The sequence below is a fragment of the Triturus cristatus genome, chromosome 2_1, assembly GCF_964204655.1.
Source record: "Triturus cristatus chromosome 2_1, aTriCri1.1, whole genome shotgun sequence".
Taxonomy (NCBI): Eukaryota; Metazoa; Chordata; class Amphibia; order Caudata; family Salamandridae; genus Triturus; species Triturus cristatus.
In genome coordinates this window covers 93,597,323-93,669,411 of record NC_140581.1, presented here as the reverse complement: position 1 = coordinate 93,669,411, position 72,089 = coordinate 93,597,323, and the positions used below count along the sequence as shown (strand labels likewise).

The window sequence follows — 72,089 nt, the reverse complement described above, 5'->3', positions numbered from 1 at the left end:
ACCCCAGTAGGTTCGAAACCAGATACTGACCGATAGCGCGGAGACAATGGCGATATCATTGTTCACCCTAAACGTCAGAAGTGTGAAGGATCAGGTCAGGCGGGTCGGCACGTTGCACTTCCTGGCCACCCAGAACCGAGATATCTACTTTCTGCAGGAATGCGGGATTCCGTACGCCCAGTCGTACAGCCAGCTTGAACGGCAGTGGACACACGGGCCATCTTTCTGGTCTGGAGGGAACGATTGCAAATCACCTGGAGTGGCCATTCTAATCAAGGGGAGGCAGTTTACCGTGGACAAGGTCACCGAGCAGGTCAACGGCAGAGTGCTGGTCGTGGACGGCTCGTGGGCTGGTGAGCCAGTTAGGCTCATCAATGTCTATGCCCCCCGGAGAAGAATGAGCGGCTCGAGATGTTCAGGGTGCTCAGGATGCAACTTGTGACCTCCAGAACCATTCTGATGGGTGGTGATTTCAACTGCATAGTAGAGCTGGATGGACGCAGTGGGTCTGGCTCTGCAGGGATGGACGTGACATCCAGGCTGTTGGTGGAGATGATAGGTGAGGCGTCCCTCCAAGATGCCATCGGGAGCATGGGACCGAACGCCAGGAATTTTTCCTGGAGTAGGCCGGAAGGATCCGTGCGTTCACGGGTCGACTTCCTATTCACCGCCCCAACAGTAAAGCCTGGGCGAAGCTCCATGGTCGCCGTCCACTTCTCTGACCACTGAGCAGCCAGTTTCGAGGGGGAACTTACAGGGAAGTTCCCCGCTGGACCAGGATCGTGGAAACTGAACTGCTCTTTGCTGGAAAACGAGGAGTTAGTGGCGAACCTCAGAACCGCGTACTTAGAGTGGAGGGACATGAAGGACCTCTTTCACTCCGCCAGCGAGTGGTGGGAATGGGTGAAAGACAGGTTCCGAAGCTTCTTCCAGGATGCAAGCAGAGCTGCTGCACGGGAAAAGAAGAGGACGTTCAGGAAACTGCAGAGCAAACTGCAGCAACTGTACGAACTCGAGCTCAGGGGATGGGACGTGGGTGACGACTTGGAGGAAACCCGAAAAGGGCTCACAGAGCACTTTGGGGAAGAATCCAAGAAAATCCATCTTCCGGACCAGAACCGAGAACCTAGAGAAGGACAAGAAATGCAACTTGTTCTTCTTCATGAAACTTCACTCGACCCATACACCGCTGGCTGAGCTTCGGGACTCGGAGGGCAACCTCCAAGGTGAGAAAGAGGAAGTCATGAAAGTCGTAACAGACTTTTACGGTGAACTCTACTCACCGAAGGTGTCAGAGAGAGATCAGGCGGATAGTTTCCTAAAGGGCATCTCAAAGACACTGAGTTCAGAAGAGAGAGAGGGCCTGTACGCGCCCTTCACCCTGGAAGAGCTGCACTTGGCTGCCACAACCTCCAAGAGAGGCAAGACACCCGGGAATGACGGTCTCCCAGTGGAACTTTATGTCGAACTGTGGGACCTGATCGGGCCGGACTTGCTGGACCTCTACGAGGAAGTGGTTGGCAAGGGCAGTATGCCACAATCCCTGCGTGAGGGTATGATAACAGTCTTGTACAAACAGAAGGGAGAGAGAGAAGACCTCAAGAACTGGAGGCCCATCTCTCTCCTCAATGTGGACTACAAGATTCTCGCAAAATTCATAGCCAACCGCCTAAAGAAAGTGATAGCGAAGATAGTCCACCCTGACCAGTCCTGTGGGATACCGGGACGGCAAATCGCGGACAGCCTGGCCCTGGTCCAGGACCCGATCGAGTACGTCAAGGGCCGCAAGGTCCCGACGGCCTTAGTCAGCCTAGACCAGGAAAAGGCGTTCGACCGCATTTCCCATGAGTTCATGGACCGGACACTCAGAGCTCTGGGACTGGGTGACTTCTTCTGTGACGTGGTGAAAACAATGTATAGAGACATCTCCAGCACGTCATTGGTAAATGGCTGGAGAACTGACCCGTTCCCCGTCCTGTCGGGGGTGAGGCAGAGCTGCCCGCTCTCCCCCCTTCTGTTCATCGCCGTGATCGAACTCCTCGCCGAACGCATCCGGCAGGACAGGAACATCAGAGGAGTGAAGGCACCAGGGAGCGGAGGACGAGGAGAAGTGAAGTGCTCCCTCTACATGGACGACGTCTCAGTATTCTGCGCAGACGGACCGTCTGTGAAAGAGCTGGAGAGGACTTGTATCAAGTTTGGGAAAGCGTCTGGAGCAAAGATCAACAGCGCCAAGTCAGAAACCCTGCTCTTCGGACACTGGACCGCCACCCGAGACCCACTGCCATGCCCCATCAAGCAGGACTTCCTGAAGATCCTTGGAGTCTGGTTCGGTGGAGACGGTGCAGCAGAGAAGACCTGGGAGGAAAGACTGACAAAGACAAGGCAGAAGCTGGGACTCTGGAGCCTCCGGAAGCTGACGATCGAAGGGAAGTCTTTGGTCCTGCGGAACGAGACCCTGCCAGTGCTCCAGTACGTCGCTCAAGTATGGCCAGTGCAGACCAGAACGGCCAAGGCCATCACGAGAATGATCTTCTACTTCATCTGGAGCTCGAAGATGGACAGAGTGAAGAGGGCGGTGATGTTCAAGACCCACGACAAGGGAGGCAAAGGAGTGCCAGACATCGCCACCATCCTGAGGGGGCCCTTTGTGTGCCACTGCGTGAGGAACACCCTGAGGACCAAAGATGAGAGTCACGCCGGCTTTCTGATGGCACGCTTCTTCCTGTTGTCAACGTGGAGGCGCTTCGGATGGGCAGAGTGGGTGAGCGCCGTCCCGTACAACTGGGAGACCCCGTGGTTCTACAAGGAAGTGGAGATGTTTGTGAGAGAGTATGGCTTAGTGGCAGTTCGCCCCGTCATGTGGACTCCAAAACTTCTCCAACGCCAGATACGTGCAAGAGAGATCAGTGAGCCGATCGGCGCCCTTCCCTCAGCCACAGCAGACCACGTGTGGGGAAACGTCGCATCCAAGCGCCTGATGAACCAGCACAAGGACATCGCCTGGATGGCCATCCAGAGGACTTCCCGTGAGAGCCTTCATGCATGCAAGGGGTGAGGTTCCGTGAAAACTGAACCCATGTTTCTGAACTAATGGTACCGTGACGATTCTGGTATTAGCGAATCGCAAATAGTGAGTCTTATATAAAGCGAGCGTTTTCGCAACGCTGCACTGAAGGATTCGTCATGTATTGCTGATTCTTGTGTTCGAACCTACGGGTTCCATTTCGCGCATGACGTCCATTTTGTATCCTTGCCCTCACATAGTCAGTGAATGGGCGATGTCCAAACAATGACCCTGATTAGGTAACCTCGAGGGCACGTAGTCCCTAGTGCGCGTTCTGCCAAACTCTGCATGACTTGGCGAAAGCTGACCCTGTCGCCTGAGGCGGACCCTGCCGTACTTGTTTTCTGTCCTGTCCTGCCTGAGCAAGATTACTGACCCTGACACAATAGACCACGTTTCTGTATTGGCCTACGAATATGTCTTATCTGACTCTTCTATTTTCTACATCTGTTCCTGCATTTCCCTTTAGCCTTTTATGATGAGGAGGTGACCAATTTTATTATGGGGCGGTCCGGCCTTTCAATAGGGGGATGTCAGAAACATGTGATTGAAGGCCGGACACCTGGAGATGGGAATGTGATATTGTGAGATCTTATTGTCTGGAATACAGAAACGGGAATTATTGTAAGTCTGCAGGAATGTTTGCCCGAAGCAGAATATTCAGTATTTAAAGAGCGACCTGCTTTGTACAAATCGGGCAGTCTCTTTAGAATCTATCTCGTATGATACTTCTGTGACTTCTGTTCCTGACTGCAGTCATTAAAGACGATCTTTTGACGCCAGAGGAAGAGTCCCGTGTCTCTGTTTGTTAAGTACGCCAAAACAGGTGAATCCCGAAGGCTTCGGGTGTTGTCCCCTGGCACCGCTGGGTCTTAGAAATTGCCCAGTCCTTCAGTTGGCACTCTAGCGTGGTGCGACATCGAGCGGTTCCGGTCCTAGCCTGAAGATTGTGAGGAGCTTCGTGTGAAATTTCCGAGGGAGGTGCACCCCACCTCATCGATCCATGTATGTCGCACAAGTGGTCCGAAGGTCTTTCCCCGCGAAGGTTCCCGCTTCCAGACGGCTGCAAAGGACTGGCGCCCTGACTGTTGACCTGTTTTGGAGCCTGGCGTAGTCCTTAGTACGGCGAGACGATAGACGGGTCTTCCTGGTGACGTCATTGATCTTTCAGTTAAGTATAAGTGGGTCGCTCCCAGTCCTTAGGTTTAACTCGAGTTCTTTGGTCCTTAGTTTTGGTTTGCATGGTTCCATTGCATTTGGTTTAGTTTGGTCCTTAGGATTATTTGGTAGCTGCAGTTCCCAAAAACCGAGGGTCTCGTACATTTACGAGTGTATCGGTAGAGATAGCCCCTTGAAGTTTGAAACTCGGTTAGTGAGCGAAAAATGCCTAACCGTAGTCTTGGTTTCTTGTCTTGTCTTGGATGTTGCAACAAGGATTCCCGATTGGAGGACTCTTGTCCGATACCTCCGGTTGGAACTCCGACTTATGAGCTCTATTCGAAGCATGGTGTGGGCCCTATCACGTATAACGAGGTATGGGTCCGCTATACGAGGAAAGATGGTGTTCTCAGATGGCCACTACATGGTAGTTTTGAAACTGCAATTTTGGATAATTTAGAGGCGAAGTTATTTAAGAAGAAAGCCCGGCCAGCGATGTTTGACTCCTTTCGTCTATGGCGCAAAGAAGCCAAGCAGAAAGAAATCAAACAGGCTAAAAAGAATAAACGAGACAAAGGTATCTCGATTATGCAAGCTGCTAGGCAGTTTAAGGAAGATGAAGAAGAGAAAGCGACCGAGATTTTCACTAGACAACATAGCATGGCAATTGATAAGTGCTACCCTGTTTTGCTATCATGTCCCGATAAGCCGAAAGAGGACCCTGAAAAGGATCCTCTGATGTCTTATTTATTGAAGTCGGCACCTCCTTATATACAAAGCGCTACAGCCCTTTTGGTTCCCCCTGCTGGTCAGCCCGTGGTAGTTCCTCCCCCACTACCTGTTCCTCAGCAGGGTTACGTTCCTCCGGCACCCCCTCTTCCTGGGTTGCCTTTTTCGTCTTTAACTGCTACACCTCACCATACTACGTCTGTCACTCCTGTTTCTGTTACCCCTTTTGCTCCTTTGCTTTCGCTGAATGCTGTCTCTCCTGCTCTTATGTCTACTTCACCTTCCGCTCGTCGGCGAGTAACCGACACCGTCCCTAGTTTCCTGACTCCTCTTTTTGGGTCGCTAATTGCGCCCGTCGTTTCTGATTCTATGCAGAGACGTAGCCAGCTCCCTGAGTCTGGGGAACGAGCATTATTAGATTTGATGGGTCATAGGTGGATTTTGAAACCCGATAGGTATAGTTGTAGTATAGTTTACGATACATTTTCTCAGTGGAATGAACCGACTCAGAGATATGTGTTTGAGGAGATGTGTAAGTTGTTGCGAAACGAATGGGACAACGACGAATTAGACTCAGCCCCTGCTGAAATGCTCGACCTCCAGAGTCAATTTGCGAAAGGTATGATTGTGGGCTCTGATGCTAGACACGCGTTAGAACGGCTTCTTGCCTATAGGTCTGTATTACCGTCTAGAGTTTTGTTTGCGAATGATTCCTCGGCAACGAAGACGTTAGGACAGTATCCTAAGAGAGAGGTTCCGCCAGTATGGCGTGATGCAGTACGATTCGCAGCAACGTACGCAATTTCAGCAACAAACAACGTTTCCGAAAGTACAACTGAGACCGGAGTATCTCGCTTCCAGGCCCTTGTTAGGATTGAATCAATGTGCATACTGCAAGGAAGAGGGTCATTATAAGAACGAGTGCCCTGCGTTGCGACAGCGTATGAATGGTGTGCCAGTTCAGAGACGTCGTGGTTTTCAACAAGTCTCTAGAGGTAGAGGACGTGGTATCACGTCTTCTCAGAATGAGCGTTGTCTTCCGTCACAAAGTTCTCTTAATTGTTTTGACCAATCGAAGGAGCAATCTGATAGGTCTCCGCAGTACCATGTAGATGATTACTATGTCGAGGGCGAGAGTACTGCGTATAATGATTGCTAGGATAGCCATGGACAAAGAGAGGGAGTAGTGTCAGTTCCAGTTGATCAGAGTGGGCCTTACGTTTCAGTAGCTTTATCAAGTGTGGTTGATCCTTTTCTGTTGGATACTGGTGCGGCAAAAAGTTCAATCATACATTCCAAACTCCCTGGCGCACCCTTGTCTGGCTTAACTAATGTCTCAGTAGGATTCTCTGGCGCCCCTGTTCGTAATCCAGTCTCTAGTCCTTTGTCCCTTTCAATTGGACCGTGTAAGTTAGAAGCACCGTTGATTTTGACTACTGGTTGTGGTGAGAACTTGCTGGGTTTGAACCTGTTGAAACGATTGTATGCGACATTGCATTGTTCCCCATCGGGAGTACAACTTACATTGGGCAGGAAAGTGATCTTTCCTATGTATGTGGCGACAGATAGGCTTCCACAAGAATTGCGTTCGCTCCCCGAATCTCTTTGGGCTACGGGTCCTAATGATGTGGGTCTTCTGGAAATTCCCCCATATGTTGTTCAACTTAGACCGAATGTTAGGTTACCGCGAATTCCGCAGTATCGAATTTCGAGCGATGGTGAACGAGCACTCTTAGCGATCATCCATGATTTGATCCAGAAGGGTGTGATCGAAGAAACGCGAGGTAACCTGTGTAATAGTCCTGTTTTGCCGATTTTGAAACGTACCGATTCTTCCCAACCTCCTGTGTATCGTTTCGTAATCTATCTTAGAGAAGTGAACAAGATTGTGGTTCCGCAGTTTCCTGTGGTTCCCGATATCACAGCTTTATTGACATTGATTCCTGCTTCAGCTACCTGGTTCTCGGTGATTGACTTGAAGAATGCCTTCTTTAGCATCCCGATAGCAGAAGAAAGTAGGGACATTTTTGGTTTCTCCTTGGGTGGTCGTAGCTTCAGATTCAAGCGCGCACCTCAAGGTTATTGTGAAAGTCCTTCAATATATAGTCAGGCTCTGAAAAGCCAGCTTGATACCTTTGTATTGCATGTCGGGGCTGCTTTGATCCAGTACGTAGATGAGTACGTAGATGATCTTTTAGTGAATTGCAAAGCAGCTACGATTTCTTTGCTACAGCATTTGTCCGATTTACATCACAAGGTGTCACCTTCTAAGCTGCAATATTGTTGCCTAGAGGTAACCTACTTAGGTCATCTCTTGTCAAAGGAGGGAAGAAGGTTGACCCCAGAACGAATTAGAGCAATTGCTCAAATGACTGTGCCAAACACTCAAAGAGAAGTACGTGCCTTTTTGGGTATCACATCATACTGCAGACAATGGATCCCAAATTTTTCATTGTTAGCAAAGCCTTTGTTAGCTCTCACGTGCAAAGATGTTTCGAATCCTTTGCCATGGTCTGATGACTGCCAGAAGAGTTTTTCTGAGCTACACGATGCGTTGTGTTCAGCTCCTGTGTTGGGTACCCCCGACTACAATAAACCATTTACACTATACGTTCATGAACGAGAGGGTTGCGCGTTGAGCGTGTTGACGCAACAATTTGGTGATAAACAGCGTCCGTGTGCGTATTTTTCTTCAACCTTAGATCCAGTAGCAAGAGCATTGCCGAGTTGTCTTAGAGCGACAGCGGCAGCTGCTGTGTCTATTCGACAGACTGCTGGTCTGGTCATGAATAATATGTTAGTGGTAATGGTTCCACATGCAGTAGATACTTTATTGAACAGAACGAAAACTCAACATCTCACGAGTGCTAGGTTGTCAGGCTATGAGCTGACACTCTTGGCAAGTCATATTCAGATTAAGAGATGTAGTGTGTTGAATCCAGCCACATTGTTGCCGACTACTGTAGAGTCGAGTGATTCAGAACCACATGATTGTTGTTTGCGAACTGAAGAAGAAACGAAGGGTCAGATCGATTTGAAAGATACCCCGTTGTCAGATCCGGATGGTACTTTGTATGTGGATGGTTCGTGCTTTAAGTCGTCGAATGGTGATGTGACTGCCGCATATGCTGTGACGACATTGAGTACGATTGTTGAGACTGCGAGAGTAAGTCAGAATTCTGCACAAGCTGCAGAGTTAATTGCGCTGACGAGAGCGTGTGATTTGGCCGAGGGAAAGAGAGTGAACGTGTTTACCGATAGTCAGTATACGTTTGGAGTTGCACATACTTTTGGACGATTATGGAGAGAGAGAGGATTTTTGATGTCCCACGGGACAAAAATACAGCATGGACAATTGGTGAATGAGCTTCTGGAATCACTTACTTTGCCAAAGCAAGTTGCGATTGTGAAGTGTAGTGCTCATCGGAAGGTCACGGATGATGTTGGTCGTGGTAATGCATTTGCAGATGAGATTGCGAAAAAGACGGCAAAGAACATGACGAGTCGAATGTATGTTGCAAGTTCTGCAAGATGGGTTACGGATGCTGGAATGTGTGAAGACACGATTGAGAGTGTGAAGTCAATTCAGAATGAGGCTACTGAGAATGAGAAGAATGTGTGGAAAGACAGTACGGGTAAATTGGATTTGACTTGTTGTTGGATCGATCTGTCTGAACATCAAAGATGGATGTTACCTGATGCGTATGTGCTTGTAGTAGTTACAATGGCACATGGAATGGCACACATTAGTGCGAAAGGAATTCGCAAGTTGTTGGCCCCGGTATGGAAGAATGATGGAATTTCTAAGTGTGCGGAGAGGGTGGTTAAGAATTGCATGGTGTGCCTGATGCATAATCCTGGCAAGGGAACTTCAACTCCAGCTGGTCATTTTGCTCCCCCAACTTGTCCCTTTGAGATTATCCAATTAGACTTCATTCATATGGAAAGGTGTAACAACCTTAAGTATGTCTTTGTTGTAGTTTGTGCATTTTCACGATGGATTGAAGCCTACCCCTTGAAAGATAATACAGCCCTGTCCACAGCCAAAGTCCTTCTCAAAGAGTTTTTCCCTAGGTTTGGCATGCCACGGATTGTATGGTCGGATAATGGAAGTGAGTTTGTGGGAAAGGTTATGAAGAGCGTGTGTGTGGGTTTGGGGATTAGACAGAAGTTCCATAGTGCAAATCACCCACAGTCCGCAGGTCTTGTTGAGGGTTATAACGGGATTCTGAAATTGAAGTTAGCCAAGATCCAAACGACTACTGGATTGTCATGGCCAGATGCATTGCCTTTGGCTCTTCTATCCACTATGGCGACTGTTCACTCTCGAATAGGGCTTAGTCCGTATGAAATTGTGTTTGGTCGTCCTGCGAACGTTTGGGGAGTCCCTAGACCCAAGGAATTCGCCCAGCTCGAATATCCCATGTTGATCGATTACCTTTATGACTTGACTGCTAAACTAAGTGCCATTCATCAACAGGTTTTTGAGGCTCTGCCAAAACCAACAGAAGGACCAGGACACAAGTTACAGCCTGGCGATTTCGTGGTCGTAAAGAACTTTGGGAAATCAAGAAACCTGGAGCCAAGATATATCTGACCGTTCCAGGTCCTGTTGTCAACCCGAACTGCTGTTCGATTGGCTGGAAGAAAGCATTGGGTACACGGTGCCCATACAAAACGTGTACCGCTTCCTTTACCGTATGACAAATGGATTAGACAGGGAATTGGCAATTCTGAGACAGAGTGTGTTCCTAGGCTTGTCCCGTTCAGCGATGCACAATTTAAAGGTCTTGAGTCTGCTAAACTGAAGAATACTGCTGCTTCATCTGGAACTGTGCCTTTGCCCCTGGATTCGAACATTACTCTGTTCAAACATCCACCTGAACAATTGAACACTGTTTCGCCATCTGGTCCCTTGTTCGAAGAGCAGACACAACCTGGAAGACATCGTTACTCTTTACGCTCCCATTCCAAAGACTAATAAAGTGAATACCCTTTCTTGTTTTCCTTTGCCCCCTCTGCCCTGACAACTCGTCTTTGAACAATTGTATTCTCCTCAGCCAGGAAGTTTGCTGTGTGCGTGTCTTTGAACCGGCCATCCGGGTTCGCCGTAGGGCCGTGACGTGTGCCTAGTTTTGATTTGCAGGTTACCAGACACTAGGTCGGTTCCCCCGGTTGGTCTTTGGGAACTCCCAAGGCTAACGGACGCATTTCCGAACAGGTACAAACCAACCGCCACGGACGGCTCGAGTAGAGGATGGAGCTTCCTGCGCTGCGAGGTGTTAATACTGTAATTGAGCGTAAAGTGAAATTGCATGAAATATTGCACAACAAATGTTTCCTGATCCAGTGTGCCCTAATGTTTTTGATTGTCTTGGTAACTCTGATGGGTGGAATTGTCTTTGGTGCCCAGTTAATTTTTGTACCTGCTGTGCCTACGGTGCCTCCTCACGTTTCCCTTCCTGTTACCACTGCTTCTTCACACTCTTTCCACCCTTTGCCTGAACACGAACAAGCTAGACGTTCTGAGTTCGTGAACAATTCATTTATTCAACTCTTGCACCAACACCAACTAGTGATGAATATGACTAATTGCTGGGTGTGTGGTTTGATGCCGCATACCGTCGATAAAGGCATCCCGTATCTAGTTCTGCCTTTTAGCTATAATGGGTCATCGTGGGCATTCCAGACTATGTTCCTCTTTGCGCTTGAGACCTATCCCCCGCGACCACCGCGCTCCACAAGATATAGCTCTAGCAATAAAGCCTTGGTAAGAGGAGTTGCCGATATGAGTACAGATATCGATGCATATTCATCCATTCCTAAGGATGAGTTGCGAGCTTATGTGGGTTGGAATGCGACTGGGTATAGCATTAGTCTAGGTGAGAAACAGCACAAGATCTCGTCTCCGATTTGGGTCGTACCACACTTAGGTCGTTTTTGTTTGCAAGGCAATGGTCAGAATCCGAGAGCTCAGCTAGGTAAGAGTGACTGTACTGAAACGTACGTTTTTCCATCACAGTCTTCTCCTGCGTTTTTGGCTGCCAAGGGTACATACCTTGTCTGTTATGACTGAGCATATACATGGTTGCCCCAGATTTTTCGGGAGGGTGCACCGTGGACGAGATGACATACCATCTCTTCTGGGAGTGCACGTATGCGCAGGACCTGCTGAAGGCCCTAGGCACGGAGATTAGGGCCTGAATACCTACGACCTGCATCACTGCGGACTCTGTGATGTATGGACTGTTCCCAGGGACACACGCACTAGGAGACCTTCAGGGTTGCTGGAGGCTCCTGTGCTGTTTTAAAGATGTTCTCTTGTTTTCCAGAAACCGACTGGTAGTAGGGAAAAAGGTGACATCGACCCTCGCATGCCGCAAGATGATCCACAGCCTCCTGCGAGACTACGCAGCACTGGACGGATAAGATGGAGACAGCGACAACGAAACCTGAGGACCCAAAGGGGCCCCTTTGTACCCTTACACCGGGGGGGGGGCCTGGAAGGCTCAGGCAACGACTGTGACGACAGCGGACCCAAAAGGGGTCCCCAAACCCTTAACTGGGGAGGGGGCCCTGGAGGGGCCACTAAACTGTTTCCTTTCTTTCTTCCCTTCAATCCAGGAACCAGTTTGGCGACGGGAGAGAGGAGAAGGGAGACGAAGAAAGGTAGAGTAAATGTAAAAATGTACTGTATGTATTTGACTAACGTGACCTTTTCCCTTCACAGGTTAAAGGTCAATGGGATAGCTTGCTCACTTGTTGCCAAGTTTGTTACCAACGACTGACGAATAAAAAGGGTGTTGTGGAAGGTGACGATTGATGTATCTGAACCAGAAACGACACACTGACAAGGTAAAAAAAAAAAAAAAAAATCAGTCCCAGAATGCTTGTCTCCAGTCCAGCGAAGACATGGTTTGGCAGTTCGGTCTGGACTGTTCCCATGAGGGACAGGGTCAAGACTGATTTGCATATAGCTGTGTCTGAACTGGGGTGGCGAAGTGAGCCAAAGAAAGATGATGGATTCAACCCAGATCTGTGAGTGTCTGAAAAGCTTCAGCGCTCCATCCATCATCTCCTTGTGTTTGCTTAGTGCGTACTGCAAACTTGGCAGCTACGTAAGTGCAGGTAATATTACATTTCCTTATAACCATCACTAGGCTGTAACGTGCAGGGAGCCTTCTTTTCGTCCCTCCTTATCGACTCATGATTTAACGCAGAGCCTTTGGAGATAATGCTTTTGTTCGCAGTGTGCAGGGCTGCGCTCGAGAGACATCCTCCCAAGCCCCTCGAAGCAGTCAAGCCCCTTCTGTCCCACTGTAAACCAATTAGCATGGCGTTGCTTGCTGTCAATATCCCTCTACTTGGCAGCCACGGCACTATGTGATCAACTTGGTACTTTGCAGCCCATTTCTGCTAATATCCGGTCAGGTGGCGTCGAATGAACTTCCAGAACCTTCGGCTGGGATTCCCACTGCCGAGCTCCCTTTTTCTCGCCTACACAGACTTGCCTGGCAGCCTGCCCTGCTGCCAGGCAACCATTGGACTAAAAGAACGAAAGCGCGAGACTCCAGCTGGTGGAAAGATCAAGAGAGACTGGCTGGTCGACAGCCCCGCCCACTCGGCCACCCCGAAATAACCAATCGGAAACAAGGGAAATCATCAATAGAAAAAAAGAGATTAACCAATAAGAGTTTGGGGCATGTGTCGAGCGAGTGCGGCTGAAAGAGCGGAGAGAAGAAAAGAGTCGTACAAATAGTCTTGATTCAGAACAGAAGTCACAATAGAAATATTTTACGGAAACAGAAGTCCACCTTGGGCTTTTTTGGTGATACAAAGTAAACCGTAGACAACTAAGCGTACCGCAGACATACACAAACGGGTGCAATTATATTTTTTTAACAAACTATTACGAATGTTTAGAAGGGGTACAATAACTATAACAGCATTTTAAAGCGTATTGAGTTAAAGCCGTAGCATTCTAGATTGCCTGTGCAAAAATATGTTTCTTATTCGTTTACTCCCCATGAAACACCATTCTAAAATGGCTGTCAGCGTTTCACGAGGGTGAAGGCGGGCTTGGGAGTGGGAGCTGGATCAGTCGCCCTTCTACTCTGTCTATGCCGGCACCGGCGCGCGTGTATCTCAAGGGAAGCGCCCGGCGCTTTTGAATTGAAATGCCTTTGAAGTGCATCAATGGGGAAGCACCGCCCCTCCTTTGAGATGGACGTGGAACTCACCCTATGAGACTCGTCGGAGAGGTTGCCCCGAGGGCGGAGTTGGCGTCGTGGCTGTCAGCGAGGCGGGGGCGGGTTCCCCGTGACGTCAGGGGCGCTCGAGCTGGGTTCGTTGGCTGCGAGGGTGAAGCCGGGATAGAGGAGTCAGCGAGAGGCGAGAAGAGCGGCAGCACCGGCGGCACCGCACGGTGAGCGGGGCGGGCGAGAGCAGGCGGCCGGGCGCGTGGGGAGGGAGGAGAGTGAGAGACTGGCGTGAAAGAGGGACAGTTTCTGGAACAAGGGGAGTGACAACTGTAAGTTCTGGGGCTAAGTCAGCTGAAGCTCAGAGACAGTCCCTGGGATAGAAGAGAGAGCTGTGACTACAGAGGAAGACAGACAGACTGCGGCAGAGACGGACACTGAAGACAGAGCATGACAGCTGTCCGCATTGAGGCTTGGACAGCTGAAGCATAGAGAGAGCCATTGGGATAGAAGAGAGCTGTGACTGCCCACCAAGGGAGGAAGAGAGAGTGACTGAGTGAGCTGCTGGCTGTAGACGGGGGCAGCCTCTGTGACGAGAGAGAGGATGACAGCAGCTGTCAGTCCTGGGGATAGAGCAGCTCTTCCCCAGACAGGGAGAGACAGTCCTTGAGAGAGCTGTGACTGCCTACCAAGGGAGGAAGAGACAGTCTCTGTGACGAGAGAGAGGATGACAGCAGCTGTCAGTCCTAGGGATAGAGCAGCTCGTTCCCCCAGTCAGAGGGAGAGACAGTCCTTGGGATAGCAGAGAGAGCTGTGACTGTCCATCAAGGGAGGAAGGGAGAGTGGGCTGCTGGCTAGAGGCAGAGACAGTCTCTGTGACGAGAGAGGCAGCGTGACAGCGGTCAATACTGGGGCTAAAGCAGCTCTAGCACCACACAGTCCCTGAGACAGAAAAGAGAGTTGTGACTGACTACCAGGGGTGGAAGAGAGAGTGGGCTGCTGGCTGTAGACAGAGGCAGTGTCTGAAGAGAGAGAGAAGTACTGCAGGAGAGCTGTCAGTATCAGGAACAGAATAACTGAAACCCCAAACTGCAGGGAGAGGCAGTCCCTGCGATAAAAAAAGAGAGCTGTGACTGACCACCAAGGGAGGAAGAGAGAGTGAGCTGCTGGCTATAAACCGAGGCAGTCTCTGTGACGAGAGAGAGGATGACAGCTGTCAGTACTGGGACTAGAGCAGCTCAAACCCTATACATAGGGGGAGACAGTTCCTGAGACGAAAAAGAGAGCTGTGACTGCTGATAGAGAAGAGAAGGACTGGGCTACAGAAGAGATGTTTGGAGAGAGAGGGGTGCCTGTTGAAAGCGGGTATGGCTGCTGTCACTTTACGGAAGAGAGGACCTAACCGGAGTATAAACGAATTGGTTCCATACGGAGAGAGACATGACAGCAGTAACTAAGTAGGAGAGAGTAGCTCACAGAGCGCCCCTGTGATCAGTGAGTAGTGTATTTTTGTTAATTAAGAATGTATAATGTCTGACAGGCCCAAACTTTAGGGATAGAGAGCCTCAGTGGAGGGGCTGGAGTGACAGTTGTCACTAAAGGGGATACGGCAGACCATAGGCTTTAGGGATAGACAGCTCTGTGGATAGACTGGAGTGACAGCTGTCACTAAAGAGTTATTATGATCTAACCCACCACAGGATGTTGGGGTAGCTCTGTGCAGAGACTGCTGTGTTACCTGGCAGTTAAGAGTAGGCAGAACTTGGCAAACCCTAGACTGTAGCGATACATAGTCTCTGTGGAGAGACAGGAGTATCAGCTGTCACCAAAGAGTGGCCAGGACCTGACCCCTGTCTTTAAATATAGAGGGTCTCTGTAGAGGGACACAAGTGTCAGCTGGTAACAAAGAGTAAGCAGGACCTGGCAGACACTAGGCTGGGGGGATGGACAGTGTCTGTGGAGAGACCGAATTGACGATTGTCACTGAAGAGTAACGAAGATCAGACAGACCTCCACTTTGAATAGAAAGAAGTGACAGCTGTCAGTAAAGAGTGGACCGGACCTGTCAGACCCCTGGCTGTAAGGATAAAGGTTCTCTGTAGAGGGACACGAGTGTCAGCTGGTAATAAAGAGTAGACAGAACCTGACTGCCCCTAGGCTGTAGAGACAGACATCTATGTGGAGAAGCTGGAGTGACAGCTATCACTAAAGAGTAAAGGGGGCCTGACAGACCACAGACTGTAGGGATGGCTTTATTGAGCCACAGGAGTAACCGCTCTCATTGAATAAGAGACAGCATCCGACAGACCCCAGGCAGTAAAGATGGACCTCAGTAGTGAAAAGAGCGGAGTGACGGCTGTCACTGAAGTCGAGATAGTACCACATAGATCCCAGGCTGTAAAGGTATATGGTTGCCGTGAAGGTACTTTATGCCAGCTGTCACTAAAGAGAGCACTCATCCGACCAGGATGCAGAGATAGATTGCTTCTGTTTAGTGTTGCATGCCAGCTGTCTAAAACCGAGAAAGAATCTTACAGACAGTCTGTTGGTAAATACAGCCTCTCTGAAGAGCGAGGAGTGACTTTTATTTTTTTAAGGCAGAGTTGCAGACCCCAGGATTTAGGGCTAGACAAGGCTGTGAAGAGAGAGGAGGGTAGCGGTCAATGAGAAGCAGAGAGGCTCGTCCCAGTGAAGAGAGTATGACAGCTGTCACTAAAGAGGACAGGAGACCCGACGGACCCCAGACCGTGGGCAGATAAAGCCTATGTGAGAGAGAATGCCAGCTGTCACAAAAGTGGAGACTGGATCGGAGAGACGGCAGGCTTTAGGGATAGACGGCATCTGTGAAGAGAGTGGAGTGGCATCTGCCACTCAAGAGAAGAGATGGTCTGAAATAAACGTCATGCTTCAGGACTAGACCGTCCCTATAAAGGGAGATGTATCATTTGTCACTAAATAGGAAAGACAGGGCAGAACAGACCTCTCACGTTATAAGCAGAGACAGTCCCTTTGAAGAGAGAGAATGGCAGCTGTCACTTACGTAGAGACCGGATCGGAGAGATGCCAAGGTTAGGGATAGACAGTCTCCGTGACGAGAAGGTTGACCGCTTTCACTAAAGAAGAGAGTGCTGATAAATCCTTGGGGATGGAAGAGGCCGCTTCTGATAGCAACGACAGCTGCCACTGTAATGAAAGGAGGCCCCCTTGTCCGTGGAGAGGTCAGCGTTTGATTGACAGCTGGCCTCTGTCACTTTAGAGAATCGATCGTTAGCGGTCTGGGGGCTGAGACATGTATCTCTGGGGCGAGGGACGCTGTTCACGTGGGAGGATGTGCTTGGCGGTTCAAGGACAAACCGTGGGGGAGAGAGGTTGAGACACCCACGTGTGTGTGGGCAAAGGTTGGCTGCGAGTGACAGCTTCTTGGCTGTCTTTGCAGGGCGGGGTTGGGGCTTGAATATGTCTGCTGCAAAATGAAGAGGTGGGATTCTACCAGGAAACATAGATGACGTCGACTGATGAGGGCCAACGCACGTCTTTCAGAGAGGACAGAGGCTGACTGTTAGGCGTTAAAGTCGGACTGTCTCACTTGAGAGTAGCAGGCTGTCGTGAAAAGGGACCGAGGAATACATCTGGCTCTTTGGGGTGGAATAGACTGCCGAGGGATAAAATGGTCTGTCTCTGCTTAGTGTTAAAGAGGAGCTGTCCCTGTGGTTAATTACGAGCTCTCTAATTTGGGGACTAAAGTGGAGATAAAGATGGCTGGTCTTAGTGCGAAAAAGGGGCGGCTGCATGTACGGGATAAAAAGGCTGACTTGGTGGGGATAAAGAGGGCTGTTTGTGGCGGTGCATACCGTGAGACTGTTTCTATTTGAAAATCTAAAAAGCTGTAATTGCAGGGAAGAAAGAGTGTCCGGGATACTGGGATAAGGAGGGCGTCTTTTAGGGCTCTAGAGGCGTGTCTGTGTCGTGATGGCAGTCTTCAATGTGTCGTGAGGGCAATGTGTGCTTACGAGGGGGTGCCAGGAGCCGGTGACAGCGTGATGGGCACTAGGAGGATTCTCATTAGAGGCAGGGGTGTGGCAACTGTCTCTCGTGTACCGTGCTGCGGCCACTGTACAGGGGTACGGACTGTCAGACTGTCTCCTTTGTACAGAGGCCCCGCCTGGAGAATGTGCATTTAAAGGTCATTGTGCTGCGGCGTTCCTCTGCAGACATGCTTGTGTATTGTGTCATTGTGCAGTGGCGTTCCTCTGCAGACATGCTCGTATATTGTATCATTATGCAATAGCGTGCCCCTGCAGTCAGGCTTGTGTATTGTCATTGTGCAATGGCGTGCTTCTGCAGTCAGGCTTGTGTATTGTCTTTGTACAGTGGAGCCGATAGGGCGGCGGACTGTGTCTTGTAAAAATGGGCAGCAGTATAGGACGCAGAATGACTATATACGGGTAATGTGTAGATGTGACGACTGTCTCTTTCTTGTATGAGCAATGTATACAGGGACTGGGCGAAGAGACAACTTCTGTAAACTGTACTGTAGACAGTGATTGGGCGGTGACAGCCTGTGATATGACGGCCTAGTGCAGTGTGAGACTGCCTCGTGTGCGCTGTTGTGTACACCGTTTGGGTGGGGCGATGGCCGCATGGTGCAGTGTGAGACTGCCTTATGTGCATTGTGCTGTATGAGATGATTGGACGGAGACAGGCTGTGCGATGGCTGCATGGTGCACTGTGAGACTGCCTCGTGTGCACTGTGCTGTGTGCAAACGGTACCCACCCACTGTGCAGAGAAAGGGATGCTGTGATGTATCTTGTGCATGGCGCTGTGTGTGTGGGCAGCATCTAGAGTGGAGGGGATGATTGCTTCTGTGTATGTTGTAGTACGTTCCAGAGACCTTGTGTGGCACGGTGAAGGCAGTGTGGGACTCTGAACTCAGGATGGAGGCAGGGGCTGTCTAGAGGGCTCCATTGAGGCACAAGCTGCGTAAAACCAGGGGTGTCCAACATGGGTCTAAGAATGCCTGAGTTTTCCAGGTAACCGTTGACCATGTAAACTAGTTTCATGTAGATCCATTGCATATCGATTCATCTTATCTGTCCCGAACCTACCGTGGCGCCCTGGTGTCCAGGTGTGTAGACCGAGGCGGTAGCGATATGTGTGTGTTAGTGTGTGTACTCAGACGGTGCAGCCAGTGCACATAGAGGCAGCCTACTTAGGTGTAGTGCGGAGGATAGCTAGATGTGTGGAAGCAGACTCTCGCCCCGGAGTTCTATAGGGCTGCATACAGTGATGAGGCAAAGCATCGGGCGAACAAAGCAAACACAAAGAGATGATGGACGGAGAGCTGAAACTTTTCAGACACTCACCGCCAGTCACTATTAGATCTGGGTTGAATCCTTCATCGTTCTTTAGCTCACTACACCACCACAGTTCAGACCCAGCCATATGCAAATAAGTCTTGACCTTGTTCCTCATGGGAGCGGTCCAGCCCGAACTGCCAAGCCAGGTCTTCCCTGGACCGGAAACAAGCATCCAGGGACCAGTTTTGGGGTAACACCCCTCAAGAGCCAGACTAGCTTGAATCCAGTGGCAAAGTGAGAAAGGCACCCATGTCTGGGCATACCATGCCAACTTAGGGCGAACAAAGCAAACACAAAGATGATGGACAGAGCGCTGAAACTTTTCAGAAACTCACCCCAAGACATGGGTCCCTTTCTCACTTTGCCACTGGATTCAAGCTAGCCTGGCTGTTGAGGTATTTTGCCCCGAAACCAGTCCCATGATGCTTATTTCCGGTCCAGGGAAGACCTGGCTTGGCAGTTCGGGCTGGACTATTCCCATGAGGAACAGGGTCAAGACTGATTTGCATATGGCTGGGTCTGAACTGGGGTGGTGAAGTGAGCAGAAGAACGAAGTGAGCTAAAGAACGTTCTCCGTCTATCATCTCCTTGTGTTTGCTTTGTAGCATTGGACGTGAACAGAGGCCTCTGTAGGGTGGCATAGAGTCGGGCATCTAGTGGCCTGGTCGTACACAGTGGCAATCAATGGCCTGTGTTCTCTGGCCTCAGCATGGCGATGCTTGCTCCCCTGCTCTTGTCGCTTCGCTGCTGTCGGTGTGTGCTGTTAGTTAGCAGGAAGCGGCTGAGCTTGCTCCTCGTTGGCTGATTGGGTGTTCTTTCCACACGTGATGCGTGGAAGAGATGGGGGCTCTGCTCCCCTGGTGATGGCTTCTTTTCTCTGCCAGCCGCTCTGGTTGTTTCCAGCCATTCTCGGCCCTGAGTATGTCTCTGTGTGCTGAACAGCGAGGGGGGAGGGGGAGGGGGATTGTCACTAAGAATGACCCTGTGCACTGCTGACACTTGCAGATCTGCACACACTGGCTCTTCAGGGACACTCAGATGGTTGCTTAGAAACAAACAGCCACTTGAACTGTGATTTTACAATTAGAGAACCATCCGAAAAGATGTCCAGTCAGGGTTTCTTTATAGGCAGTTCAGCAACAAAAGAGACCTCTGCTTGTTACCCGGGAAGTGGCAGCAGCAATGGTAAGAGGGGCAGCTGTGTTTTTGGTGCTCCGGTTGCATAAAGATGGCTGGATGTGGGAGCTGGGCTTGCTCTGAGAGACACCCAGTGACTTCACCCAGACGCCTTTTTTGTACCAAGAGCCAGAATCGCATAGATTTGGAAGAACAGTTTGATCGCCCCAGAACTGCTCGTCCCCGCCGTGCCTCCAGAAGAGGGGTGGCATATGGCAGCGGGCAGGGCCAGCTAAATGTGGCAGCTTCTCCTGGTGGATTGAATTGGAAAGCTGCCTTTATTGTAAATGCCACTGACTGGCACAGGATTCGCAATCCAAAGACGTGGAAATGCATTAAGAATATTGTTTAATTGAAATCCGCTCCACCAGTTCCGCGTGTTAGGTTTTTTGAAACGCGTCTCCCTCCAAGGTTAACATCAGAATGTTGTCAGTGGAAATTCCAACACTAGTTTTCTTTTAATCTGTAGGCCACGGTTAAAGGCTGACTCCGGAACAGACCATCTGTCCAGTTGGCCTGACATCTCTAACCCTGGGTGATATTGATCCTGTGCTGCTGTGTGATATTTCGGGTTTTGGTCGGATGCTGTTCCGTGATATTTGTGGAGGCTCCTGGGGCGACGCTATGGAGCTTCTGTGGATCTAGGTCAGATTGGATAAGTGCTCCCAGGTGATAGATGTTCACGCAGGCCGGGTGCTCCGATATAGTACTCCTGGATGTTGGGTGGGTGCTCCCAAGTGTTAGTTGTAGATGAATCCAAGTGCTAGTTGGTTACATTGCAGGTGCTTCCATGTGGTAACTGTGAATGTTGCCGCGGTGATGCTATGTGATAATTGTGTATATAGGCAGGGTAGTGCCATGTTGTGAATGTTGTTCTGTTGCTACCATGTGATTGCTGTGGATATTGACAACTGATGTGGTATCCATAGTTGTGGATATTGGCCTAGTGGTTCCGTATATTAGTTGTGGTTGTTTGACTGGTGAATCTATGCCGTCTGAATGTTGGTCTGTTGCTAACATGTGAACGCTGTGGATATTGACAGCTGCCGCGGCATTCGTAGTTGTGGATATTGGCCGGGTGGTTACATGTGGTAGCTGTGGTTGTTTGAGGGGTGATGCCATGCAGTTCTTAATGTTGGTCCGATGTTACCATGTGGCTTGTGAATGTTGTCAAGTGCTTTCATGTGAGTGTTGGTGGAACAATGCCATGTGATAGTTGTGGAAGTTAGCCGGGAGACTTCATTTTGCTGTGGATGTTGGGCGGGTGCTACCTTTTTGTTCTTTTGTGTATATTGATTTGGTGCTGCCACGTCGTATTTGTGGAAATTGACTTAGTGGTAGTTTTGAATACCCAGGACAGTGGGGAGAATACCTGTAGTTCTGGATGCTGGTCGGGTGCTACCATATGATTGTGAATGTTGGCCGGTGCTTCCATGTATTATTTGTGGATGTTGGCGAGGTGGTGTCATAAGGTATCTGTGGATGTTGGATCAGTCCATCCAAGTGGTACATTTGTATGTTTGATGGGTGATTTCATGTAACAGTTGTGGATGTTGGCTGGAACACCATGAGTAGTAATTGTGATGTTTGTTAGGTGACCGCTATGTTTTTTTAATATAGATATTGGTCGTAAATCCAAGCATGTCTGTCCTTTTAAGGCCTCATTATTTATTTACCTGTGAGATCAGCTACTTAAAAAAATTACCTAGACATAGAAGATATGCACAAAATCAATATGAAATGTAGTAATTCTCTGTACATTTAGAATTGTATTGTGTCCAAATTTCATCCAGATTCACAATCCTTGCTCTTGTCTGAGTGCTGTTTCCCTATATTTTAATGCATAGTATTTACATTAGTGCAACTTCTGTACATGAATAGATTACCATACAGTTGTAAATGTGTGATTTTTGAAAGTTTCTATTTCTAGCACGAAAACCACAAAATGTTTACATATTTTTTGTCTGTCATTTTTGGTCATTTCACACATAACCCATACCATATTTTTCTTTTTACATAACTTTTCACTCATAAAGACCGTCTCCGAATCCCACAAATATGTCATGGTTTATGTTCCAGTGTTGTTATGGTCTTAACGTTAAAGGTTTTTAACCCCTCCACCCCACCCCCCGCCCCCCCCCGTTAAGGAAGAGGAAGAGAGGGGAAGCCGGAACCATACTGTGGGATTGTTTAATATTACAACATCCTGTCTTCCCAAAAAGTAGCCCTTACTATGTCACACTACACCACAACTAAGCATAATGGGGCCAGATACAAAACCTTTCTAGGTTTTCATAATATCTTTTTTCACTTTGTTGCTTGTGCAAGCCCCATTCCCCATTGACCTACCCCTGTTTTCTATGACTCCAGGCTTTTAACTGCTTTTAGTCATGTGATCCCAAGGTTTGTGCCAATCAAACCCCTACTTCCACCTTTGACAAAAAAAGCCAGCACACCAGTCCTGCATCGTGCATTCACGCCAGCTCAAAGTAAACACTTTCAACATTGATGGCCAAATTTTCACTCAGACAGCTTGTAGCATGTGGGGCTGTGTGGAGCCTGACGCTTGGTATGATAGGGAAGAAAACATAGTTGTAGAGAAGGGTTTGGAAAGAATACCAGTGTTGCTACAGGTGGTAGAGAGCAAGCTGGATGAAGCATATTCAAGTGACTGAAGAAAGGACCACATGCATGACCTTTAGGAGACTAGTTAGCAAAAACAAAAAGGGGACTTCTCCACTAGGGTATCTGCTTACTGAGGAGGCTCATTTCTTTTGAAAATATTTTATCATTATTATCTTATCCAATTCTAAATCTGCACATCGCTTCCAAAAAGTGAACACATGCAACAAAGATTCATAGCAAGTAGACTCATTAGTCCCATGCAGTACGTACATTTACACACTTGTTGTAGCACCAGAAGACCCTTTATCCCACGTTGCCCCTATTCTTATTGCCTTCTGGGAGCCATTGGCATTTAGAAAATCTGTTTCTGTACATTCTTCCTCCGCTACATACTCCACATTTTCAAATGTAGGGATTTAATTTTGTACCAGCTGCTAAAGGCAGCCTCCTTTAACAATAGGGAGAATGTTCTGAGATCTCTACAAACTTCATAACTGTTCTCCGATATGGGCGAGCCCATGAACCCGGCTTCTATATTAAACGGATTCAAGTGAAGTCATCTCTTCCTTGGTCCATGGTGTCACAACTGGACTCTTTACATTTCTGATCTATTTCCTGCCACTTAAAATGGGAAACCATAAAATCGTGCAGACCAAGAAGTCTGCCAAGGCGGACAAAAGAGATCTCGTTTGACGATGTTCTTTGATCCTCCTTAAAGCTGCTGTTCCATAGCTTCTTTTGGGGATGATTGGAGAACTCTGCAAGCTTTGTGCATCTTCCAACTGACCGCACCAGCTGTCAATATAGTAGCCTGATTTTCCACCCATCTACTAGAGACATGAAGCTCAGTGATGGGATGCATTTCTTTCTAATCAGCTGAGATAGTTCCTTTGCGTGCCTTATAACGATGTCAGACTGATTCTCATTAAGGATAATTTCGTTTCTCAATTGAAGTTCACCTGGATGGAGTGCAATATTACTGATCAGTAAAATGCATCATTCCAAAATGTGGAAACAACTCTTTATGTATTATTGATTCTGACTTGACAGCTGATGTCCCATTGCAAAATGTTGATAAATGGTGTGGGAGGTAAACAAGAGAGTAACGTGGAATTATGGAGAGAGGGGCAGTGAAAATAGCCCTTCCCATGCATTGTAAGGCAAAGTCTGTCAGCGGTACGGATACATCATCCACTTGAAACACTGAGACGTAAATTCTCCAGGTTGTGACAAACACAAGAATAGGGAAGCGAGCCATCGAATCAGGAGCAGGCAAGTGAGATAAATAAGAAAACCATTCAGTTATGAGCAAGGGGCTGACCCAATGCCTACTCTAAGTATGTGTAATGCTTTGGCAGTAACAGCTTGCCAACAGACAGTAGATGAAACTTGGAAAAAAACACCGGATGCCAGATCATCTGATGGAGAAATTCATTTTCAAATTTTGTGTCCTCCCACATTTCTTGTAACACAGATGGAAAAGATTAGAGCGACTGTGTACATTAAGTTTGACAGAGTCTTGAGCTGCGAAGCACAAATGAAAATTCACTTCCAAAATTGGAAGTTGTGAAGTTTTTTTCTGACTTAGAAACCATGACTGTCATAGCCTCCAGCTGTATAGTTGATTCAGGCTTCTAATAATAGTTCTTCTTAGATCAGAGCTGGCTTCGTTGATGACACACAACTCCAGGGATTCATTGCTTATACAACCAGGAGACGTAAAACTTGGCTGCTTTCAGCTTCCCCCCGACTCAGGTTTTTTTCCTTGGATGACGATGTGATCATAATTCCTGAAAAAGCATGTCGAGGAATTCTGGTGTTGGAACCAGAACAGAACTGGAACTGGAACCCGATTAGCAAAAACAGCTCTGATTGCCGATTAGTTTAACAATTTCAGCATCACTGGTTGCCAAAACACTTTCAAACAATTCAGCCTTTGTTGTCTGGTCTTAAAAACAATTAAACCCTGTTTTAGAACTGGTAATCTGTAATGGATTGAGATAGTAGGGTGTTTTTTGTTTTTGAAGAACTGTATCTATACCTTATTTGAGTAAAAAACTATTTTGAGCAGGCACTACATACAGCATTGTTAGTTTTGTGCTTATAAACACGGTATGGGTGGTTTGCATACACAACATGGGTCCTACTCAGATCACTGATCAATAACCCCGATGTAGAGAAAAATGGGTTGAACATTCAGCCAAGATCATCTGTGCTTAAATACAAGATGAAGTTAAGTGAGCTCAAGGAAAGATTAGGCATTAAGACTGCAGAGCACAGCCCATCAGAAGAGAATAGAGAGTGAATTGCATTCTGTGAATTGGGAGGCTGTAAATCCGAAAACAGGAAATTATGCCATAAATCATCTACAGAAATGCATGGAAGCTCCTGCATGCCGAACTAGCAAAAGTAGAAGGACCGATACCTGGCCAGTATTTTTATTTCAAGAAAGGCCAAACATTTGGAAAATCGGTGAAATTCAGTATTTTCCATCTTTAAATATATACCTTTTAAATGGCAAATAGAAGAAGAAATCACTTTAAAAGAACTTTTGCGCTATTTAAATGATTTGTAAATGGTTGTTAAAGCAAACAGAGGGAAGAACACCTGGCATTTTAAATACATTTTTATTCAACTGGGAGATTTGGGTCTTTCAGAATATCAGATAAAAAAAAAAAGCCGGTATTTATTTTTCTATAAAGGTAGCAATCTTCAGTGAAAGCAGCAGTAAAATGTTGCAATGGTGCATGGGCTCTCCATCCCAGCCCAGTGAGCAGTGTAGAGAGAGCTGAAGTGGTAGGTGTTGCTGTACTGCAGGAATGGGATAAAACTGTTGAAACTCGTGTGTCCCCTCCTCATTGAGGTCAGGCCATTAATGTGTGTCCCTTATCTGCTTCATCTTTAGGAACAGTGATAAAACCGTGGCAGAAAATGTCAGTGTTTTATGGCCCAAGCAGTGGGTGGGACAGATACGACTTTTAGACAAATATAGCTTTTCTCTGGACCAAAGATGGCAGCCAGAGAAGACTTCGGTGGCCTCCCCTTTACTTTCTTGGACAGCAGTTCCTTCTTAATGCCCTTGCATGAAGAAGATGGTACAACGTTTTCAGCATTTGGGTCAACATCTGCAGCCATGCAGTTTTAGATTCATCAAGAAGGTGTACCTTGTTGAGGAAGGTAATTACTCACTGCCATCTTTTCTAGAGATGTAACAATAGTTTTCAGGAATGGGAGTTATTTTGCATTTTTTGACAGCTTAGCAATGGCAAGTTTTACCCACTTCTACCTTTTGGCTTTATTCACATTACCAACCTCAGATTGTGTTAACCACCTCTGAGACACATCTACACATCAGATCTTCAGTTTCAAGGAGATGATGCACTGCCCGGAAGGCAGATCCCCTGAGTTTTGCTTCAGCCATTGGGCGATTTGTTTTTGAAATGTACTTATTACGTATGTGAAATTCGTGTAGAGTACTTTGTTGAGCCATCTGTCAAGCAACAGATTGCACTGGTTCACAATAACTGGTGTAAAGGGATCCATTTATTGGGGCTTGCTGCACAGGAATAGTAGGCACAATGAATAGTTGAACGGTGGGAAGTAGGCCAGGTGGGAGGGAGCATTGTGCAGCAGCTGCCTGAATTTCTACATTGCTGTTCCCATGGAAACGAGGAAAAATCCTTCGGAGCAAAGAGAGTGGAATTGAGACATGCATGGGCACCGGTGGTGGGGGGGGGGGGCTGGGCTCGCATTCATCAGTGTGCCTCCAGAGATAGCTGTGGGATTGGTCCTACACCCCCGCAAAACCTAACAAGGCAACTTCCGGCAGCCTCTTCCTCCTACGTAGGAGGTAACCTTTTCTCCCAAAAAAGGCAATGTAGATGGGTGATGTCAGTAATTGGCCAGCCTTAGAAAAAGATAGCGCACCTGTTGCGATATGCAAATCCTAGTTGTGTAGTCAATCGGTCTTTTAGACGTAACCCAATGTTAACACATACCCAAATTCATCATCTTGTGCTAGGTAGAGTACGTATTCACTCCATTTCTAGATATTTGCTGTTTGAAAAGAAACATTGTGCCTTTCTATAGACCTTGCGCGATCTACTGTTCTTGTTTACCAGTCTACACCCTATATATTTCTCCGGGGGTGTTTCAGCCTTGCATCCACCATTTTCAATTTTCCAAAGTACAAAAACTATATCAGAACGACGAAAGGAGACGCTTGCTGGAGAATCTTTCCCTATAGGAAAGGGGGCTTATTGTTTCCTTGTTAATACAGTGCAATACCAAAGAAAATGAGACGAGCAAATGCAAAGGGTCTTCGTCTAAAATTGATGGAGAGCCAAGAAGCGCATAGTGTCGTCTCTTTACCTTTCAGATCGTGTTGGAGCTTTACTTCTCGATTTTCGTCCGTCGCTGGATGCAGGGGTCTCAGCTGCCTGAAGAAAGCTGTTCCTCCCATTCTGAATTGGTTGGTTAGACCCCACCTGATTTGTGCCTCTGCGCTGCCTTTTAAAGGGGACATGTGCAATTGTGTGTGTCCTTAATAGTAAAGGCTCACAAAGAACCACTTTTGCACAATGTATTTCCTAGATGGAGGAGTGCAGGCACTACTGTTATCAAGGACCTCATTATTGGCAGTGAAAGCTTTTGCTGCCTCTAAAGACTTTCCAAAGTGCTTCAGTTGTCTGCATATTGCTTTTGTGGTGGCTACCTCTGATACACCGGACTCTGCCATGAAGCTGAACTTTAACCTTTATACAGATAGGTTTGCCTTTGCTTATAGTTGTTTCGGTCTATTTAAAAAAAAGAGCACTCACTGCACCAAGAGCCCTTGCTTTAGTCTCTTAACAAAAAATGCAGGTGAACTATTTTGTTTGCACCATTGCCTCCAGTGTTAATATCAATGCCCACATCTGCAGTAAAGGAATGTGCCATGGTAGTGTGTGTGCTTCAGTGCGGCATATAATTTTCACAACCATAACAGACTAACCTATATTACTTGTGAAAGTGGATCATCTGGATTCTAAGACTGCAGTCTTTCGATTTCGCCATATGCCATTAGTTAATTTCGGTCAATCTCCCCTGCGGTTCTCTGGTTGTTGCCAGTTGTTATTATTAGCAGAAGCGAAGTGCACAATGAAAGGTAGTGTACTGCATAAGCATGTTTTTTACTCCTAAGTTAAGGCCTCAGAATTTCTTCTCTCGTCCACTTCCAGGTCACACTACATTGCTTATCTGCAAATGTAGACTACACGTGTGACCGTGCAAGGTAGGAATGCTTGTAGCACCTTTCCCCTTCGTGGGACTGTTTGGTCCCCTCTTCTCTGCTTGGCAGTTACTGGTCACCTCAGTGCTTCACGTGAATGTCTTGGTCTTTGAGACTCCTGCTTTTGTGCCCATATTTCAGGCCTCTTAATACTTAGGGAATTAAAATTGTAAAATGTATGCTCTTGAAGGAAATGAAAGAAAACATTTTTTAGTCTGACTCTAAAGTTTCAGATAGTCATAGTGGAGAAGATTCATTGAGTCGATTATTCCCTTTTTCCACAATTTATCTTCACCCCAGCTGAGGGTCTTGCTCCATGTCCTCCATTCGACTAGGGAGTGCCACTTGAACAAGCACTGCATCTTTTTAAAGAGGACTAGACTGCCAGCAAAGCACATAAGCACCTGCCAGGCGGCTTTTTAACTCTGAACAAGATTCAAAGTTATACAAACATTATTCTGTTAATAAAGTGTTAAAGTGCCCCTGTGCTGCTAACCAGATAGCTCAGTTTCCGCATCACGCGTATTGACTATGCTAATAAACAGTCCCAACATTTAAAATTAGCCATCATCAGAACCTCTAATTCCATTTGGGATTTTTCAAAAATTGAGCCATAAAAGCAGGCTCTGGAATGCTAATTGTATCCTTTTGATACTTTCCTCCGAGAGTTCCTGGATTGTCCGAGGTAAATATTTTGATATTGTTACCTGCCTGTTTAGAATTCCCCCAAAGAGCATGCTTTTATTTAATGAGTAGAACTAATTAATGCCCAGTGTGAGAGGATGAATGTGACTTCTCTTATTTAGAATCACAGCCACCCAGCATGCAGGTCCATTGCCTTCTCTCTGACACACTAAATCAGTTCCTTTGTTATTGAAATCCAGACAAACCAGGTTGAAAGAATTTTGCCAAATGACCGTCCTGCTCGTTCCTGACACAGGACTAGTGTGTTATTGCAATAATAAATCTCCTTTGGTGGCTATGGATGGAATATTTGTAAATGCTGTATAGTTGGCGAGGGTGACCAAGCTCTTGAATCTTTCGGTTAGACCACGTATCGGCAGTGTTTTCTGCACTGAAATAGTGTTTCACATTATTGATGAAGGCGAGTCAATTTTGTTGCACTGGAAAAGTGTCAGGCAGGATGCTCCGCTGTATCTGTTTTTGGACAGAGGAGCTCTTCGACAGACCGCCCTACATTTAGGAGTTATTTCAGTACTGCAGGGATGTGTGGCATACCTTTCAAGGAGCAGTTTTTATAGCTTCTGGAGCTTGAGTGTTTGTTATTGGCATACCAGAGAACAGCTTTTTGCCATAATTAACATTAGCACGGAGCATTGCACATACTGTGTTTGAGGTGCAACGCTGTCAAGCATGGAATACCCTATCATCCTTGACTCAGCAGTGTCCATATCCTTTTTAACATAGGATTTTCTAATTGTCTAGAAAGAATCAATGCCATTATATTGCCCCATTCACATTGTCTCAGCTTGTCAGTTGATGAAGTTGAATGCCACACTCCAGGATGATTGAATGGAATTGATAGTTGGTATTAGTAAAATGATATGTGATGCGGTGTCATGGACATCCAAGAGGGTGTTTTGTGTCTCTGTTCTTGGGGATATACCAAAATGTCAAGTTCCCCGTCTCTGTTGATGCGCCAGAAAATCACAAACCTCAGTAGTGCACTCTTATTTTCTTATATATTTTTTGTTTTGATCCCGCCCCTCCCCCCCCAAAGAAAACGTCTGATACATATGCAATATACTTGGCTAAACAGTCACGGCCCATAGAATCTTTCTTTATGAGACTGAAAACTCCAGTTTTCTTTAGTGCCAATGATATAACATCAGCCAGCTGGTGGGCACACTCTTGTTCGGCTATTATCAACTGTCAGTAAGATTTAAGACATGCCTTTGAATTATTTAATGGTAGAAATCGTTAGACTTTGGGTGGAATTTTATCAAAAAGATATTATTTGGTGGCCCTTAAGCTTTCGAGTTTAATCACTGTGAATTATCGAGTTCTGGACAGGGCTACTGTGTGTGCCTCTGTTTTTGTAGTGCTATACTGTGGGAAGTCATTAGAAGAAGTGACACATTTGGCTGACTCGGCAACATAGCAACATCCGAAGTTCTGTCTATAAATCTCCTCGTTTGTCCTTCATCATGTGGCAGTTGTCTTTTCATTTCGCATCCATCAACTTTTCCTACCATTGGCATTTCTGTGTGGACGATGTGGTCAATATATAAGTATACATCTTTTAATCTTTCTCCTCGCTTTGTGCAGAAATACACAGAGCTGCCGAAGGGTCATGAAGTGTAGTATTTTGCTGAACTGGTCATTTCCTTGGTGCTGCTTTCTGTCATTGCAGGCTCCCACAGGAGCTTTCTGTATGGTCCTTGATGCCTTCAAACTCAAAGGTGGTGTACAATACCCTGCTGGAAATTGGAAGATTGTGCTCAACAAATTGGGGGAAATATACAAAAAGATTTATTCGAAGGAATTTCACCAAAAATCCTGTGTTCCTAAATAGGGGAGATTAAAAAGGGTAAATTCCCCCACTGAAACCTTTGGCATTTGTCTTTTAGCTTCTTCACAGCATTATAACACTCTTAGGTGATGTATAGAGAAAAGCGGAATACCGCCCCTGAATGTTATCTGGCTACCTTTTTCCAAGGAGTTTCACCTTTTGGAACAGGAGTGGGTGTATCGGAGATTTGGATAAGTGGTTATGCTGAAATGTAAATAATATGCACATGTGCTTCAGACTCCACATTTATAGCAACCCTGTTCACTTTGAATGTATTTCATTCATTTTGAATATATAACATTGTATGGTCTAATACTGCCCACAGCTTGCTTGGCCAATCAAATGTCTTAGATTAATTAACTCATGAAGTTCCTGTAAGTGCCAGTGCACGAGCGTCAAAACATGGCAGTAAACTTTGCTTTCTGACCTTGTTGTCTGAAACAAATGGGCAAATTATTCAAGAACCAATTGAGCAGGTAATGCACGCTTATGAGCGTTGCAACTCTGTCCCTGTTGGTTCTTGCTATTATTTTGTATAGCTTCTCTGTTTTTGTGATCTGGCACAGTTGCTTAGAAACCTCCATTTTATGTTCACCATAATTTACTGGAAAACAGTGCACTTGTTGGATAACGAGTCCTGAAAAGGAAAAATGCAATTTTAATTGCGGTTCTTACACAAGAGCCATGCCATGCCATGCCATGCCTTGGCCAGAGATATGATGAGGCTGACTCAAACTGAATACACTGCCAAAAGGTTAGCAGACGGTGAAACATTTCAGGAAAAGGCATCAGGTATACTGTTATATGTTATGGTGTGTTCCATACCTGCTGTGTCTACCATAACCATCCATCTTCCAAACAACTTATTGTTTTGTTGATATGAACAGCGGCATCCAGAGGAATGACCAGGATCATCGGTTTAGCCAAAGCAAATTTAAAAATTGTGTTCTTACAAAACTGACCTTGTCTCTTCTGTCTGAATATCTGCTTTGAGGTGTACCTTTTTTCGACTAATTCTAAAACCAATTGGGCTCTTGTTTGTTTCTTTATCAGAATTCTAGTTTGCACCTTAAAGAAGCAACCATTTGAACCTTCACTTCTCTGGAAAGGCCTGCTCCACAGCGCCGGCGGCAGGCTGCGGCAAACCACCTAAGCAATGTTTAAGTGTGATCACAGACAGAGGGAATGCAATGAGTATTTTCACAAATCTTTCGGTGATGGCGTGGCAGAAAAGCGTAGGACAACCTTTTTCAGTCTGGGTATTACCTTAGGAATCCTATCGGCGCACTTTGGGGGTAGGTACGCTTTTGCCATTATTGGGACAGGGGTTGCTCCACTATGCACGATTTGTAGGAAATGTTAGCTAGACTTGCACTGTTCTGTATGCGTACATTCAAAGCCACCCTTTCATATGCCTGGATTCATCTTCTCTGCAAGGTCAAAATATAACCTGGCTCGAAGGGCACTAAATAAGCTCAAGCACATGTATGGCTGCGCACCCAGGCTGGCCAGTATTCTTACAGCCTTTCTTTCCTATGTCTGAAGCATTTTTCACACAAAGCCCGTTCCCCTTCGTGCAAATGCACAGGTTTTCTAAATTACTTTAGTTTTTAACAGTAACAGAAATGTTATCAAATTAGTTTCTCTGCAAATTGACCGAGTTCTCGGGTAGGACTAGGTTAAAGAAACGGGTCCTGCAGATCTCAGATTCTAGAAGACGGCGCTTAAAAGCATATCTTTTAAGTTATCACCTCAGGGAACGCCACCCAGTACATATACGTGATGTCTACCTCTCGTCCGGATTCGACAAGACCTCTGAAGACTTCAGTATTCAAGGAGGTGCTCAGTTATACTGAAAATAATCCGTTGGTAATGTAAAGGTTATCTTTCCATAGGTCTCCGCGGAGATCTTGACTGCCTGAATCTGTGATGAACGCCTGTCGACCATTCATGCTTCCATGCATTCATCGTCCTCTCTTATTGAGCGTTGTGATAGGCATCTTTATGATCTGAGTGTCAGTGACTTTAACCCGATGCCTGCTTAAATTGCACAGTTTATTGCAGAATTGATGGAAACAGAAATAGAACAGATTTTCCTCCGTCAAACAGGATACATTCCCTTCCAGTGTACCTTTTTACAGTGGAATACTAGCTTGAGATGCTTGGTCCTTATGACCTCAGCTGTTGAGTTTGTTTCTTGGGCGGGGTTTCAAGTAAAGGACATACAATTGATATCCTTCATCATTGGGACTAAAGAAGGGATAGCAGAAGGGGTCTCCCTAAAACTTGAATGTTCCATTATCTCTTCTAGTAGGTCAATCGTGAGGTTTCCGTTTGACTCATCAGAGGCAACAGCCTCTTCTGAGTAACCTGAATTGACCCCATTGCACTATATAAGTTTGCTGCATGTGGTGTTTAGAAGGAATAATGTCTCAAATGAGCATCGCAGACCTACAAACAGCTTTTATTTTTTTTCACACAAAAAATACAATAGTAATGTATTTACATAGTGGGGAGTCGCTCACTCCACTGACCTATTTAATCTTGCATTGAAGATGTGGTTATGTACCCAAAAATAGTTATGTCCTTTTACTCTGTAACTCAGAAGATGAAGGGTCTGAACATTCACGCAGACTAAATTCTAAACAAATGACCCTTTGTGCGAATAATTTGAACCCGCTATTTGACATGAGGACAACTGAAGATTGACCTCTGCCTCCACATAGTGTTGGACAAAACAAAATGTACTTAATGCACTTTTCTGCATGTGTAGAGACCTGCCCGTGCTAGGAGAATTATTTTTTGCTAGACCAGATGTGAAATGCATACAGGTCTGTACCCTCAATTATGTTTTTTCATAGCTCACCATGCTGAATGATTCTGGTGCTCTCACTGTGGCCCATCAGGCACTGGAATGCACAATTCGCCTGCCTCCATTGAATAACCCAATCCTTCATGATGTATTGTGTTCTTCCGCTTCTTTTGATCCTTAACCTTTGCTTTATGGGTTTTGGAGTTATGAACCATTTGCATCTAGGGCTGTTGAGTTAGAATGTATTAACCCTTCAGGCTGTTAGTAACGTTTCTAAGTAAACTAGTAAAAGAGCAAGGTACTTTGGTTCTACCATTTGGTGCTGCAAAAAAAGATCTTTTTGGTGTGTTAGATTCTGGGCCTCTCTTTGTGTTTGGTTGTCTTACTTAGCCTCCATAAGGAAGTTGAATTGGGCATTTCGATGAGCTCCCTCCTGCTACTTTCTAAAATTCAAAGCTCCTCCTCCACATAGATTACGATTTCAGTATTCTCTATGTTAGCTGATTAACCTTTTAAACCTAACACAACCAGTAAAAATACATTTGTAACATGAAAGATTCTGTGCCTCAGTTTCGGCAAATAAGTGAGTTGCAGTCTGTTATTTCACACTAGTCACACACTGTCTGATGAAGATAAAGTGGGCCCCCAGACCTACCCTTATTTCCCTCCGAAAGTCTGAGATACATTTCTGATGGATTCGGACATTTTCCTTCCTCCTTTTGCATGCCAACTCTCTTGGAAGTACAACCGCTCCTCAATAATTTTGCTGTTCATTGGAAACTTTGCAATTCTGTTTGGAGCATACCAGTTCACTCAGCTCAGTTTATAGGATGTGCTAAGTTGTGGTTTCCGTGCTCCATCGAAGGCAGTATCTAAGGCTCTCTTGTCCATTGGATAGTTGTATACTGATGGCATTAATCTTCTGAGGCGTCCTGTTGTTGTTCTCTAGGGTGAAGTCGTTTCTAAGACCAGTCCTGATAGAGAGGGTAGGCAAAGGTGCCCGTTGGGAAATCTGCCCTGCATTCTGCAAACTGTGTACTCTAGAGCTAATTCTCGGTTTGGCTAAGCCTTGGTAATAAACATCTTTTCCTGAATCCTAAGTAGTAGTGAAAGCTGTAACACAATTCAGTCCATCTACTCAGTATTTTACACTCCTTCCACACCTGTGAAGGAAGGAAGTTACCTAATGTTATACTTCATAGATCTTTCGCCCTGTGGGTCCTATTGTTTAATACAATCTGCATACTACCCCCTCTACTCAAATTCATTTGTGTATGTAGTCCTGTAGAATATAGAGCAAAGCATAGTGTGGATTGCCAACTGAGGATGGCTTGGGTGCAATAAGGAGCAACGAATGAGCTTGGCTTCAATATTGCTTCACATGTTCTAGTCCTTAACCTGTAGTGAAGTATGTTCCAGTAGTATGAAAGGAGGGCTGAAGGACCGCGAATACAAGATTTACTATGGTGACTAGCTTGTTTTTATCAGAGAGCAGTGAATGTGATTCTAGAATGTCTTGACTATCTCAGGGCTCTAGCTATAATTTAGCAGCAGATGTAAGTAATAAAAAGGACACATTCTATGCAAGTAGTGATATGCACAACAATAAAACAATTCATAAGTTGAACACCCTTTTTTGATTGCACTGCAGCCGAGTGCACCATGGTGGGAAAATGCTGTAGCTGCTGTCTGATTTGTATCGATGAATTGAGAAGAGTCAAAATGGGGACATATCTGTGCATATTTGTTAGGCATTTTATTTGCTAAATCTGTTAATTTCTGGCAATTAAGTAAACTTGGCCAGCCCTCATATGCGGCCATGTTCATTTTCAGCATACTTAAATATGGTGTCCGATTTATAATAGTATCAAATATTTGCCCTTTCCTCTTATTACATTTGAACCATATTGAGATAAACTGATGTGGGGGTCTTCTAAAGCCTTTGTCGTTCTTTCTAATTCTGGTGCCATCTCTCCCTTTCTACCACTGCAGTGTATGAAATGATAATGTATAATAAAATGTCCAGGCCCGGTCAGCCTGACTGTTGTGCCACAAACGTGTGGAAACTATTTTAGATTGTAAACAGGCAGAACAAATTCTGCTTCGTCCACCAGTATATTACTTGAAGAGGAAATTAAAAAGATGACCTCCCTGACAGGTTACTACTGAAAAAGGGGTTCATGTTTTGGTATGGGGAGAAATCTATTAATAATATAGTGTCTAAATTAAAACCTTATTATGTTCAGATCAGAGAAGAACATATATGTTGTTTGAATTAGTGGAAAATGATTGACAGAGTTACTAAAATGTTGTCTTTCTCTTTCATCCCTTCTCCCTCCCCTTTCTTGCCCTGATCATTACACAGTAGTATTTGAGTTCCTTCGACTCAAAACTCTCCAAAAACATTACTTCTTCAACCTAGGTCACCAGTCTGTGTTATGGGATTCCAGTAGGACTGGATCTTCCTATAATGCAGGCCGTGCTCTAGAGCCGGCACTTGCTATCAGTTGTCCCAGTCAGACCCTCATGTGTTAATAGCTTCTCATGTTCTGTTTTTCAGGGACTAAGAGCCTCAGCCAGAAAGAACATCTCGTTGACATGGGCAAAGACTATTACAAGATTTTAGGTATCCCAAATGGGGCCAATGAAGATGAAATCAAGAAGGCATATCGGAAAATGGCTCTTAAATACCATCCGGACAAAAATAAAGACTCAAATGCTGAAGATAAATTTAAGGAGATTGCAGAGGCATATGATGTCCTAAGTGATCCCAAAAAGAGAGCCGTCTATGATCAGTATGGAGAGGAAGGTAAGAAAAGTAAAATTGTGTAGAAGCTCAGTGAATCTTTTAATGAGCTGTTACTTATTGCGATGTGAAGAAACGGCAGGGTACAGTTTCTAGCCGATAACGCTTCTATAATTGCAAACCCAGATAGGACTTTGGGTGTGTTTTTTAAGATTCTTCTGAATTTGTGTGCAAAAGCCCCACTGGTCCTGAATGACGGCCCGCTAACATAGCAGCTAAGGTACTGAAATTCAATGATGCACAATACTAAACGTTTTGCTATATGCCTGAGAGGAATATGAATTGTTAACCACTAGTTTCTGAATATGAAAATACATTATAGGCATTACCTATTAGTGTTGAATTATGGACTGTCAAGTGTAGGTGTGCCTTTGTTTTGCCTTTGGTTTGCATTCTGAAACACAGTAATATAACATCTACTCTTTTGCTGCAGACTCCCCTGCATTAATAAACTACTACTAGAGATTTCTTTGATTTTTCCTAATTCACTCCCCTTGTTTTTTTTTTTTTTTTACTCATCAAAGTGGTGTGCCTGTTTTTTATGATGCTCAACGCTACTCTTGCCTATGCCCCATAATCGTAGTGTTCTATCCATAAGCCCAAAGACCTATTGGGGTACCCTACATATTGCTCGCCTAGACTTGGGATCCTATTGACATTAAAACTCTTATTTTGTTAAGTACCAAAGGAGTAGAAAAAGGAAAATAGAAATCAAACATTTCACCCAGTCGCATGATATGTCTGAACTGAAGGTGTTATCTTTTACATGTTCCACACCGCCTGCTGTTGAGAGAAACTACATATTGGCATTTGTAAGTGCATTAAAGACTGCTTCAGTTCAGAGAATCAAACTCCCTTTAATCACTTCATGGCATGACCAGCAATTGTCAGGACTGGGCGAGCTGTCAGTGTGCTCCTAAGAATAAATGTCCCAGGAAGCCCTGTGTCCTGGGCAGACACTGCGCATGTGGCATTCCGACAGAGCCCGTGTCAGTTGGTGCCTCTCTGGGGTTTGTGTGGATTCGGCCATAACATTCCCTGAGAGTAATTGAGTTAAGGTGTCCTTCCCGCTTGCATACAGAAATGCCTGTGGGAATGTAGTGAATGCAGGGGAGTGGCTCCTGGGAACCTCCCACCCGAGCAGCTGCAATGGGACCAACATGTTAGCTCATTTGTAAAGAAGCTGAGTGGCTTTTACAAGCATGAGTGGGGGGTCCCTAGACTTACCAGCCTATATAGAATATTCCATACGGACTGTGGGAAAAATGAAATTACAGTTGCAAGGATGCCATTCTTTAGAAATGTTAGGCTAAATTCACAGTTAACTGTCCAAAACAAAATCTGAAACCTTATGCGTAAATCTGTTAAGTACCTCTCAAAGCACATCATCAAAAATCATTTTTCCATAAAGATTTGAAAAGGTTCTAGTTGTACTCTGGGGTAGAGGCCTAGTCTTTATGTTCTTATTCATCCTGGGTTCTACTATGGAATGTGTTTCTGTGATCTGGCTGGAGATTCTGTGAGGACAGTTATGTTGTATTGGCTTCAAGAGGGCTGACCTCCTCCTTCAAGCACTTCTGACCCAAGGCGGATTCACCAGATTTCTTCAATTTCCTAACCGTACCAGCAATGGATGTTAATAGTACAAAATGACATACATAATTTACTAAACTAGTACAACCTCCATACTAAAATAGATATATATATATATATATATATTACCTACTGGCGGTCGCCAGTAGATAGATATAGTTAGGACCTATTTTCCATAGGAAATCCGCAACTTTCTATTTGGAATAACGTTGGCGCCGATTGACGAATCTTCGCGAAATTTTCCAAACTTTTGGCCAGCTCTGGTCCGCTCCTATCCTGAAAATTTCACATTGATTCGTCAAGCGGGGGCCGAGAAAAAAGGGGGGGGTCCCAAAACGCGTTTTCCCCATGCAATTTCCCATAGGACCTTTTGACGCAGCTACAGCCAGAACTGCTGAATGGAATTACACCAAATTTGGCAAAAAGGTAGTCCTTAGTTCAGACTCGTGCCTTTTGCTTAAATGGTGTAAATCCGTTCAGTAGTTCCTGAGAAAATTGGTGTTAAAAGTACATGTATATCTATGGCCTCGGAGGATCCGCGCACCCTCCCCGCAGCCTCCCAAGCACGAGCTGAATTTTAATTGGCTGCCAACACTCTGAATCAGGAAGTGTTGACAGCCAACTTGTGCCACGGTAGAACCAAGGCACAAGAAACCCCCCCCCCCCCCCCCCCAAAAAGGTGCAAAACACGAAAAGGGGGCAGGGTAGAAACACCCTGACCCCCTAGGCCTGCTCAGGGGGTCCCACAAGGACCCCCAGGCCAAAAACTTTTTTTTTTTTTGTAAGAACGGGAGGATCCGCACATTCTGCCGATTTTTATAAATAAATCAGCGCGGGCTCCCGCGCTACATATGGTAATTTGCCCCCGGGGGGCCAAATCCCGGGGGCATATTTGAAAAATAAGTGTGGGGGGGTCCCAATCCCTCCCCCCCCACACTGCCCCGGGGACCGCCACCCCCGGGGCACGCACAGGGGGTGCAAACGCACCCCCTGGCGCGTTTGCAGAGGAGGAACTAATTCCCCTTGAATACTGGGGGTCCCTGGGGGCCAACTAGCCCACCAGGAACCTCCAGTATGCGCCATGGGGCTACGTTGCAGCGAGGTGTAATGAGGCCACGCCCCTTTTTACACCTCTCTGCAACGCAGCTCCGTGGCGCTTACTGGAGGTGGCCTAGTTGGCCGCCAGGGGACCTCAGGATTCAAGGGGTCCTAATGCCCCAACTTAAAGCGTGCCACGGGGCGCGTTTGCACAGTGGTGAAGGTAGGGGGCGGGGCCTGAGGTGATATGTGTGCAAACACGCCCTGTGGCGCGTTTTTAAGTTGGGGGAATTAATTCCTCTTCAATCCAGAGGTCCCCTAGGGGCCAACTAGCCCACCAAGTACCTCCAGTAAGCGCCACGGAGCTGCGTTGCAGAGTGTTGTAAAAAAGGGCGAGACCTCTGATGAAGAGATGTACTGTGTGACTCGTCCCGTACATATTAGGTTAGCAATTTTGCCTTTCTGACTAATGTTGGGTGATGTATCACAACAGAGAGCGCTTGACTCTGCACCGTTAATGCAACACATTTTAAATATTCGGAATAAAAAGTGTTGATTTACCTTTCTTGTGCATAGATTTAATTTTTTTTTTCCAAGCATGTGGCCCCTCCCAGCTTTCTGGTTAACCTAGATCATGAAGTGACTTGTTTGAGGACTTACGGTGGAATGTCTGTGCTTTTATTAAAGAAAATTAGTATGTTTCAAGAGATCTCCGATTGGAGCACTCACTTTCTGTTCAACACAGGTGGTCATTGAGCGTACTATCACAATTGTTCAGTCGTAAAAAACTTGTCTCTCACCCCCACCTTTCTCCAATACGTTATACTCTCCTTTGATATTATGTTCTCCATAGTTTTATTAGTGAATGCTGTAAACTACTACTACTTTCAGCAGTGCACATGCAGTAGACCTCCCAGTTTATATTTCCATGTGCATAAACCTATAACATTACTTTGACAAAATATACTATATAACTGCTCTCTCTGGATTCTGATGATCTAGCTGGCCTTTACAGATCACAGTAGTCCCACTTTCCCCACGAGCAAAGAAAAAAAGTGGAAATTAGGTGTAGCAAAGTTAAAAAAGGCAAATTTAGCCTCCCCTGTGTTGCTAAGTAGACACTGTAAAACAATGTGTTACCTCGTGAATCGTTTTCCAGCCAGTCGTGTGTGGTGCTTCCACTGCAGATGGATGCCAGTTTCGTAAAATACCTAGGTTAGGCACAAGTAAGCATTGAGAAGGACATGCGAAATTGGCACCATTCAATCTTTTCTTGCCAGTGACATTGCTCGGTGGACGAACCACTCCCCATCCTTAGCCCATCAACTCCCAACTATTTCCTGCTGCGAGAATATATCGGGTAGGGAAAGGGGTGTAAGCCACACAAAAAACTTGGCTCTCAGTCCTGTTAACTTCCAGTGTTTGCTGCTACCATCATACAAGACTGATGTCAGCAGTGGCTGGAGAAGGGCCACAAAAGGGTTGCTCCCTCTAACTGACATCCATGTGTGTACATGCAGTTATTTGGTTCCAGTGCTGGCTACCTTCAACCCGTATCTCTCTCTCTCTCTCACTGTCTCCTCTGCGCTGTGCTGCACTGGCAGCAAATCCGACCGAACCCAATTTTAGCAATAGGTTCTTGTTTTGCAACTAGGTAACAGCTGTTTTGGCCCAGTTGGCATGGTTGAGTTGAGAGCTGTTATTCCAAAGCTTCCCCTGCACGGCCTTATTAGTCGATAGTTGCTGATTCTGTGAGAGACCCAGGAGTGGTGAGCCGCATAGCTGTGCCATGAGTCAGCAGAACAACTTGGCTCTGATGGGAAAGCACAGGCTGCCTTGGATAGTCTCTCTCAAGTGAGGCACTTCCCAGGCCCTGCTTGAAGTTAAGTGTTTAAAATTTGCATTTTACTGGAGTAATACATTACTATTTGATGAACCTTGTTTGGAGAACTGTGCTATTTCTTGATCTGAAAGATATGTTTCCAGCTGCCTGGGAACAGTGGTGTGACAGGGCTGGAAGCCTGCTGCCAATCGAATAGTGTTGGCATGTGACTTTGTGTGATTGAGGTATTTGGACCAAACGTCATGCATGTGCTAGTTATTTGGGACTCCTATCCGATGTGTTGATTGACGATGGCTCTCTGCTATATGAAGAAGTGTCTCATGACCAGTGACGACCTGATGTAGAAGAGGGTGGTTACAAGAATTCTGCCAAAAAATGGCAGAATCTCTGTTCGCCAAGCTGCCCTGTTTGGGGAGTCATGGATCGCAATTATCTGTAGCCTCCCAAAATAATGGTACAGCTTCGACCAAGTCTAGGGCAAATATTCCGCTACAATGTTGGCTAAGTTCAGTTTGCAAAATGTAATGCAAGTGGTACGAAGTTTCAACAAAAACCTTAGAGAAGCATCCATAACCTGCTTGAACCCCTTCAAATGTAGTTAGCCTGCGGGGAGCTAACAACTAACTGACTACATATTGATGTTTGCAAAAAAACTGATACGATGTACAAATTCAAAATTTCTTTATTACAAAAAGTTTATATAAAAATTTTGGTTAAACGTCACTGTCCAAGCAGTTCGCATTTCTCAGAAATTCTTCCCAAAAATATACAAATAACTCTGGCCTGGCAGGCAGCAAAATCCCAACATAAGATATTTAAAATCATTAGAGTCCTATGAACGAATTCTGGAAGAACAAGTAACAGCCAACACATGTTTTGCGGCAACACAACCGCTTCTTCAGGGCTGTAAATGTAAACATACATAACGTAGTAAATATGGCAAATCTTATCTAAAGTTAACATTGCATCTTTTCTCAAAAGTCTAATTATCCTGGAGAATTACAATCCTATATTTGATGATCTCCAAATATATTGCACGTTTAAATACATATTTACATTACCTACAGACTCTCTTTATACAGGAGAGGTTCGCAAATCCTATTTACATAAATGACCTTCAAAGTGATTTTCAAACTCAGATATATAAATGATGACCAACACCCCATATTCTTGCCGCAGGCGTCTTCTTTAAGCTCCACTCTTCAACATTTATATTGGATCTTTAGTTAGGCCCATTAGATCTTTTCCACTTTCATGACTTACGCTGATGCTGCACAGATTGTAATCAGAGTGGATTACACTTATGGAGATACAAAATTCTTTATACTTGGCACCAGGACACACTTTGGGTATTTGTTCTGCTCTATAAAGAACTACAATGTACCATAATGTGTAGTTGAGGGAGTCCAGTGGGGGCAGTAGTTGACACCTTGTGCCTGCCCACCAGGATCCCCGTGCCGTGGTGGTGTTCACATGGAACAGTGGAAAGGGGTGAATTTGCGATCCTCTCAGAGATGACACTGCTCAGTGACCTTGTCGAAGTTAACTGATGATTTATCAGTTGCATATACTTAGAGACTGTAGTCTATCGGGATCACGTGTCTGAAGGTAGGCTGTAGATCTAAGGGGAGGTTAGACTGGTGGTGCTTGGCAGTTGACATCACTGCTCCAAGCAGTCTGCTCCAGTCCTACAAGCCTGACTCACTCATGTTGAAAAGACTTCCCTGCACAGCTCCTCTTTTCAGGCATCTGGATAGTAAGTTGCCCTTCTAGGCAGCTTTTCACTACAGGGTGACCTCCTGTAACCCTTTATCCTCAGTTATATCTCCTCCCCTCACACCTCCTCCCATGCAGCACCCCTCACAGGGTTGCTGCTGGACTTCAGGTCCGACCTAAGGGGGAAATGGTTTCCAAAGGCTCCAAAAATCTAGAATCTTCTCCAGCACAGGGGTGTTTGCCTCCTGAACACAAGTCATAAAGAAATCAATGGAATACTGACGTGTGGAATTTTCCCGCTATTTAAACCTGGCTGGCAGACCAAAATGAATATGCTCAGCTACATGTTCTTGCTTTGTAGAGTTGGTGGCAGAAATGTGAGTGTATCTGGGTGTTCTTTAATAGGCTCAAGAAACAGTAGCGCAAATGCGACAGGCCTTGCCTATCTTTCTAGTCCACAGAACTTGTCTGCAGCACGCCTCAGTCGAAAGTCAAGCAAGAAGGGGGCAGTGAGTGACCCTACATTTAGCAGGAGCCTCTGTCTCCCTTCTTCCTTTCCCAAGAGCTTGGTCCATTTGAAAGGTCCTCAGAAACGTTCTGGGGATTCCTTACAATTCTTATCCCCATTTACCAGTGTCTCCAGCTTCCATATTGTGATTTTGCAAACAAAGGAGTCTCAAAATTGGGCACTGTCTCTTTGCAATCGAACAATGTACACACACTCTATGCGCACCTTGCCTCATAGTTACAGAGCAACCATATGTGCACCATATAAGTTCCACATGAACGGACTGAGCCCAATTAGAAGGAGCTGGCAGTCCTTTCACACAGGTGATGCCAGTTGGCAACTAGACAACAGGGAAAACGGCCTGGATCTTTGACGAGAATCATTTGCTGACAAAATTGTCTTCAACCAAGTGAGATGTTCGTGTTCAGTCCCATGAAGTGAGGAGAGTGCTTGGTTGTACCCCTCGAGACATAGAGCTCCTCTCTGTGCCTCAATCCATTTCCCACAGGCTATCAGAATAAATGCATGATTGTTGTGTGTGCTGAAGCGAAAAGTCGAAAATGCACATATTGGGCACACCAGGGCAGGGCTGCACGCGGTACAGAGGCATGATGGGTACTTTTCTATCCCAATAGTCTAATTCACCTTAAGGATTAAGGATAAATACGACATATCTTGTTTCGGTTGCCTCACCTTCCTTTTGTGTTGTGCAGCAGTGGTTACAATTTGTAACTACTAATGCTAGCCAGTGTTTATGATGTTAAGGGACATCCTTCAGTCCGTCCTATCCTGTGGCTCTCACCCTTGATGCTGTCTTTGCTTGTGAACTGTGATCGGGTTCACAGATCTGTTTTTTTCATTGATTTATGCAACTACTTTCTTGAAGTGATTTGCAATGTATGCACTTAGGTTTTGCTCCAGTCTTTTTGTGGGCACATATCCCAGATGTGGGCCCCCCACAGCTGGCGCTTATTTGGCGCACAATGCTGAAATTGAACTTTATCTGAATTCAAAGAGGCTTGGTATCTGTCAGCCCCATCCTTATCTATGGTGTTGTGCTTGGAATTTTTTTATCTGCAGGAGAAAGAAGACGGGCTGATGATAATATGTAAATCACTGTAGTAGTTTCGTCTTTCTAGTTCACCAGCCCTCTTTACTCCATAAGATCCGACTGCCATCCTCGCATCTGAATTCTACATATAAAGCAGTGCTAGAAAAAAGTAAAAAAGTAATTCTATGTATAAAATAGTTATTTATATGGCCTTTCAGCCAGCCATCTTCATCCATTGGTCTGTAATTGCGTGTTTCACATTTTTCCTGGTCCCACCACAGCATACAGAATGGGGCGGTGGGTCAGCCTTCTTCAGTTATTGGCTAACTTCACTGTGAGGGACAGCAGATTGACTAGAGCCCGGCAGCTCCGCCAACAATAAAGTTTCTTTAAAAAAAAATGACTAAAGAAGCATTGACAAAGCCAATGCCAGACCTATTGGTTTTGCCAGTGCTTGGTTAGAAATATATACCCGATGACTTTCTTGTATGCACGCCTCACTCTTCCAATTATGCCATTTTTGGTTGTCAGTGTTACTACTGTGTTGTTTTCATGTGGCAACTTTGGTTTTCCTTTGGGTATCCCTGTGTGCCTTCTTTGTTTCTTGTTGTTTGGCTGCCTTTTCTTTTACTGGCATATTTACACTAGCCATGGCCTCATTTATTATATTTAATTTTGTATGTATCTTTAAGGGTGATATCTTTGTAATACGACTGGCAGGCTTTTGCTTTTTATGTGGAGCGATAATATGTCCTTTCGTACTCGTTTTTTTAGTTTTTCAAGGTAATTGTATAAAGAAAAGTTTTTAAAAAGTGTGCTTAGCAATGTCAGATTTATAAAAAATTAAGAATGTAGGAATTTATAGCTCGGTGCCTTTTCCGCCAACACTAGTTCCCCCTGCTATGTTTAAAGTTCCCTGCATCCATAGGAAGGTCTTGCTTTCAGCATTACTTGACATAACAATAATAAATAATGTACGAAAATAGTTGAAAACCTTCTTTATTGATACTTCTTCTCATATACATCAAACTGCAAAAGAACTACCAACGCGCATTTCAAGGAAACAAACGGTTGACGTCATGCTGCCTGTGTAGTACCGTTCCTGATACCTACAGTTGGAGCATATACAATTTAACTACATTGGATACGAGGCAAGCAATATCTGATAAAAATTAGCATTAGATGACTCGATTTTACTATAATTTTGGATTCTATTTACATTTCGGCCCACCCGATTTCAAGAAGAACTTGGGACAGGACTATTTGTAGGCTTGATAAAGAGGCGATTCCTCAAAATGGTTGGCTGTTCTTTTGCTCCGTTTGAGGTCTTTGAGAAGAATTAACAATAAAGAGGTTTTCTAATAATCTGGAGTGTAAGATTCTTTTTTGGATATTATTTAGTTTAATTGCATAGGCATGTCATTTTGGTAGACTGAGTTAAAGAGACTGGGGAAGATAAACAAGTTGAGTAAATCTCGGCGTTTACTTTTTGAAGCTCTCGCGACAGCTGCCTCCGAGCTTTGCATGTCTGGGAGGAACACCCTACAACTAATAAGTTGAGTCGGGACCACAAACCATATTACATTGTTATATCTGTCCAGGGTTGGATTGGGAGGAAAAATCAGCCTGGGCACGCAAAAAAAAGTGGCCCACATTTCAATATTGCCTTTCCTCAAAACACTGTTTCGTCGAAATGTTATTTTAAAAAAAAAAAAGGAGGAGAGGGGTAATAAAAAATGAACGGATTAGTTTACACTGGTGAAACACACCTGAAAACAAATGAGGCCACTTCTGCTCAGCCCCCCCCCCCCCGTCCCCGCTCAATATGCATACATTAATGGGCAGGCCCAGCGAGAGAAAGGGAGTTACACCTCTGCCTGTTCCTAAATGGGAGGTAATGGACGCCCATCTGCCTCCAGAAAAGCCACTCAGGGCACCCACTGGGCTGCTGGCAGTATCTGGAACAATACAGATACCACGCACATCGCCCCCCCCGGACTGGTCAGAAACGCAGCCCACAGCTGGAACTAGGTCACCAGCCCCTCAGGCATTGCCCAAGTGCCCGCGTTACCAATCAGACGCTCAATCCATCCTTTAACCGTGATAGTACCTGCAGAAAGGGTACCAGCTAGAGCAGCCAGTTAAACGGCTTTCAGCTACTGGTGGTCTGCTTTCTTCAAATATTGACCTGTTTACCTACGTGGGGGGATAAAGCGACCTTCTCAAGATCTTTGACGGTGAGGAGGTGGTCTTGTAGCCAACTCTTGAGATTCCAACCACATCGCTCCTCCTGGCCAGACTACATACTACTGTGACATACACAAACTCATTGGTATTTGGAAGTGGTTCAAGCAGAGGCTAGAAAGTGTTAGTCAAACAGGATTTATAACATCTTTAATAAGCCACGGTATAAACTGATATCATTTTAAACTACTCCTTCCATTGGTATGTTTTTAACCATGCAAGAGGCTGGTTTAAGTAATAATAAATGTTACTAATGCTGTGGCCACTCATGGAAGAGTAATCAAAAGATATTTTGGTGTAAAGTGGCATTACAAATATTGAAACGAAAAATCCACTGGTAAGAAAAGAGAAGCTGTTATTAGGACGGAGCAGAGGCTTTGGCATACGTGATGAAAGGTCTTTCAGTGGTTTGGAGAAGCTGCACTGGGTTGTCCATCATCCCTCTTCGCTGGAGTGTTTGCCGGTTATTCTTAGCTCAGTGGAAATAACTTGTTTGTGTGACCCCTGTCCTGCGGCGCTGGGAAATACTTCACTACAACAGGCCTGTCTTCTAAGATCTTTCTTTATTAAACTCTCTTTTAATAGATTCTAGATTATCAAAACTGTAGACCGTTACAAATGGTAGTCGCACGACTGATCTGAGCAGACTTCAGCCTGTTTGGGGATTCACGAAAATTGAATCCCCATATATATATAGTGTGTGTCACATGGTAACTCACTTGAGACGCACACGAACTTGCACAAGGTTACCAGCCTTTATTAAAGGTATGGACACTCGTCCGCAGGCTGGATAGGCAGCTTTCCGAAACGCCGACGCGTTTCGAGTTTCCTCTTTTTCACAGGCTATCGGAAAGATCGTGCTGTGGTGGGTAGCTCCCTTAATTTATACATAGACTGTCAATCCCCTCCACGTGGCGCCCTTGGGATCCTGGGCTGGTGCTGTCTCGGCAGATGAGCGGATGTGTGTGTATGTGTATATATATATATATATATATATCTCCTTGAATGCTCAGCAGTTCCAAAAACCAAGACAAAACGAGCATTGACAAACCAAAAGGCTGGCAGCGAATGCCAGACCTATTGGCTTTGCCAATACTTGTTTCTTCATCACAATAGCAGTGCTGCAGTTGCTTTGTTGTACAGTACTGCTTCTTAATCCAGATGTGGTTGATGAATCACTGAAGCTACCAAGTGAAGATCGCCTGATCCGAATTTGCATGCCCACAGCCTGTCCTTGTGTCTTGATTCACTGGTCAAATCCAGTGATAAAAGGCTGCCAGAGGCTGTCTAGTGGGGAGACTGTGAAAGCAAATATCACTTATCCAAGGCATATTCAGTGAAGCAAAGATAGCGGAGACATCTGATGTCCCGTCCCTCCGCAGTATAACTTTGCTCCCTTTCTTTGTTTGTGCATTGTACGGTTTGCCAAAGTAAGTCCGCTCTTTAACATTGCGGCTTCCTTCCAGAATGAATGAAAAGGTTCAGAGAATGACATTAAATAATGCTCGATCTCAGCACTGCGTTGTTTCACCAAGGCTACAGTGCACAAAACTAACATAAATGACTGATTCCAACATGACATGTGCTAAGTCTTACCCCATGCAGAGACATTAGAGCCAGTGAAGCACAACATTATAATGTCACCCCCTGGAGTACCCTGGTGGCTGCCACTAGGAGTAGTTCAGTTCCTACTGCACCGAAAGTCCACTGAAATGTCTGGCAGTGGGTTGGAAATTTGTTGGCTTGAGTTTTGAGTCTGCAAAACGTTCTTTGTTAAGAACTACATCGCATTTTCAAGAAGTCTGAAGGATTCTTTGACGAAGAGGGGGATTTTATATGGGAATTACCTGTATTGTTATTTCATCTGTCTCTCCTTGCACTTTCTTGGCATCTGAGTCCTCTAGATTGCTTTCGTGTCATCCTCTGTTATGCAAATATGAGCAGTTATGTTGTACTCGGGTGTTGTGCTGATGACCAAGGACTCTGTATTCATATTTCAGTCTCCAGCACATTCTTGAGCCCGACTGGCAGGGCTTGGGATCAGAGTCTGTGTCTGTGTGCTCAGATCTTTGAGTCTTATTTCACAGTGCTTAACGTTTCTATGCTAATCGCAGAATTTTAAGAATTCTGTTATTTGCCTTGCCTGATAGAAATGACTTTGTTTCTTTACATTACCAAGACAGGCTAGTGTCTGGATCCTTTCTTCCTCTGCTAGTTTGATAAAAGGGCGAGTGCACTTTAGCACATGTTGCCCATTTGTTTTTATTACTTTCTGTTTGGATGATATTCAACAACCTTGATGGAACATTTGAAAAGTGTTGGGTTTGAGATATGGCGAGACAGAGACATAAGATGATGAAAGTGCATGCTGTAATTAATCTTAGACTCTTGTAATTAGACTGGAGGAGATTGTAGTATGTTGTTTTTTTGCTGACAATGTCATTAGAGACTCCGGTCAACCTAATGCAAATCAACTTTGCCCGCCACAGGGACTACCAAGACAGAATCTAGCACACAACCCCTCTAAAAGCAAACTCACGGACCTCAGACAAGTTTCCTCCTTATTGGGGTTCATCAGTGAGGGACAGCTTGAGTCTTTGTGGCATAGCAAGATGTAGGTCCCACATCAGAGTCTAACAATGCCACTTGAGGCAATTTCAAGAGATACCATCATTGCTCAATTATGTTTGCTTACCGTGTGCTTTCGGGCTGTATTGCTCTTTTCCTGCATCTACTGCCACCTGCTTCACACATTCTACTTACTTTCACCATCAAGCACCATATTGAAGCAATCTAAAATCTTTGACAGGCATCTGCCGCATTTTGTAATACTCCGGTTCTGAAAAGCCTGCTGCTTTCCCTCAAGACAAACTTTAAAAAGCTATGCCATGAATGATGCTTTTTTCTATTAAAATATTGAGTTACTTTTGCAAGAAACAAATACATGAATGTAACAAATCTACTGACATGTTTTCTAATGTTCTTTGTGCACTAGGTCTCAAAACTGGAGGTGGATCCTCCAACAACTCAGGCAGCACTTTCCACTACACTTTCCATGGAGATCCCCATGCTACATTTGCCTCTTTCTTTGGTGGTTCCAACCCTTTTGATATCTTCTTCGGATCCAGTCGTACTCGAATGCCTAATGGATTTGAACACGAAGACATGGATATTGATGAGGATGAGGATGATCCATTCAATGCCTTTGGACGCTTTGGGGTAAATGGATTTCATCGGAGGCACCCAGAACCCCTTAACTCACGGCGGAAAGTTCAGGATCCCCCTGTAGTCCACGAGCTGAAGGTTTCACTCGAAGAGATTTTCCATGGCTGCACAAAGCGGATGAAGATCACACGGCGCAGGCTCAACCCAGATGGACGATCCATGCGGACAGAGGATAAGATCTTGAACATTGTCATTAAGAGAGGGTGGAAAGAAGGAACCAAAATCACATTCCCCAAAGAAGGAGACTCCACACCAGACAACATCCCTGCCGATATAGTGTTTCTTCTGAAGGACAAGCCACATGCACACTTCAAAAGGGACGGAACCAATGTGGTCTACACGGCTAAGATCAGTCTTAAAGAGGTAAGTGAAACTGTTTTCTGGTCAAGCCAATTAGCTACTCTTTGAAGCTTCATTTAGTCAGTGTTTAATTTGATGCGGTGGTTGCCAGCGGAGCCCACCAAAACTGATTTTTGGGACCGTCACTTATTTTCCTTCATGGACATTGACCGACAGTAAGAGAGATTAAAGCAAACACAAGAGAAAGGAGCAAGAGAAAGACAGAAAAGCGTCACAAAGAGAAAAAGCAGGTACCTGCAGGAGAGGGGTAGAGGAGCAGCCATACATCCGAACAAACTCCAGCCACAACATCCCCCTACCTTTTTAAATACTTCAAACTCTACCTTGAAAAGTGACTACCCAACTTCCAAAAATATTATCAGATTTTATCAATCACCTCTTGGAATACATCAGCTCAAATGTAATGTGTTACAGAATATAGAACAGTATCCCCTTCAGCATCATGATTGCCACAACTTCCTTGTTAAATGCTAAGTCACAAGCTAGGTTGGTGGTATGCAAATACTTTACATTACGTACATACATTTTCCATGCCTAGTTGCCGTCTTAAATTACTTTGATTGCCACCAGTCGTTTAACTCATGCACTTTAGGAACAGAATCCTTGGTATAGTATTGTTTGGCCCAGTAATCTGCCATAAAAGGTGATTGGTCCAACCACTGTCTTTTTACCTTGAGCATATAACTTCTATGCCTTAAGCAGAGTCGGCTTATCAAAACGCTGTATCTGTTTGAATAGACCCCCTGCCGAAAAAATACATAACATTTTGACAGAACCCTGTTCATCACCGACATCAACCCACAAGTAGAAGAAACCATAGTAAAATGAAAAATGTAATCAACGTATTGTCTCGTAGTAAAAAAAAAAAAATACGTTCAGGATGCAGCCGTGCATGTTTCAGACATCTTAACCAAGTAACTAGAAACCAAAAAACAGAACGTTAATCAGCAACGGCCCCAGCTCCGCTTCCAAATATTTTAATCAAGAAAAAAGTAGAAAACTGACATCACCCAAGCCAAACACAGTCTTTCCTTCTATAAAAGCAGATCCACGGTGCGCCCAGTTGACAAATTCCAATCACTTTAAATAACTACCATCTGCAGGCAACGGTCTGAAAAATGTAGCTAATTTTTTATCCTCACCAAGATCTCCGCCTCCACAGTACTTGGCAAAATTGCTTTTCAGTCGGATTTCCTTCTTACTTAGTGCTGGTGTTAATAGTCCGAGTCCATTCCCATCACTAAAGATGACCTATTAAAGGTCATGGGTACATGAAACCCACTCATAAAAAACAACTTAATCTATAAAATACTAGCCAATGCTCACCCAGCAGTTGGTCTTGTGCCATCAAGAGAAAAATGGAGAAGTGTGTTGCTAACCACACACTGGGGTCCTGCCTTCATATCTTTCTGGATAGCCTATAGCTTTCAATACGTTTGATCACAGAAGACTTGCACATGATCCTGAGATCAATCCCAGGCTTTCTTGGTAAGGACTCAGACTGATGGTTCCGTCCTTATTGGACAAAAGGCACCAGTTGTTCAGCATCTGTAAATAAATCTCTAAAGCTGTCAAAATTGCCCGAGGTGTTTATTCGAGCTCCATATTGCTTCTACATTTTTCACTTTGAACTTTGAACTCGCAAGCTTTATGATGGAAATGTTTAGTGTCTCGGCTCCCTCAGCAGAGCTGTGGATTATCTAAACAGACCCTCCCCAGCTGTAGTTAAACAATGTTAAATTGTTCCTGGTGAAGATCACGTTCAGCATATTTATGAATACCATAATGCTCCACCCAATTAAACCAGAATTTCTGATCAATGGTTGGAAAGATTTTTTAAGCAGACTGCCTCAATGAAGTAAAAACTCTAGGGCTATCGTTGATACTCCGATCACAAAGGATGCCTGCATCAAGGAAGGAATCTGTTGAATCCATCTAATGATGAAAATCAAGCACTTACTCCCTCGAGACTACTTATTGATATCCAATAAGCCATCTATGCCCTTCTTGTGCCTCAGATTTATCAGAAACAGTAGCATTGTAGTCCTACCCCATCCACCCTTGCTTCTCTGCACTCACCACAAGTTTTTAGTTAATTCCTCAAGAAACTTAGCATCTTCATCTCTTGCCATCGTAGCAGGCTCACAAGGTGTTAGAAGTAACACCTCACCGATACTCCGAACTACCAAATCCCAGATCGGGGAAGCTTTTAAAACTGACAATATCTGGCTCTGTGACGAAAGAAATTGGAACACACTCCCCACTCTCGCCCACTATTCTGGCCTTCATAGAACTCTAAAAACGTTCCTTATCCACAACTTCTTTTATGATTGATAAGTTATGCAGCAAAATTACTCTCCTTAACTCCTTGCTGTATTCCTTCCTACCTCATTCCTTCTCTCCTCATTTTCTTAGATGTATCTTTACAGATACAAAGTCAATGTAAATCTATTTGGACCTGCAGCGTCCTTTGTGATTTATATGCTCTGATACCCCCGGCTTGTAGTGCCACATACAACATACCAATAAATCTAGATATTGTGTGCCTGTCTCAACCAAAACTTTAAGAAGCTCAAACGTAATTCCCTCTGAGGCAGATGTATTTTTTTGTTCTGTGACAGAGTTTTGAAAATGGAGAACTGAGGGGGCAATCGAACTGGTTCTGACTCACCTGTGTGGGCAGAACCATTTGGTGTTTTTGTAAAAGGGAAAATGTGATTTTGTTGTGTCTAAAATATCATGTGGCAGCTGTGCCTAAAGCATCTTTGAAGTAAAAACTGAAACGTTTCTTGTTTGTCTGACAGGCTCCAGAATCTGGCACAGCCTCCCAGTTGACAGTTTGTTGTAAAAACCCTTACACTGTATTTTGCTTGAAACCAGCATGCACAGCCCAGAATTCTTGTTTTTTTGGTATCTTTTTGACAAACTCAAAATTGTCAGTGGTTAACCAATAAACATACGCTAGTTTTTATATGCTTTATAATTAACTGAAGTCTACTGTAGAGTAATAGGTGATATTGAAATACAAGCTATTTGCAAACATGGGCTTTGGTTCACAAAAACGTCAAAGATAGTGGGAGTCACACCACACACACTGACATTGCCTTTTAGCACATACTGTCAGCACATAAAGCCCCTTTCCGAACCCTTCACTTCTAAATTGCCTCCAGTTTGCTGCTGAAGGTCCAAAGTAAGGCCAGGGAACAGAAGCTATGGTTAGCAAACCTGGCAAGAAGGCACAAATGAAGCTCGGTGTGCAGGGGGGGTGGGGGGTGGTAGCAGCTCTGTAGGCACGCTCTAGGACAGTTATTCGTTATGTCTGAAAAGTTATCACAAATTATGATATCCTTGATTAAAAGTAACCCAGTTACTCGTTGCTGTCTTGCAAGGCGATGTTTGATGACAACTTTTAGATTTCTTTCACACGCCATTGGGTTTTCAGGAGGGTAATGTGTGCGGTCTCTTACCATTATTAGTTTCTCCTTCACATTTAAAGTAGTCATTTTTGTACATGGGCGGTGGATTGCAAGCACTGCTTCCATGGAACATTATTAAATCATGTAATACAAATAAAAGCACTCGTCTATTAAGATCAGATTTGTGACGCTTCTCTCTTCAATCATTGCAAAGATCGTCCCGGAGGGCACTGTTCAATCACAACTCAAAAGAGGCAAAGTCGATCCCCTGCTGAAAAATCCTAACCCAGCTATACCAATTGTGTCTAATATTAGGTCCACTTCTAACTTGCCATTCCTGGCTAGGGTATTGGGAAAGACCGCCTGGATAACCATAAGTATCCTTCCCCCCATATAATTGGGGTTCCGTACTAGGCATGAAAATGACATGTCTCTTTTGGGTTTCACAGTTGATGCTCACAGTTTTGCAGCAGTTTGTGAAGCTTAGTATAACAAATGGGGGTGCGCAGCTCACAATGTCCAATATGGAAATGAAACTTCTTTATTTGAAATTATTTCACTTTAAAAACATTCCATTCAAATCATCAGCCAGTTTGTAAAGCTTGCCTGGTGGTGAGATCTGATCTCTCTGATGACTTTGAGAATTTGGGCCATACCATCCTTTGTGCCTGATTGATCTTGGTAATACATGCTGATCTTCAGACACTGGCTTGGTTCCAGTCTTACCGCGAGATGACAATTGTTAATGTGGGAAGTTTCACTTCCAAAGTAGTACCTCCTTCCGGGAGTCCTCCTTCTTTATTAAGGAGCAATCGGTTTCTATACCAACCTATGCCACTGATACATTGGTATATGTTAAATTCTCCAAAGTCCTCACTTCCAACTGAACACTGTTAAAGACCCTTGTAGAAGTCCGATACTGATGAGTTAAAGAAGTCTCAAACCTAATGCTTCCTAGACAGGGACTTTTATTTTTAGGGACTTGAAAGACCTTCCACCATCTGGTCTTTTCGTTCAGCACATCAGCTTATTAGAGAAGTGTAATAACTTAGAAGGTTTTTTGAGCCCACGTGTTAATCAGACTCCAGGTTAGTGAAGTGGTAAGCAGCTCCTTCTTACAAATGATCGGATTCTATTCCATTTTACCTCTTATCTGCTCGCGGCGTCATGGGTGATAAGAGCAGGTATGATTATCTCCCTGGGCTACTGCAATGGTTTAAACGCATGCCTGCTTGCCACCCAGCTACACAAGCTTACAGAGGGTCCAGATTGCAGCTGTCCAATTGGTCTCTGGTTTTAGGAATATGGATTACATCACGGAAAATAGGAAACCTTGGATTGACTGTCACATACAGAAGGGATCAATTTTAAGCCAGACTGTCTAGTTTTCAAGTACTTCCCTTATTTGGCCCCTTTCTACTCTGCCGAAATCCTACATACACCTCTGCAATGGATTCCTGCTCTTGGTTACAAAATGCTCTTTAAATTAATATTTATAGGAGGTCGAGGTGTGTGTTTTTGGCCCCATCTGCTGGAATACACTCCTTGGTAACTTGGTAGTATACTGATCCTTTGAGTTTGAAGTAATTCCGGTAACAATTGAATACACACTTTTTCTAATTATCCGGCTTCATGGTGCATGTAGGACAGGAGAATCATGACCCTTGTGAGACAGTCCTATTGGGTAGAACTGTAAGTGCCAGCAGGTCCCCATAATTCTATGACGTCCCTTTTTTAATGTCAGTACCCTCTTGATTGGCAAGAGAAAACCTAGGGATTTACTTTTGAAGTCTGATATGAACTCCTTAACACCATTCCGATCATTTCCTTCGCACACCATGCCGGGTCTGAATTTCAAAAGTTATGAAGTTTGAGCCCTGTGGAATTAGTGAGCTGAGCAGCAGCTTCCAGTAGGCAAGCCCAAGTCAAATTTAGGGTTACTGTGCACAGCCAAGCCCTCTTGAGTGCGTTCACATCTATTTTAACACTGGACTTGCCCATTCATTAGGAAGTAGGATAGAATTAGAATAGGGAACAAAGTGGTCGAGGAGCGAAGATTAGCGACCAAGGGCTGAGAATGTTGAAGATGTTAAAACGTGTTCTAGGGTTTTAAACGTGGTATAAATTATCATATGGATGGGATGTAAAGGCAACTATTCTAAGACACATCATATGCTCTATTTTGTTATGGGCAAGCTAGCGCTAGGGAGGAGATTACCTAGGTAGTCATTTCAGTGATAATGACTGGAATCGAAAAAGTCTTAGATGTGTGTCTGTGACACTGCTGTCAGATGTATTTGGATCTCTGCTTTTGTTTTATGTAATTGACATGTTTAGCAGATTGTACGACCTATTACTATGTGCATATTAGTTCTGTCGTGTGTCTAAAAGCGATTTCTTATGCATATCTTGTTTCGAACATAGACTAAAACCAGATGTAGAAATATTGAAGAGCAGTCTTGCGTTCAACAGGGCTTCCTTTCTGGTAAAACTCTGAATTGAGTCCTTGCCATAAACCGTTTCCTCAGAGTGACCAGTTGTGGGCCAATTGTTGATGAGAACGGTTGTCTTTTGTAGTACACGACCCCTGATTGCCTGGTATTCTAAAGTCTGCAGCCACAGATTCATGCATGCTTGGCCTAGCGAGCTGACTCCTCCTGTGCTGATGGATCTTGGCTCGCTTCATGGCTCTGGGTCTTTTTAATCACCCACCCCCATAGCTGGCAGAGACGAGACGATGGAAAGCTGGACAGCTGATGGCTTACTCAAATATACCATCAGCTCAGCTGAATTTCAGTGACCTCACCCGGGCTTGTGCATCAAGGCCAGCCACCTTTCCCTTCTATATTTAGTGTTCTCACACTTCCAGGAAAGGCCGGGCCGGTACCCTCTTGTCCCAGACCTCCCCAAGCTGAGTCTGCTTGGAGATGCTGTACCACCCAGCGGCCTTTAACTGTGCTCAGGATGTGGTCTAAGGCCCTTGGCTCACAAAGGATCTGCCCAATCCCTCCGATTGATTGAGTCGAATGCCAACCGTTGAGTGGTGTGCAGAGGCCCCATGTGAGACTGCTGCTAGAACTGGCAGCCTGTGCTGCCTGGCACAGCATTCTTCAGAGTCTACCACAGAAGGATGTGAAGAGATATGCAGGAGTCGTGACCCGTAGAAACATACCGGAATGCTCAACACATTGGCATGGTGGCAGATGGCCTTTTGTCACAAGCCTGGCATAGCTCTTGCCATCTAGCCTGTGGTGGGCTGATTAATAATGCGTTGGCACTTTATGCAGCGGAGCCAAGGCTTAAACGTGTGTGTTCGTGAATGATGTTTACTGGTTCCAGTCTAACAGAGTTGTGGCAAATGTGCCTTTGTTGATCACACTGTACCCTGCTGGCGGCTGCGCTGTGGTTCGGATGCCCCCTTAGTATGGCTCTTGGCTTCCCTTCCCACTGTAGGCTGTGTTTTAATTTGACCTCAATCTGTAGTTATCAGCCAGCCGGCCTGTGTACAGTCATTTTCAGAACTGGCATGTATGCTTCACAGTGGGGCAAGGATTTAATGGCATTGAAGGCAGAACTCTCTTCTCTGTCATTTGTTCCAAATTTGATGTCCATGGACTGGTGAGCAGGCAGTTGTGCTTTGTCATGTACATACTAGACATGCTCTCACTCCTCATCCTCAATAAGAAAAGTATCAGCCACCTAGAAGGCAATGGCCTTTAACATGCAATATCTATGCTTTTACTGGTCTGTGACTGTTGTACTTTGATTCCTATCGAGCACAAAAACTTCACAAAGAAAATTAAAAAACGATTTGTCATGTCAGCACAACGTGGGTTTTAGCACTGAGGCCATACTAAATAAGGACTACGCCCTACACAAATGTCCTTCAGGAAACAGAAAATATATTTTCACAAACACTCTTCTGTTAAAGATCTTCACAGTTCATCTGTGCTTGTATGAGATTTGAGTATTTTAACTTGCTTACAAAGACATACATGTCAGTGAAATGTCTTATCAAGCTGACCTCGGTCCAGGAAGCTTGCTTTGACAGACCGTTGGTGCATTTTAAAACGTCATAATGGTAACATCATGACATAAAATTCCCCTTAATTCCCATATAATGTAAATGTCAAGGTACTTATAGAGCGCACTGTCACCAGACGCACCTTGCGGTGTCGCCTTTTGCGGTTTCCTGGCGCTGATACTCATACCGCTGTGGAACCCCTCCTGGCTTTCCCTGTGAAGTGTCCACTCCTGGGCACCCCCAGGGTGAAGCCAGGCATCCTTAGCGCTGTTGGGGCCGGTGTGGAGGCTAAGCAAGCTATTGCCCAGAGTTGCAGCATGGGGCCCGTGATTAGAATAGGCACCGAGGCGAGAATAGACAGGTCCGAGGAAATTGAGCCCGAGCCCCGCCGAGGCGGGAATCGAACCCTGGTCCCTGGCCAGAACTCTGCTTCAGGGTCTGCCGCTCTAACCATTGAGCCACACTCCTCCACAATTCCCATGAAATCTTTCAATCTTTCACCCTGGAATGAGTAAAAAAACTCTTAGAGGCTGCATTCTCTGTGTTCAGTGTTACTACACCAGGCCTCAGGTGCTTGGACAAGTAGGCTTCATTTCGATGCATTCAGCACTTCTAGAAATGTATGAGGACTCCTCATTCAGATGCACAGGAAATGATGACCAGGCTTGTGTCCACTTGCTTATACAACTGATCATATCTCATTATGTTATGAAGGCCTCCTCACTTTTGTTGGGACTTTCAAGAGGTCTTTTAGGTTAAACAAGATGTGTGATCTATTCGGCACTTACCTCTTAAGAGTATAAAAGCACAATCTGAAAGAACAGACAGGAACAAGGCCATTTAACATGTAGGAAGCGATCAAAAAAGATATTTTTTGCATCACTTTAAAAAAAAAAAAAAAAAGTAATCACACCTACAAAATACAAAGTATATGGCAATTGACAGATATGATTAGAATATGTCTGAAAAAAGGGCCACAAGGCTCTACATGAAGCATCTCTATCGTGCCAAAAGAGCTCTCAGAGACTCCTGGAAGGCCTTTAGTTTGAAAGATTTCTACTGTTTTAATATATTTCATATTTTTTAAAACTTATTCCTTGATTCCTGGCATAAAACCAAATAACATCATGGAAATTCAGAATCAAAATGCTGGTGCATGATTTCGCCCCCAACATATTGCAACCTGTCTGTAGGGCTTGTGAAGTGCTCTAAGTTAGCTTCAATGTGCATTTTAGATTCAGTGTTTTCTTTTTTAAAGTCTTTTTATTTGTTAATTTCTGTGCCTCCACCAATATACCCAGTACATGCATGGAGCATGTGGGTGCAATTTCTGAAGGTGTTTGTCTCTGACACAAAAATGAATGATTGGTAATACTCAGTTATTCATAGCCAGCATGACTGCCCAGTATCCAGTTAGGAAACTAGCACTCACTTGCGCCACTGGCACTGGAGTTTTCAGAATAGACCGTTTCAGATTACAGCTTCTTGACTGTGGTTCAAGTAGCATATCTAAAAGTACAGGCTTCCAATAGGAAACCAGCCTACCAGCAGGCATCATTTTTAGCACCTATGGTTTTAAATAGTCTGCGTTTGAAAATCAAAAACAGAATGTTGGTTCTTCGCAGTTTGGGTGGCTGAGTAAATTTTATAAGTGAACCTTGCTTGCAAGAATTGTCAGCAGGAAGGCCTATGTCGTACTTGCAATTTTTCTCATGCGCTTCCTTTCATAAATTGGGTAAAACCCAAATTGCAAATTGATTATGAATGCAAAACATGGGTAAACTGATTTCTGTTCTTTCTGGGTTTATTTGTGGTTTACAACATGGAAATATCTTTTGTGCATTACTTCCAGATTATTGACCTAGCAAAGTGACAAGATTCCCGTCCCTTTCTTTACTCATTATCTGCAGGGTTTGTTTCATGAGGGCTTGCATCTTGAACATCTGAAACTGCTGGTGTCGGACATGCAAGACCCAGTGTGAATAGATAGTCAGAAATGTCATGCCTTCAGGTAGACTCCTAGTGGATTCTCGTGTTCAAGTAAACATGTGTCAGACATACTCTGCTGTTGGATCATCTTTTTCCAGTGAGGCTATTAAGCGTATCCTCTGTGGCCTCCTTTTTAGGTCTCGCCTGACCCAGCGCATGCGCTGTCTGGCGAGACATTTTGTGAGGGCTCCAAAAAGTGCTACCAGGCCAGCCTAGACCTACAGTGCATGTGCGCGGGCGCGCGTGTCGCGCTTTACCGCGATTACTTTCACTTCCGCGGCCGCTTTGTGGTTTGGCGATCACTTTCCCGGCCGCATGGCCGCTTTGATGTTCTCCGTGAGGCTTCAATAGATTGCAGCAGTTAAAACAAGCATTGGCATAGCCAATAGGTCTCGCTTTTGGGACCTTATAAGTGTTTAGTTATGCAACTGTTGCATGGTTAAACACTTATAAATGTCCCAAAGGCGAGACCTATTGGCTATGCCAATGCTTGTTCTTTTTTCCACTGGTTAGAAATAACCTGGTGGGATCACCCATGTGTCTGTTTTTACAGCCTCTCTGTGAGCCTTCTCACAGCCCTATATGCTTAAGATCCGTTTACAATCCTATCGCAATAAGGATTTATTAAGAGCCATCCCTCTTAATCCAAAAATTCACATCTGTCTACCAGGACTACGAAATATGCTCACATTTTTCTTTCAAAGCAGTGTTTTCTGTACTGACGAAATGCTGTCAATGCTGGCTATAATAAAGCCTGCCTTTTGCTCTTCCATTCATTGTATTACCTATGGCAGTACAAACTTGTGAACTTTAGCTTCGAAGATGACTGTTGCAAGATGGATCGATTCCTGCAGTGGAGTGCTTGAGCTGCAGGGCTCTTCCTACCATGAACATTGATGTGCGTCCGCAACATAAGGGAAAGGGAGTCAAACTGTTAGCCCTGCTGCTTAATCACGGGATGATTAGGAGAGAAAATGTGATGGTCAGGAGTTCTTGTGGTGTGGAGTTGTCAGTAGCCGATGGTTTTTGGGTTGAGCTTTGAAGATGTGAAGGAGGAGCCCTCCCTTCTCTAGATGTGCATATTATTCGAGATTTAGGTAGCTTGATTGTAGGAATAGGATAAACGTGTTTTTTTTGCCTGCTGTGGTCCCAGACCCAAGCTGTCTCCCATCACCAACATAATCTATTCAAACTCTCCACCACCAAGACAGCTCTTTACACTAATCCTTTCACAGTTGTTCTCTACATATGGGAAAGACGCAAGGTGTGTCGCCATATGCAATCTAGAGTAGTGCTAATCTGCACTTAGTCTTGTTTAACAAGTCTAAACAGCAGAGATTTTAATACTGCGTGCAGTTGTGTCAACATAATAAAAAAAAAAAAAAAATCCCAATGAACTGAGTGATCCAGAAGCCAGGAAATAAATAGCACTGTGTTCATATACTCCTTGGAGTTTTGAGTTGCCTATGTTGGCGGTTAACATTTAAACATTTTCCCATATTGTTCCTTCTGTGATGAACCATTTTTAACCAAACTGAACTTCAAATGACTTGTGTAATCTCGGACTAGCACAACATTAGCAATGATTTGTTGGCTCTGTAGTCCGCTTGCACTGGTGGACGGCAGGCACGACTTTAGGATCCATGTGTAGGCCAGTAGAGTAGTGAATCGGGGTAGAGCGAAAGGTCCTGCTTGAGAAAAGGATTTCGTTTGGGTTGTCCAGCGACAATTTGGCAAGTACTCGTTTAATTTTAAACGAAATTGAAAGCTGTCCAGCTTTTATGTGAAATAAAGAATGCTTTAAACCTGCAGACGTGTTCCCTTTTGAGATTTGAATATACAACATGGCCAAACTGGCTTTTCAGCATTAGAATAATATGATATTGTCTTCCTAGGCCCAACTTTTAGGCCCTCATTACAAATGGCCTGGTGTTTGGAATGATATTTATCGTACATGAAAAAATCCAACAATGCTGGGGTATAAAGCATCAAGAGAATAGGGATTATTAGATCTTGGGTTCCTTGGAAATTGCATGTATCAGCATACCAATAGTAATTACCACGCCTAAATTGCACCTTACCATACTCTTTCATGCAGTGAGGTAGTGGGTACCATTAGTTAAACTGTAACATTAAATCTGAGGTCTCTGCTGATGTAATGGCGAGGGGGCAATGTTTATTACTAAACTGAGATTCTTCTTTTAAAGGCGGATTTTGCTTTCTTCATTCTGCTTTCGTAATGCGATTACTTTGAGTTGATGAGAACCTAAGCTAATTGACTCCTTTCATCTCTTACAGGCACTCTGCGGCTGCACAGTTAACATTCCCACCATCGATGGTCGTGTGATTCCTCTCCCCTGCAGCGATGTCATCCGGCCAGGAACAGTGAAGAGACTGAGGGGTGAAGGCATGCCTTTCCCAAAGGTGCCCACCCAACGAGGAGACTTGATTGTGGAGTTCCAGGTGCGATTTCCAGACCGAATACCTCTGCAGACAAGGGAAATCCTCAAGCAGCACCTACCTTCTTCTTAGAACTGCCTCAGCCGATGTATCAAAAGCAATACGTCAGAAGCTTGTACCAGAAAGCCCGTAATCAGAACTATGCCATATTGTCCAAGTAAAGAAAAGCAGTGTAGCCACCTCTTCAACTCTTCATTTTATTTTTTCTAAAATGAAGTGTTTTGTCCTGATGGATTTTTTTTAAATTGACCTATTTTAAATCACAAACTACTGACCTGAACTTCATTGAGTCTGTTGTATGCGTCTTCTCGTACAGCGTGGCGGATTCTGAAGCTAGTCTCACTGCTTCCTGGTCCCAGTCTCTTGCCGAGTTTTTTTTTTTTTTTTTTATAAGCCTTTGCCGTGACCATGTTTCATAGGACTGTAGTGAGTAACAAAATGGAGGCATAAGCCAAGGCCTCCATTAATTTTGCAATCACTCAATTTACCTGCACCTATTTATACACGCGCCGGACTTTGAAGCCGTTTTAAGCCCCTTTTTGTGGGACAGAGATTTACCTCCTTGGGGCTGGGGGTCAATGGGGGTTGGGGAGGGAAGAAAGGTGGTATAAAGAGGTTTGTTTATAATCCTTGTAAATATAATTTATGAGAATCTACAATTTTAAATTTATATGAACAAACAAAATAAAGCATAATTTAATGCTTTTTCCTCAGTGACGCAAACGTATTTCCCCGAAGGGCTGTATGCAGATCATGCTACATGTATCAGTATTAATGTACTTTCAGGTACAATCTTTAGATACTGTAATCGATGCCAAAGGGCTCCTGTTCTTAAACACTAAGTGTGGTAAATATACATAATGAAAAGAAAAACCAGTCACAGCTACAGCTTCTGCGGTGGGTGCTTTACTTCCAACGATGAAAAGTGGGCAGTAAGATGGATTTTAAAGCAAATAAGCTCATGTATTAATTTTCAAACTTGGATATTTTGTTTTGTAATGCACATTTTTATGCTATTATTGCACGTAAGTAAATTATCGTCATTTTTTTTTTTAACACTGAAGAGCTCATTTCTACTGAAGCCCCTTCGTTCTTTTACATCAATAGCAGAATGGAGCCCAGAATATCAGTAGCCCTTATTCTTTGGGTTGGAGAGTGGGCCAGGCTGGTAGGAGGGGTCTAGTCACCTACTAATTTCAGGGTGTAGCCAAGGCTGGTAGTGCCCTTACCTGCAGCCGCTGGCCAGAGGAAACCATCTTGCTCCGGATGTGGGCTACTGTGACTACAGTGAATTGAATGTTTGCAAGCCTGCTCATCCAGGGGCTATATCGTAGCTAAGAGGCTAATCGCACAATTTACTTGATGTTGTTTACAGCCGCAGACCTGCAACATGCCTGATTTTCTCAAAACAGTGATTGACTGGTGTGGGTTCCTAAAACAAATGGAACCCGTTTACAACTAAGATAGCATTTAAAGGGTAACTTAAATTTCTTTTCATACAGAATAAAGTGCAACTTATTTTTGGGAAATCCTCTATTGTGGTTTTCCAAAGGCCTTACCGTACCTTTCACTTGAAGGGCTAAGCGCTGCTAGACCCATTTCTGAAAACCGGGACATCTGCTTGTGAAAAAGAAACCAACATAGAAAAATAGAAACCCAGCCCATATAATGACATTATTTGGCTACAAATGTGAAACGTGACAAACTACAGATTTGACCCTCTTTTTATTTTTTCTGTGCATTTCGCCTTAATTTCCTTTTTTCCCCTTGTTCTTGTAAGACACTGTGACCATTTAACATGTTCTGCACTGTTGCGCACACTCTATCACCGCATTTCAAACTGTCAGTACTCCTCACATTAAGCAATCCGCACCTTGCTTCCTAGTACATATTACAATTTAATCTGCTCAATGCACATCGGCACACTTACACCAAACAAGGAGCAAAAATCACTCCCAGTAGGCCCGTTATTTTGTGCAACCCACGACCTACGAACCCAACCCATTAGTTAGTACATACATACTCTTGTATTTTTCCCTGGATATTTTCATTTTCTCAGTTTGCATTTCTGTCGGCCTCTGTTTAGTTAACATTTTTGCCTAACGCTGCTTTTTTGGGGTGGGTAATAGGAAAGTAATTTGCCCACCTCGACCTCTTAGCTGGGTTTGTATGCTCCCCTTGGTCGTGGTCTTATTGAGGGGGCCCTAAGACGCTCCAGATTGTTACCAGAAAAGGGAAGAGACCTGTGTGACGTAGAGTAGGGATGTGTAGGGGATGACGAATGATGAGGCGGAAGCCGTGCTGTCTGGAGGAAAGGTGAAGTGCTACGTTAGGGAGGTGCAAGTTTGTGTACAGATGGTGGTGCAAGCATGTGTTAAGTTAGATGTCGCATCCTGTAGGTCTGAGCAAGGTAGGTTATGGGAGTTTCAGGGCACCAAGTGAGGTATGACAAATCCCTTCAATAAAAACTGTATACTAGATTTGGCTTCTTCCAGCAGAGGTTCTGTTCCTGTAATACACCACTTTGGCGGGGATATGTCTGAGATTACATAAATAGATGGATAGTCCATGTGTTCAAGTCAAAATACCGGTCCTCACCAACCTCGTTTATGTCTGTATCTGTCTCCTTGTACTTAGGATACAGACTTACTACTAGTCTCATCCTCGGATGAGGTTGTGCTAGAATAACAAACCGGTATGGGAGGAGGAAAGAGATGTGAACATAGTAAATTATTGTGGTTCAGGCACAACATTTTAACAAGAGGGTGATTGGAGGAGTAAAGTTAGATTTCTATTTTTTAAGGTAAGGGGCTCAAAAGAAATTTCAGAGGGTTGCAGGGGAGCTTGTACTTTTTAGTTTGGGAGAGTGGTAAGCTAACACATATATTTTATCAAGGGTTATGGGCAATAAAAGTCTCTTGTTTCAAGAAGGGGAAATTGCCTTAGTTTTTGTAGTAGTAATACCTGCAGTACAATTATATCTTAGACCAGCACGCCACTCTGTTTCTCTTTCACGGATCTTATGTCTTGATTTGCAGGAAATATTATTAATTTATAAGGAAAGTGTGGCTTAGTTTACTCAATTTCATTTATGATTTGAAACCATTCTTTCAACGTTTTGTCCTTGTTTTAACAAAGTTGAGTTGCATATAAGCAACTACTCTTTTCTGGGTTTTCATCTCTGTGCGTTGGATAACTCGAGATGTCCTGCAATTGAGTAACAGGCCCTGCCTTTTTAGTGTGATGTCCTCCACTCAGAGGGAGACTAAATGGCAGAAGCAGACGTATTCGTGCAGTTCAGTTCAGCTCAACAGTCTTCCTCCTGCCAGACCAATCACTAGAAAGCATGTCTTTGGTTCAGTACAGGATTAAGAGTTGTTGCTCAATAGACTTCTTAAGTGTGGGTTAGAGCGAGCCAATTCTTTCAAAGCAAACATTTAGCTTAAAACTAAACACTATGGGGAAAGGAAAAAAAACAGAAAAAACATATTGGATGGGGCAAAACGCAAATGACAAAAAGTAAAAATAATATTGATAGTTTATATTCACCTGTTAGTTTCAGTAGCCAAATTTATGTTTTGACTAGTCACCGGAGTTGCTTTAAGAAACCACCCTGGCAACACTATCACTGCAATGTGAAACGTGTGATTGAGGCCAAGGTAAGACATCACAGTTTAAAGAATTAAAACCCTTATCAAATGAAAAGTATGACATCTTTTTTTAATTTTTCCTAAATATCAAACAAAGTGAAGTTCTGCAGTTTTTATTTTGTTAAGAAGTGAGAAATTCTGGTAGCACTGCTTCTTTTAAAGGCCCTTCAAGTGAAGCCTTATATCCTCTCGTACATCATCAAACAACATGGCCCATAGTTCCTGTTCAATTTGTGGGAGCTGTGAAACATTCCACAACTGGTACAGACCATTGCACTTTTAAGGGCCCACCAAACAATATTCAGAATTGCAAGATACTTAGTTCAATAATCCCCCAAAACTTACATCTGGCCTAGAGGGTGCTATTTCTAAGTTTGACCTTACTGTTATATTAAGGCCTTTATTCCACAAGGGCTGTAACAAATGGGAATCACACACTACTGAGGTCATTTTTGTGACTGTAACTTGTATGAGTAAACTAAGAACAATTAAAATTATTTGCTACGGTTATTTTGTTTTTTTTTTTCTTTGATAGATTGTACTTTCCTAGCTCTTAGTTTAGGGTTCCGGTTGCATGCCTACATTGTATCTGCGGTGCCGAATAACTTTTCTTCTCCATGGGATCCTAAAATGTGTTTGCGATCCAAGATTGCATCGCAGCAAATACACGTTTTCTAAAATCAATAGAATAAGGAAGCAATATGCCCAATTAGGCAATAGCTATTGTCTTTCTAGGTGTGGCTTGACCGCACAAGTGTCTGCATGACTTGGTGTTACCAATTCATTAAATATACTTAAAGTGGACATTTGCTCTCACCTCATGCAGTTGACTGTTTGGTGTATCAGTTTGCGCACTATCGAGTGCTATCTTTGCCAATTATGTGGTACTGTATTATAGTTTAAAAGTACAATGAATCATCAACACATGAACTTCTTTATTTGCTAGCGCCATTATACTCGGACAGCAATCGTTTTTTGTTTCATTTTTTAAAATGATTTTGTTTTACAGTTTAGAATCCTTTTTTAGTCAGGACTCAAAATGCAAGCAAGACCCAGCCGCTTTGGTAATGAATGATCTATCAGTCTATCTATATCCACACAAGTGACCACATTTGGCTGGTAACGCCTGCAACATAATATAATGCAAATTGCCCAGTGTGGAGACAGGCAGTTCATGTTTTTCATCCTTTGCGGAGAGTTGCTATCGCATGAGGTCTTTCAACATTTTTTTATTTTATTATTTATTTCTGGAAAACTTAGCAAGTTTTGCTGTTAAAACTGAAGGTTAATTGCCTTCATGTCATTTTAGCCACTTAGCTCTCTTGGGTCTCGCGTAGAATATTGCAGCAACCAGATTCTCTGCAACCTGTGACACAAGATGTGGTTGTTATTGACCCCTCTGGAGAGGAAACTGACATAAACTCTTGTTCTGACTGTTTCTCTGCAGAGGACTCAACCTTACCATAAAGCAGCTGAGGTTCTAGGCCTACAAATAATAGTCCAGTCACCAACTCCTGTGCAGCAACCTTAAGTTAAAGCCATAATTCAGGCTCAAGATGTCATTCGTGGTACACCTGTTAATAGCATTCTGTCCTTCCTGAGCGAAGTCCTCTTCGCGGCTCAGATGTTGAATACGAGGAACACTTTTGTTGCAAATGCTTGAGACGGCCACGTAGTGAGTCTCCCTTTTCAAGGAGAGGTAGAAGGCACAGCTGTATTTCACTCTATTCTTATTCGGACTCTGGGTCCATATCTTCTACTGATTGGCATGCTCTGTCTCCAGTAGTGGTAAAATCTGCGTCTTTGGGAATTTCAACCATTGACAATTTTTTTTTTATTTCATTAACTTTCTGCTAGAACTGCAAGAAAGTTAAACATTTATACCATTAAATCTGAAGCCGGAAGTTTAAGCATCGTAATCTTTTAAATTATTTAAATGAAACCACAAGAACACACAACCGTTCCTTTGGTACCTCAACCCTTTTTCAGTTCATCCAGTTAAAATATGACTGGAGAAGAAACTTCGACCAGCGACCTTTGACCAAAAGTTATTAAAAGAGAAAGAACATCCTAGGACAGATTCTTGGATGGTTTCATATAAAATACCATTCAATATGTTCTATGTTATACAATCCTCGAGAGAAAGATAGAAGGGAATGAGATGCTTTTGGACGGAAGCAGATGTACCAGGCATCTGCTGGTATTGACAGGGCTGCAAATTCTCCGGTCCTCATCAGTGGTTCCTACGGGCCCTTTAGGGATTCATTCAGCCAATTTGTTGAGCATCACCAAAGGGACATAAGAGAGAACTTCCAAGAGATCATTAAAGAAGACCTGTTCTCTTCTGATAATCTGACAGGACGTGTGAGGAATACAGTGGCTCTTGCCACTGCCGACATCTGACATGGGATGTCCATCTGATGCTTCTCTTAGCTGAGGCTGATGCCTTTAACTCCACAAGCACAACCTATGATTCTAGAATTACCATTCCATGGTTCTTTGTGGTTTGGTTCTCAGGCTGAAGATGAAATGGGCGTAGCTGTCACTGGCGCGGTGGCCCAGGAGTGGAATGATGTCTGTCTTTTAACAATTTACAGGGTGCAGGTGGGGCCCATTTTCCTTGCTTGCTTAAAGGCTCTTGACACCCTTGTTAGACTACTGTGAGGAAATTCGGAATAAGAAAACAGAAGGGAAAACCTTAAGATCAATGGGCTTGGAAAAGAGTTCCATTTTAGGGCTGTGGCAAGCGCAGGAAGCTTCCCCACATTCCTTCCTTAAACAGCCAACAGTAGAAGCAGAGGGAACAATAGCTTCAGTCCTTTCAGAGACAAACGTTTTCCTGTGGCAAAGACAGTAAACCACATTAAGCTGCTACAGGCGGGCTTCACGTGAAACAGTAGTTCCATCTGCCTGACCCCACTGTTTTGTATCCCAGTAATCAACCATTATCAAATGGCAAAAAATTGCAAAATCACATGGGGGGGCCAGAGGAGATTTGGAGACCAGCAGGAGTTAACTCCCCTAATGTATCAACATGAACCACCACAGAAACTCCTGGTTCTGCAAACATTTTTTTGAAAAAAACTATATTGACCTAGTTGTTGTGGAGTATCGCATTAATAAAGGTATTTGGCGACCCTTTAGCTAGTTTTAAGCATCACAAGTTTCTTTTGTTTTTGCTCTGCTGCCCTCATCACCCTTAGCTCATCAAAAAGGTATTTACTATACCTCTCTAGAAAAATCCCTGAGTTCTTCACTCTCAGAGGGGATTGTAGGCCGCACCGTGACTAGGCATCACGATGCGAGGAGGCTCCCCAATGATGAGGTATGCCACCTATGGTGGATGAGGGAAATCGTCCTTTAAAAGGGATACTCCACCATGGCTAGGTCAGCATTGTTTTGTTTTTTTGCAGACCTGGGAGTTCCTGTTGTGGTTCAAAAAAGTGCAAAGGACATATCCAGTGCAGAATGGGTACATCATCAGGTTTTCATCTTCTTAAATTCGACAAAAGGAAAGAATCCTGCTATGTTAGATCAGCTGGTTTTAACAAATAATGCTTACTTGGAAAAGTGCTCTAGTCCATCAGAGTAGCAGTCCTTGTAGCAGCACAGCAGTCCTTCCTTGCAGAGTTGGACTAGAGTATCCACAGGTTCAGAAATGTACTGAAGTGGTGCTGTCTGAGGTCCTTTTATACACTGTTGCCCTAGTTCTGGAACGTGGGAGAAGCTTCTAGACAGTGGCTTTGAAGTGCATGGAATTTCCTGCCTCCCCTGTCCTGCCTCCAAGTTGGCTGAAGTGACAATGCAGGTTTGTGACGCCCTTTGTGTGAAGACAGGACACAGCCTGTTCAAGTGTAAGTGGGGCTGTGCCCAGCTCCTCCCTCCCATCCTACCAGTGATAGCCCATCTAGTCACACCTAAGCTCCTATTGTGTGTGGCTGTCTAGGAGAAATACATAAAGTCTGTCAGTGACATCCAGTGATGTGTCCCAGGCTATAGGCACAAAAGTGGTAAGGGCAAAAAATGCCCGATTTTCTAAAAGTGGCATTTTATAAAATGTGATTAAAAAAAAAAAGTCTTCCCACTAAATCGGGCTTTTCAACCCAATTCCAAAGACACCAAACATTAACTGGTTATCCATGTCATCCCATTTGGAAGTTACACTTACAAAATGGAATAAGGCAAATCCAATGTTATTCTATGGGAGAAATAGGCTTTGCAGTAGTGAAAAACTAATTTAAGAGTTTTTTCACTAACAGGGCATGTAAAACTCAAAGGTACATGTCCTATGTTTTAAATACATTCCAAACTGGCCCCTGGGCTGTCCAGGGTCTCCCTTAGGGGTGACATATGTATTAAAAAGGTAGGTGTGGGCCTGGCAAAAGGTTTATTTTGCCAGGTTGAAATGGCAGTTTAACCTACACTCACAGGCTCTTCAGTGGCAGGTCTGAGGCATGTTGAAAGGGCTACTTAAGTAGGTGGCACAATCAGTGCTGCAGGCCCACTAATAGCATTTTGTTTACAGGTCCTGGGCACATGTAGTGCACTTTACTAGGGACTTGTAAGTAAATTAAGTATGCCAATTGGGTATAGCCAATGCTACCATGTTTTAAAGAGAGCACAAGCACTTTCGCACTGGTTAGCCGTGCTAACGTGCACAAAGTTCTATGGCAAACGAAAATGAATTCAGGAAAAAAAACAGGCTAGGATAGGAGGTGGGTGTCAGAAACTTTGGGGGTAACCTTGCAGAGAGGGCCCGATCCAAAACCAAGCAAACGTCACTTTTGGTAATGGAGGAGGCCATGGAGGTCGTGACTCCCACAACATGCCCCCCCGGGCTTGGGGCCTAATGGGTGGCACCCAGCCGGAAACACCTTGATCTACCTTCCACTCAGCTTGGAGGTGCTCCTAAGGAGACCGAATGAGGGAGCGGAGAGCCACATCCCCCCCCCCCTTGCAACCTTAAGGATGGCTGAGTACTACACCAGGTGGACGCTAATCTAGGAAATCTGTCTCTGGACCCTCATAGAGGCTGCCTTTCTGCTTCTCGAGCCCCCCCCCTTCTTTTTATATCCCATATTCCCCGCTTCAGGACAGGTCACTACCCCCTGGGAGGTAACCAGTTGTTGTCCCTGGACCCAGAGCAACTGTGTTCCCTGGAGGGTCCTTGTGAGAAGTTGGCCTGGCATATGCTGTCCACTAGTTATAGGGGACCCCTTGCACCAATCCAATTCGACTCTTAAGGTGATAGGTTAAAAGACAACCTATAAAGAAAGCTATCCTAGTGGTAGCTGTGGAGAGCAGCCTTCAGGCTAAGTCTTGAAGGAGTGTTAAGCTTATTGTTTTACCATGGATAACCTCTTGAATGACCAAATGAAAGAGTAGTCCACACAGGTGTATATTCAAAATATATGTATTTATTCTAGCAACAAATCCCACTAGTCTCTTGTGAGGCTGGAGGTAAAGATACAATTCAATAAAGCATTTATAATAACAATAAATAGCACTGGAATCACAGGGCCCCGGGGGCGGGGGGGGGACCAAACCATATATTAAAAAAGTGGTATAAGAACCACGACAGTTCTGCAGACAGTGCCTAGGGCACTTAGGATCGCTGGCCCCTTACAAAACCACCCAAGGTAGTGAGGAAGGAGTCCCACGGGAAGCGTGTGCATTGTTTAAACCACAGTCGGGATCTTGCAAACCACGCAAGGATCAAGAAACAGCTACGGTGCAGACCCACGAGGTCTGAGTGAGGTCTCCAGCGAGGAGACTGTAGAGCAGGCCTGGAGCAACCAGGGGAGATCTTGGAAGTGAAGATTGACCTCCGCTAGGGCCCACCAGTCGAGAGACAAGGGACCGCGGGAGGCAGCAATTTGGAGTGCGTAAAAATTTGCCCACGGGTCGCCGGAGCGAGCTGGAGCGTCTTCCTTTGGCACAGGTGATGCTGAAAGGTTGGCTCAATGATGGGCCAAAGCACAACTTCCCCACTCGTCGGGTTCGTGTTCTGTGCAAGAGGTGGCCGGTGTCCTGGGGTATTGGGTATCTCGGCACTCACGGGGTCCGAGGTGCTCAGATTTGCTGTGCACACTCACTGGCCTGTGGGATGCTTGGGAACCCACCTCATGGTAGGCAGAAGTCTTCATTGTCCGTAGGAGAAGTGGAGTTCCAACCGGATCACTTGCAGTGTTTCAGGTGCCTGCCAAGCAGGGGGGTAACTCCTTTACCCCAAGGGAGATTTCTTCATTCAGCTGAGCTGCAGCTCGTCGAAGTTTCAAGTCTTTGAAGCAAAGTCCTCGTCCAAGATTAATCTGAGGCTCTGGGGACCCTGCACCCACCTTTATCCAGGGATTAGGGGAGTGTCTGAATCAGAGCCCACCAATGGGAGTTCAGGCGGGAAAGGGTGGCTACACCCTCTCCCCTTTGTGTGTTTCCCGCCGGGGCAGGGAACAGGATGCCCCTGAACTGGTTTGAGCCGGTGTATGCAGAAGTAGGCACTGGAGAAGCCTACGTGCAAGTTTGAAAGACATCCTAAGGTGCACCCACCCAGTTCCAATCCACATAGTCTGTCTAAGGAGGTGGGGGACACCTCCCTGCAACAAGATCTCAATTGTCCAGCTGCCGTGGCTGGAGTTCTGCCCAGCAACAGGCAGCCTGAATCGCGTGGGTAGCGGGTAGCATCCATTTTGTACTACGTGTGGTCTTTTAAATTGGTGTCTAAAATCTGCTGCTTTTACCATATCACCCCTCTAGCAGGGGGGAATCATGCCCTCACTCCCATGGCTGGATTGGGGGTATGATTCCACGATGTTTGACACCAAACGACATGGTTCTGTGCAGCCACTCTCAAGTTATCACGCTATCGCGATTACTTATAATGCGGTTAAGAGTGTATGGCTGCACTACAAACAACCTCGCAATAGTTTTAACGAAGGTTGCAGAGAGGCCCTACTCAGGTAGGGGTTCCCCCTCACACATATCTCAGCGCCCTGCCTTGTAGGATTAGCAAGGCCTGCCTTAGGGGTGATCTATGAGGATATATGTGTTGTATTTAAGTGGGATACAGGATACCTATATCCCTGTAAGGGGTGCAAGCACCACCTTATCCAGACTACAGTAGTGGTCTGGTGGTGTCAGTTTGTATGGCTGTCCCAGGGGTGGCACATTAAGTGCTGCAGCGCCTGGTAGGCCTCTGAGGGACCCGTGCCCTGGGTACCATCTACAAGGGGCTCACAGGGTGT

The 72,089-nt window shown here is 44.7% G+C and overlaps 1 protein-coding gene across 2 annotated transcripts; it reads left to right on the top strand.

Moving 5' to 3' along the window:
* Positions 1 to 13,228: 13,228 nt before the first annotated feature.
* DNAJB5 (DnaJ heat shock protein family (Hsp40) member B5) lies at positions 13,229 to 65,358 on the top strand. 2 transcript variants are annotated; one of them, XM_085628258.1, is made up of 5 exons: positions 13,235 to 13,379; positions 31,167 to 31,408; positions 35,486 to 35,734; positions 48,720 to 49,312; positions 61,037 to 65,358. In XM_085628258.1, the coding sequence occupies exons 2-5, from the start codon at positions 31,270 to 31,272 to the stop codon at positions 61,268 to 61,270; spliced, it is 1,215 nt and encodes a 404-aa protein (XP_085484384.1). In that variant the 5' UTR covers positions 13,235 to 13,379; positions 31,167 to 31,269; the 3' UTR covers positions 61,271 to 65,358. The 2 variants fall into 2 exon arrangements, with proteins under 2 accessions (XP_085484392.1, XP_085484384.1); XM_085628266.1 differs by lacking the exon at positions 31,167 to 31,408 and having other exon boundaries at positions 13,229 to 13,379.
* The last annotated feature ends 6,731 nt before the right edge of the window (positions 65,359 to 72,089 follow it).

What these genes read in the sequence shown, in the direction of transcription:
- DNAJB5 (XM_085628258.1), top strand. Translation starts at nt 31,270, where the DNA reads ATGTTTAAGTGTGATCACAGACAGAGGGAATGCAATGAGTATTTTCAC. An exon ending in CCTATCGGCGCACTTTGGGG is followed by an intron (nt 31,409 to 35,485) that starts GTAGGTACGCTT and finishes TCTGTTTTTCAG; the next exon opens with GGACTAAGAGCCTCAGCCAG. An exon ending in CTAAGATCAGTCTTAAAGAG is followed by an intron (nt 49,313 to 61,036) that starts GTAAGTGAAACT and finishes CATCTCTTACAG; the next exon opens with GCACTCTGCGGCTGCACAGT.